At 42.1% G+C, this 60,948-nt stretch overlaps 1 protein-coding gene across 2 annotated transcripts; it reads left to right on the top strand.

The window, feature by feature from the left end:
• Nucleotides 1-30,817: 30,817 nt before the first annotated feature.
• On the top strand, nucleotides 30,818-51,783 carry LOC139551224 (uncharacterized). 2 transcript variants are annotated; one of them, XM_071362699.1, is made up of 21 exons: nucleotides 30,818-31,125; nucleotides 31,990-32,080; nucleotides 32,373-32,438; nucleotides 32,566-32,735; nucleotides 32,984-33,132; nucleotides 35,994-36,070; nucleotides 37,213-37,383; nucleotides 37,770-37,874; nucleotides 39,016-39,276; nucleotides 39,548-39,639; nucleotides 39,862-40,050; nucleotides 40,395-40,580; nucleotides 42,323-42,421; nucleotides 42,703-42,792; nucleotides 42,876-42,990; nucleotides 43,314-43,432; nucleotides 43,758-43,871; nucleotides 45,555-45,621; nucleotides 45,868-45,955; nucleotides 46,114-46,282; nucleotides 46,669-51,783. In XM_071362699.1, the coding sequence occupies exons 1-21, from the start codon at nucleotides 31,081-31,083 to the stop codon at nucleotides 46,843-46,845; spliced, it is 2,640 nt and encodes an 879-aa protein (XP_071218800.1). In that variant the 5' UTR covers nucleotides 30,818-31,080; the 3' UTR covers nucleotides 46,846-51,783. The 2 variants fall into 2 exon arrangements, with proteins under 2 accessions (XP_071218800.1, XP_071218801.1); XM_071362700.1 differs by having other exon boundaries at nucleotides 32,569-32,735.
• The last annotated feature ends 9,165 nt before the right edge of the window (nucleotides 51,784-60,948 follow it).

Below are 60,948 nucleotides of genomic sequence, written 5' to 3' on the forward strand. Positions count from 1 at the left end.
CCAGTGGGTCAGAAGTTTATGTAATGGGCTGTAAGGCACAAGTACAGAGGTTCTTCCTTTAAAAGTTGCACACCTTGCGGGCTGCTGCAGAATTCTATGACACGTTATTTACGTATCAACCATTGTTGCCAATAATGCTAATTAGTGCTGTTTTGACCACCAGAGGGCATCTTTGAGAAGTATTTTTTTATATTGGCTTTACTAGAGAATTTAAAACCTTTTTTTGTAAGAACATAGTAAATATGATTGATTTTAAGAAATAAAGCTTATTTAATTAGATTAAAATTCTGTTGTTTCTATTCCAAGAAAAACAAAACCCTCAGGGTTTCCATTAGGATGGAAAGGAAAATATGGTGCTGTACAACGTGACGGTCAGTCGCAAAATAATCCTAACATTTCCATACCCTAATTGTAGGCTAACCAATACCCAAACGGAGATTCAGTGAAAATAAACATCTCATTGATTTATCAAAACCAGTCCCCATGCTTGTCTCAGAGCAGCACGAAACGTATCTGAAATAGTTGACCACACACAGGTAGGCTATTGCTTCAAATCCTATTATAACAGTTGGATGACTTTGGGTGTTCAAGTAAGCACAATTTGTTGCAATCATTAGCCTACTTGATTAAAAATGTATCCGTAACTCTGCCAAGCCTACAAGCAAGAAACTGACGATAGTACAATGCAACAAATACATTGATCATCTCAGCAAGGTTTACCCGTGGTCGTGGAGCTGGGGGGAAGTGCAACTAAAATGTAGCTGAAATGTACTGTACAGTATTTGGAATAAACATCTGCATTTTGAAATTCTTATTTTCTTAACAAGTCACATACGATGCATGAACTCACTCTGTGTGCAATAATAATGGGTAAAATAAATAAATAACAGCAGACATAGAAAATCCCTTTGAGCATGGTGAAGTTATTAATTACACTTTGGATGGTGTATCAATACACCCAGTCACTACAAAGAGACAGCCATCTTCACAAACTCAGTTTCCGGAGAGGAAGGAAAACGCTCAGGGATATCACCATGAGGCCAATGGAAACTTTAAAAACATTTACGGAGTTTAATGGCTATGATACGAGAAAACTGAAGATGGATCCACTAAATTGTAGTTACTCCACAATACTAACATAAATGATAGAGTGAAAAGAAGGAAGCCTGTACAAAATACAAATATTCCAAAACATGCCTCCTGTTTGCAATAAGGCACTAAAGTAAAAGAGTAAAAAATGTGGCAAAGAAATGAACTATGTTAAATTTTGGGTGAATCTAACACTACACATCACTGAGTATCACTTCATATTTTCAAGCATGGTGGTGGCTGCCTCATGTTATTGGTTAGCTTGTCATTGCCAAGGACTAGGGAGATTTTTTAGGATAAAAATAAATGAAATAGAGCTAAGCTAACCACACTGCATGGTCAAAAAGGGGGAGAAGTAGAGACGCTCACTCCTAGTCTGTCAACTTCCAAACGGTCTAAACCAGGTATTACCAAACTGGGGTATGCGCAATGTCGTTGGGGGTACACATTTTTTTTAGAAAAACATATAATTTTTTAAAATATTTTTTTTATTCTTCACATTTTCAAACACTCCATTTATATTTTCCAATGGGGCAAAACATTTGGGTGAGTTTTTTCTCTCGCCTGAGCAGCCTGCAAAAAATTAAACTTATCCATCTAGTGTTCAGCAAAATAACCATAAATACAGGTAGCCTAGTCAAATAATTAACATTCAATGACATTAACCGTTACTCTCTCGTGGGAATTCCACTAACGGTCCATATGTAGCCAAACATACAGTTGAAGTCGGAAGATTACATACACCATGGCCAAACAAATTTCAACTCAGTTTTTCACAATTCCTGACATTTAATCCTAGTAAAAATTCCCTGTCTTAGGTCAGTTAGGATCACCACTTTATCATAAGAATGTGAAATAATAGCAGAGAGAATTATTATTTCAGCTTTTATTTCTTTCATCACATTCCCAGTGGGTCAGAAGTTTACATTCACTCAATTGGTATTTGGTAGCATTGTCTTTAAATTGTTTAACTTGGGTCAAACGTTTCAGGTAGTCTTCCACAAGCTTCCCACAATAAATTGGGTGAATGTTGGCCCATTGCTCCCGAAAAAGCTGGTGTAACTGAGTCAGGCTTGTAGGCCTCCTTGTTCGCACACGCTTTTTCAGATCTTCCCACACATTTTCCATAAGTGTGAGGTCAGGGCTTTGTGATGGCCACTTCAATTCCTTGAATTCGATGTCCTTAAGCCATTTTGCCACAACTTTGGAAGTATGCTTCGGGTCATTGATCATTTGGAAGCCCCATTTGCGACCAAGCTTTAACTTCCTGACTGATGTCTTGAGATGTTGCTTCAATATATACACATAATTTTCCATCCTCATAAAGCCATCTATTTTGTGAAGAGCACCAGTCCCTCCTGTAGCAAAGCACCCCCACAACATGATGCTAACACCCCCGTGCTTCACAGTTAGAATGGTGTTCTTCGGCTTGCAAGCCTCCCCCTTTTTCCTCCAAACATAACGATGGTCATTAACGTGGTACCTTCAGGTGTTTGGAAATTGCTCCCAAGGATGAACCAGACTTGTGGAGGTCTACAATTTTTTTTCTGAGGTCTTGGCTGATTTATTTTGATTTTCACATGATGTCAAGCAAAGAGGCACAGAGTTTGAAGGTAGGCCTTGAAATACATCCACAGGTACACCTCCAATTGACTCAAATGATGTCAATTAGCCTATTAGAAGCTTCTAAAGCCATGACATAATTTTCTGGAATTTTCCAAGCTGTTTAAAGGCACAGTCAACTTAGTGTATGTAAACTTCTGACCCACTGGAATGGTGATACACTTAATTAAAAGTGAAGTAATCTGTCTGTAAACAATTATTGGAAAAATTACTTGTGTTATGCAGAAAGTAGATGTCCTAACCGACTTGCCAAAACTATAGTTTGTTAACAAGAAATTTGTGGAGTGGTTGAAAAACGAGTTTTAATGGTTCCAAACTAGGTGTATGTAAACTTTCGACTTCAACTTTAGCTGCTGCTCATGTACTGATGGCGCAAAAGATCTGACAGGGAGACATAGTGGAGTGGTAACGCGCGTGCAAGCATTTGCTCCTGACGCCACTTGAGTACACTGCAGCATCCACCGAGAGGCTCTTGTTGCCAAGGGAATGCCTGACAGCTTGAATGACGTTTTGGACGCTACAGTGAAAATGGTTAACTTTGTTTTATCAAGTCCCCTGAATTCTTGTGTATTTTCTGCTCTATGCAATGATATGGACAGCGACCATGTATGCTTTTACAACATACTGGTGTGCTGGTTATCAAAGGGCAAAGCATTGACACATTTTTTGAATTGAGAGACGAGCTTAAAGTTTTCTTTACTGACCATCATTTTCACTTGTCTGACCACTTGCATGATGACGAGTTTCTCATGTGACTACCCTATTTGGGGGATGTTTTTTCTCACCTAAATGATCTGAATCTAGGATTACAGGGACTCTCCGCAACTATATTCAATGTGCAGGACAAAATTGAGACTATGATTAACCTTTCTAGGACACACATTCCGCTAGCGGAACCCCCCCCCAACATTCCGCTGAAAAGGCAGCGTGCGAAATTCAAAAATATTTTAGAAATATGTAACTTTCACACATTAACAAGTCCAATACAGCAAATGAAAGATAAACATCTTGTTAATCTACCCATCGTGTCCGATTGTTTTTAATGTTTTACAGCGAAAACACAACATATATTTATGTTAGATCACCACCAAATCCAAAAAACACACAGCCATTTTTCCCAGCCAAAGATAGTCACACAAAAGCAGAAATAGAGATAAAATCAATCACTAACCTTTGATAATCTTCATCAGATGACACTCATAGGACATCATGTTACACAATAAATTTATGTTTTGTTCGATAATGTGCATATTTATATCCACAAATCTCGGTTTACATTGGTGCCATGTTCAGAAATGCCTCCAAAATATCCGGAGTAATTACAGAGAGCCACGTCAAATAACAGAAATACTCATCATAAACTTTGATGAAAGATACATGTTTTACATATAATTAAAGATACACTGGTTCTTAATGCAACCGCTGTGTCAGATTTTTTTTAAACTTTAGTAAAAAGCACACCATGCAATAATCTGACACGGCGCTCAGATTTAACAAAATTTCTCCACAATGTTGGAGTCAACAGAAATTACATCATAAATATTCCCTTACCTTTGATTATCTTCATCAGAATGCAATGCCCGGAACCCTATTTCCACAATAAATCTTTTTTTTGTTCGATAATGTCCATTACTTATGTCCAATTAGCAACTTTAGCTAGCATGTGTAGTACACGTGACCAAACGCTGGAGCAGCTGCAGGCAAACGTCGGACGAAAACTTCAAAAAGTTATATTACATGTCGAATAAACTGGTCAAACTTAGTAGAGAATCAATCTTCAGGATGTTGTTATCATATATATCCAATAACGTTCCTACCGGAGCATTTCTTCATGTCTGTATAAGTAATGGCACACGTGGCCATTCCATGACTAGCAAACGTGACCAGGAACTAGCATTCTGCCAGACCACTGACTCAAATAGCTCCCATCCGGCCCCACATCACACTAGAGGCTTCATTCCACGTTCTACTGACTGTTGACATCTAGTGGAAGGCGTAGGAAACAGATCCATATATTACAGGGAATTGAATAGGCGATGACTTTCACATCGACCCTTCTCAGAATTCTCACTTCCTGTTTGGAAGTTTGCCTGCCATATGAGTTATGTTATACTCACAGACATAATTCAAACAGTTTTATAAACTTCAGAGTGTTTTCTATCCAATAGTAATAATAATATGCATATATTATCATCTGGGACAGAGTAGAAGGGAGTTCACCAATTCATCCAAAAGTGAAAATGCTGCCCCCTATCCCAAAGAAGTTAAGAAGTTGGAGCTATTCTGTGTCTGCAAGGACAACACACAGGTCTTTCCATCATTGTATGATTTTTTTGTGTGCAAATGTTCTCAAGTTTACAGACAATGTCAAATGTGATATAGCGAAGCACCTGGGTGAGTTGGGTGCGCAATTACGCAGGTACTTTCCCGAAACGGACGACACAAACAACTGGATTCGTTATCCCTTTCATGCCCTACCTCCAGTCCACTTACCATTATCTGAATAAGAGAGCCTCATCGAAATTGCAACAAGCGGTTCTGTGAAAATTGAATTTAACCCCAACCCACTGCTTGATTTCTGGGTTGGGATGCGCTCAAAGTATCCTGCCTTGGCAAATCGTGCTGTTAAGACACTGATGCCCTTTGCAACCACGTACCTATGTGAGTGGATTCTCGGCCATCACTAGCATGAAAACTAAATACAGGCACAGAATGTGTGTGGAAAATTATTTAAGAAGACTCTCTCCAATACAACCCAACATTGCAAAGATATGTCCATCCTATGTCCCACACTTTTCTCATCAACCTGTGGTGGGTTATTCCAAATGTTTCATGAACAAATAAGGTTTTATGTGTAAGATGGTTAAATAAAGAGCTAAATTATTTATTATTATGATATTATTATTTGTGCCCTGGTCCTATAAGAGCTCTTTGTCACTTCCCACAAGCCGGGTTGTGACAAAAACTCACTCATTCTTTTGTTTAATAAATGTATTATATAGTGTGTTCGGTAGGCTTACAATGATGGCAAAAAACGACATTTGAGAGGACGCTGACCCTGGTGCTAGTGGGTGTACGCAGCTGGAGGTTGAATGTTTGAAGGGGTATGGGATTATAAAAAGTTTACCAATCAATTATGAGATGTGTGAAATCCAGAGGTGCACTGAGTACTAAAACATTAGGTGTTCGTAATGTTTTGTTTGGTATATTCATTGGCTATGTCAAAGGTACATTTTAAAGACAAATATTGATACATTTCAAGCTCTAACACTTTTTATCTGCAAAAATGACAAATGAATTAGTGGGTGACGGTGATTTCAGTTAGTGGGGCAGTAGATGCCCAGTTACCCTTATGGCTCAGCTCAGTTGCCTACATACACCATATACATAATTTACACACACACACACACACACACACACACACACACACACACACACACACACACACACACACACACACACACACACACACACACACACACACACACACACACACACACACACACACCACACACACACACAGTGATGTCAGGTCAGACAGTTCCAGCTCAGAGAGGCACAGCTCATGAGCTCCATCAGCAGCAGATTTTAGAATGGAAATTGAATGTGTTTATACAACAAATGTTAGTGCATCGAATCGCATTGAACCGTTTCAAACTAAAACGTATCATTGCTGTATCATATCGGAGCCCATGTATCTAGATATGTATCGAATAGTCTTGAAAGGGAAAGATGCACATCCCTAATGTTTTACTTTCCTATTGCACTGTATAATACCAAGGCCTCAAACTGTGGTTTTCAAGTCTCTTTCAGACAGCTTAGGTTTTAGTGCTTTCAAAGTGACAACTCAGCATACCACATAGAGAAAGGGTACAATAGAAGATTTAAAGCTGGAATCCGTACATGGGGAAAGTGCCACATCCGTTTGGAATATTACAACAACAAAGAAGTTACTTCAAACAACAAACCATTTCTTTCCCCTCAGTCATCCCTTTTATGCGCAACAGAACAGCAGAATATGTACCAATTCTTCTTTTTTTTTACCACGATGCTGGACCTGGACCTTCCTTCGCATCCTCAACAAAACAAAAACAATAACAAAGGCGCTGGGGCAAACAGTGGCACTGTTTGACCTTAAAGCTTCAAGCTTTAAAGGTATGGTTCTTTTCAAAAAGTGAACTATCCCTTTAAGTCAGCTGTGATGTAACATTCTCCCAGCTGTCAGTGCATACAGTATAGTGTACAACTGACCTCTTACATGTGTTCATGAAGATGAGTGTTCATTTCGACAAGTGGTCTTTACACAGCTGAACACATAAAGTGATACGTCAGAGGAGTAGAGGAAGGTAAACTCAAGTCAACTCAGTTTACACAGCTGTTACGCAACAAGATACAATTATATTTTTATTAGTGGAAAACTTTAGTATGGCTCAGCGTTAGCTTAGCATCAATGTTCAAAAGAAGACGAGAGCTCAAATTCAATGCAGGGCTAGTCTGCTATGTACCTCTGTACACTTGAAGGCATAATGTGTGTACTCCAGAATGATTGAGTGTTGATTCAGGTAAAGACTTAGTTGAGACTGACTGCTCTTTTTTGTCTGCAGGGACTCTATGGTTCCGACGGCTTCCTTTTGGCCTGAGAGACACGTCGGCCATGGTAAGGACAGATGCCCACCGGGCCCTCATTAAACGACAAGGCCAAATCATTATGGATCACTTGTTCCCCGTCCACCAGTGGAGGCTGGGGCTTCATCCCATATGGCACTCTATTCCCTACATTGTGCATTACTTTTGACCAGTGCCCTATGGGCATTGGTCAAAAGTAGTTCACTATTAGACTAAATAGGGTATGATTTCGAACGCAGCCTGGGTGATGAGTGGCAAAGTGAGACCCCCGCCCTTCCCGATCCTACCGAGCCAGTGTGCAGCAGCTGTGGGCTATCATTAGCAGATGACAAAGCCCATTAGGAGTCTTACTCTGCAGGCCCGGAGTGGATCTGACAAGCTCACTTTAGCCCTGGCCCACATCGACAGGACCAGCAAACCACTCAAATATAAGCACATATAGCCACAAACAGACTAAACCAGTCAGTACTAGACCAGTCTGTTAGTAGCCTAGCTTAACATCTGAAAACCCACTGTCCAATATACACACATAGCCACACACAGACTACTCCAGCCATTAAGTATAGTTGCCGTATTGCCTTGATATATTATTGTATTTTCTTATGCTAATTTCAACATGTTTAAGTCCTACAGAGAACCACTAAAATGCATGAGAAACAAGAGAGCTTCAAACAATCAGATGACACAACCAATTTACAACTCAACCCTCACACCTGTCTGCAATCAACCATGAGCCAACCACATAGTACTGATTATTCAATATAACAACAGCTATTTTAGTCCCCTACGATGAAATCCCACCTTTTGGCCAAAGGCGGGATCTATAGTAATCAACTGAAATTCCAAACGTTAAACAAGCATATCGCCTGTCTCGTTTGAGCTTAAATGGTTGTCACTAATTGGCCCAAATGGGGGTGCTGCATCATTCCTGGGGGACAGAGTATGTGAGCGAAGCGGAGCTGGAGTGGAGCAAGATTCCCAAAGGCTGGAGCTTCGGCCTTCTCGCCCGCTCCAATTTTGCTCCAGTAGCACTCACTTCAGGAGCTTAGGGCCTGCCTACCCCAGCATGCATTTGAAGTCTACTTGTGTGCTGCTAATAGTCCCTTGCTTTAGCTACTGTCACAAAGTTCACTAAATATTTTCATAAAGAAACTGATAAAAACACACAGGGGCTAAATCAAGGTGACTTACAAAAATGCAGACCAAAAGCAAGAGAGGGAGTGCAGTGAGGTAGTGTCCACTGTTATGTGTAAGGCTTGGATGCCACCTGCTGGTATGGTGCAAAACTGTTAGGTTATAGACCAGATGCCATTGTTCTATGCGTAGGATATAGCAGTTGTTACATGCTAGCTATATGAAACATCCACAACTAAAGAATCTTTGTGGAATCTGAAAAGACACTTATCCCAAAAGTATGATGGTGTACTTACTACATGCACATGCTAAAAGAAAGAAATTAGGTGAGTAAAAAACAAAGTGTGTCATTGTAGCAAAGCATTTATAAACTAAAACTGGTCTCTTAAATGTTTCGTTCATTGTTGTTATATTATCTATGCAATAGGCCATAATTGATTTAGGTTCAATAGGCCTGGCATATTCCCACGTTCAAGGAGCTTTCCGTTTTGATGAGGTTATTTTGCCTAAAAACCTTAAGGCCTACCTATAGAAAAATGAAAAATCCACAACTCTGCATCTCTGCCCTGTCTGGCAGAAAGGGTGTTTAGAATCCCCAGTGGCTCTGTAAGCGTGGAGAGGATATTCTCCGCTGCTAGCGGCTCTCCAGGCACCATAGTATGAGCCTGAAGCCACAGACTGGCCATACTCGTGTTTCTAAAAATTAATTAAAAGGCACTAATAAGTCATTTGTATTTCATTCTAAGTAAGCCACAGCCTATATGCGCAATTTATAGACTATAATGATTTAATACAATGAAACGTTTAAATGCTGCTTGCTTTATGTCCCTACCAGCCTATTGTGTCACCCTCACAAATGCTTCACAATGTATTTATTTGTAGGCTATAGCCTTGAAAAAATTGAAATAATATAACTTAAGTAATTAATTTTCGTTCTTTCTAAGGCTCCCTGTCTGGCTCCTGACCTATTTAGAGTGTTTTTATGCTGTTTAATACGACATGTAGCCTATTTGAAATGATGTTATCTTCTTACATTAATATTTTCATGTGTATTCAAATACTTTTCATTAAAATCCATATGGTTTGGTTTCAATACTACACAAATAGATTGGTGTTGGTTAAATTGTGATTTTAATGAACGGAGCAAATTTGGAGCGGGAGTTTTTTTTTACTGTGAGCCTGGAGCGGTGTTTAGCTGAGCTGTAGGAAAAGACATGGAGTACCACTCTGGTGGGGGAGGACATATTTACCGTTGCCTTGTTCTCACTTCCTTTTACCGTCTCTTTCTAGCTAATTTGATCAATTATACCAGTGCAAAAAATGTTTTATTATTGCAATATTTTTTATTTACCACCTTTAGAACTTCTTTAGATGACAGTCGTTGAATTCAATCATACAGAACAGCTCAATGTTTTTTATTTGATTCAATTCCATTTGAATGGTGACAGCTTTTGCAATGACTCTAGCTGTCATTCAGAAATAAATTGTACCGCTTGTCAATCATCTTTGTCAAACATGTTTCTACCACAGTAATTACATTAATGATCTGGATATCTACAGTAGGATTTCTAAGCGGCGACGAATAGGGAGAAACTTTAAAGGGTGTGTAGCTCTGGCCCCATCATTGCTGGAAAATACGGACTGGAGCAACAGGGAAGCCCACAGTTTGTAACTATTTTACACTGGACTCGTGATTTTAATGAATGATTTTAGGATTTTAAGGAATAGACTTTGGTTTATTGTAAGCATATATTCAAAGACAATTGTGTGGCATTGTATTGCTCAACATCTTTGTGCCTCAGGCCTAACTCAGCAGGAGGTGGATCTGGAGTGGACTGCGCAGAAGGGAAACCATGAACAGACATCCCAACCCCTTACACTGGAGAAGACCTTTTCTCTTTTTGAGAATAAAATTCCACTTCCCCCAATTAGTGGGTGGCCTAAATGTTTCCCTATTTCTATTCCCAAAAAATGTCCATACTTTATACTGTGAGGCTGCCTGAGAGACCGGTCCTTTTCAACATCACCAGCTGTCATCATAGGCATCTCTATGGTGAGAAACATCTTGGTCACCAAGGCAAAACCCCTGTGTTACCCAGGAGCACGAGTACCGGACATAACAAGGCTGCTTCCGACTGTTCTACCACAGATGCCGGGAGCTGACACTGTCGTAGTCCATGTGGGGTCAAATTACATCAGGAGGGCTAGCTTGGAACATTTGAAAATGTATTTTAATGAACTGATTTTAGCATTAAAAGACTCAACAAAATTAAACAGCCAATTATTTCAGGTCCAGGACCATCGTTGGGCCACAGGTGTGAAAGATTCAGCAGACTGGTGGAATTAAACATCTGGCTAAAATACTACTGTAGCTCTGCTGGAGTCACTTTTATTGATAACTTTGACACCTTCTGGAAACAGAAGATACTCTACAGGAATGACGGAGTCCATCCAAATCATCTTGGCTCCTGGACTCTGTCCACACATTTCAAGACTGCGTTGAAACAATGACTGGTAAATGATCCAAGACCAGCTCAGTTAATCCCTACCATTGTGACAATGAGTCGTCATAATGCTGCATCAAATGTACATGATGTTATGGGCATTGGCAAACACAATGTAAGTCATTTATTTTATGTACCCCTAATTGCACCGAATACAGTGGGGCAAAAAGGTATTTAGTCAGACACCAATTGTGCAAGTTCTCCCACTTAAAAAGATGAGAGAAGCCTGTAATTTTCATCATAGGTACACTTCAACTATGACAGACAAAATGAGAAAAAAAATCCCGAAAATCACATTGTAGGATTTTTTATGAATTTATTTGCAAATTATGGTGGAAAAAAAGTATTTCTTTACATCTTTACAATTTTTGTTTTTGACCTTTAATCCTTGAAAAATGGCCTTAACTCAAAAAGCGTTCAGGCCTTGATGCCATCTTTTTCGGGGCTAACAGCCCATTAGTCCAAACCTATGCTCACCAAGTTTCGTCTTCGAAGTCTTTTCCGTTTAGGAGAAATGGCCATGTCGTGATTGGTGATGTTTTGTACATTTGCAAAAAGATTCCATTCGCCATCTGGTGGAATTTACCGGGACAGCGGAAAAATGACCACAATTAGAACAATTTATAAAACGGAAACCGAATGTCCGAGAGACTTCGTTCGGTGACTTCCCGGAAGATCTGGCCACGGTGCACAGCCCTGTCGCCGAATTTTACAAATATTTGCGGACATCTAGTAAGGGACCGTACATTGGCAATATGGAGTTTCTCGTCGATCATACAGCAAATGCCAAAATGTGCCCTTCAGGTATGTAAGTACACATCACCTTCAGAGGTTAATTTATCAAACCTATCGCAGTGAAAAAAGTTTTTGTTGTTAGGAGCTCTCCTCAAACAATAGCATGGCATTATTTTGCAGTATTAGCTACTGTAAATTGGACAGTGCAGTTATATTAAGATGAATTTAAGCTTTCAGCCAATATAAGACACTTATATGTACCGACATTTGTTGGTTCTCTAAAATCTGCGATCGTAACACAAGGCGCTGCATGATTTACAACTGTCCCGTTGACAGGACACCGATCCCGCCCTTAAAACTTCTTATGGCTGCAGTCCCGTTAACGGGATCGATATGACAACAGCCAGTCGAAGTGCAGGGCGCCAAATTCAAAAAACAGAAATCTCATAATTAAAATTCCTCAGACATTCATGTGTCTTATATCATTTTAAAGGTAATCGTGTTGTTAATCCCACCAAAGTGTCCGATTTCAAATAGGCTTTTCAGCGAAAGCACTACAAACGATTATGTTAGGTCACCACAAAACCACAATAATCAAAGCCATTTTTTCCAGCTAAAGATAGCTTCACAAAAACCAGAATAGAGATAAAATTAATCACTAACCTTCGATTATTTTCATCAGATGACACTCATAGGACTTCATGTTACACAATACATGCATGTTTTGTTTGATTAAATTCATATTTATATAAAAAAATCTGAGTTTACATTGAGGCGACTAGATTCACTAGTGGCAAAAACATCAAGTGACTTTGCATAGCCACATCGTTTCAACAGAAATACTCATAAATATAGATGATAATACAAGTTATACACATGGAATTATAGATATACCTCTCCTTAATGCAACCGCTGTGTCAGATTTCAAAAAAACTTTACGGAAAAAGAAACCCACGCTATAATCTGAGACGGCGCTCAAAAGTAAAACACCACAGCCGCAAAGATGGCGTCAACATAAACAAGAAAATATATGATAAATATTCCCTTACCTTTGATGATCTACATCAGAAAGCACACCAGGAATCCCAGGTCCACAATAAATGTTTGTTTTGTTCGAAAAAATCTGTTATTTATGTCCAAATACCTTCTTTTGTTAGCGCGTCTGGTTTACATATCCAAATGCTAATTCTGGTCAGCGTTATATCGGACAAAAACTTCAAAACGTGAAATTACCGGTCGAATAAACATTTCAAACTAAGTACATAATCAATCATTAGGATGTTTTTAACATATATCTTGAATAACGTTCCAACCGGAGAACTACATCGACTTCAATTGAGAGATGGAACAGAGCTGCCTCTCACGTGAACGCGCCTGTTGAATGCATGGTCACCTCATGGCACCTCATACTAAATGCTGTCTCCTTCGACCCCCCCTTCACATTAGAGTCATCAGACTTAGTTCTATTGACTGCTGACATCTAGTGGAAGCTGTAGGAAGTGAAAACTCATCCATATGTCTCTGTATTTTGAATAAGAGCTTGGTTGAAAATATGGCACCCCCAGAAAAAATACAAACAGGAAGTGGAACTTCTCAGGATTTTGCCTGCCATATGAGTTCTGTTAATCTCACAGACTTAATTCAAACAGTTTTAGAAACTTTAGAGTGTTTTCTATCCAATACTAATAATAATATGCATATATTAGCAACTGAGACTGAGGAGCTGGCCGTTTACAATGGGCACTCAATACTGCCCCTTCAGCCATAAGAAGTACAAAAAAAAAAAAAAAAAAAGTGGTTTCTACTGACAAACGGGGACAACGAGCTGGTAAGAGGCAATCTGTAATTCCGATTAGACGTTAATGAGCGAGCAAGAACGGACGTAGTCAATATAACTATTTGTTCAGCAATTTTGAGGTGTATTCTCCCTGTATACCAGGTCTGAACCAAAGGAATAATAAAGGGGGCATATACAGTGCATTCGAAATGTATTCAGACCCCTTCACTTTTTCCACATTGTGTTACATTACAGTCTTATTCTAATTTTTATTTAACCTTTTAACTAGGCAAAAATTCTTAATTACAATGACGGCCTACCCCGGCCAAACCCTAACCCGGACGACTCTGGGCCAACTGTGCTCCCAATCACGGCTGGTTGTGATACAGCCTGGAATCGAACCAGGGTCTGTAGTAACACCTCTAGCACTGAGATGCAGTGCCTTATTTTATTTATTTATTTCACCTTTATTTAACCAGGTAGGCAAATTGAGAACACGTTCTCATTTACAATTGCGACCTGGCCAAGATAAAGCAAAGCAGTTCGACACATACAACAACACATAGTTACACATGGAGTAAAACAAACATACAGTCAATAATACAGTGAAAAATAAGTCTATATACAATATGTATACAATGTCCTACCTGACAGGTCGCTCCTACCAGGTGGCGTGGCGAGAATCTGTCTCCGCACCACGTGCTCTCACCACTGGTGTCCCCCAGGGCTCTGTTCTAGGCCCTCTCCTATTCTCGCTATACACCAAGTCACTTGGCTCTGTCATATCCTCACATGGTCTCTCCTATCATTGCTATGCAGACGACACACAATTAATCTTCTCCTTTCCCCCCTCTGATAACCAGGTGGTGAATCGCATCTCTGCATGTCTGGCAGACATATCAGTGTGGATGACGGATCACCACCTCAAGCTGAACCTCGGCAAGACGGAGCTGCTCTTCCTCCCGGGGAAGGACTGCCCGTTCCATGATCTCGCCATCACGGTTGACAACTCCATTGTGTCCTCCTCCCAGAGTGCTAAGAACCTTGGCGTGATCCTGGACAACACCCTGTCGTGCTCAACTAACATCAAGGCGGTGACCCGTTCCTGTAGGTTCATGCTCTACAACATTCGCAGAGTACGACCCTGCCTCACGCAGGAAGCGGCGCAGGTCCTAATCCAGGCACTTGTCATCTCCCGTCTGGATTACTGCAACTCGCTGTTGGCTGGGCTCCCTGCCTGTGCCATTAAACCCCTACAACTCATCCAGAACGCCGCAGCCCGTCTGGTGTTCAACTTTCCCAAGTTCTCTCACGTCACCCCGCTCCTCCGCTCTCTCCACTGGCTTCCAGTTGAAGCTCGCATCCGCTACAAGACCATGGTGCTTGCCTACGGAGCTGTGAGGGGAACGGCACCTCCGTACCTTCAGGCTCTGATCAGGCCCTACACCCAAACAAGGGCACTGCGTTCATCCACCTCTGGCCTGCTCGCCTCCCTACCTCTGAGGAAGTACAGTTCCCGCTCAGCCCAGTCAAAACTGTTCGCTGCTCTGGCACCCCAATGGTGGAACAAACTCCCTCACGACGCCTGGTCAGCGGAGTCAATCACCACCTTCCGGAGACACCTGAAACCCCACCTCTTTAAGGAATACCTAGGATAGGATAAAGTAATCCTTCTAACCCCCCCCCCCCCTTAAAAGAGTTAGATGCACTATTGTAAAGTGGTTGTTCCACTGGATATCATAAGGTGAATGCACCAATTTGTAAGTCGCTCTGGATAAGAGCGTCTGCTAAATGACTTAAATGTAAATGTAAATGTCTGGCATATATATAAATGCATATAAATCAGACACCAATATTTGTATTGTAACAAAACTTGGTACACATATTCCAAACACTGTCAACACAACATATGCAAGCACATTCAGATTCACCACACAGTGGCAATACAACAGGCACATATTTATATCTCTTGATCTGTTTGACTCAGTGTTGAAATTGAAAACTGTGGTTATTGTGTTGTGTTGATGTGCTTCCCATTTGAGGTCTAAATTGTTATTCCTATGATTTTGTTGTTTAACTACTTATTTTGCAAAATTGTTTCTGTTATTCAAATTTGCTGTCAGGATAAACACAGGATAAAGGCTACAGATGGAGAGACGGAGAAGTTCTTTATAAGGTGGCTGCAGCTTGCACCAGACAGAGACGGCAGCAGAAAGGAGAGAACCGAACACAGCAAGGAAAGGGCAGATAGACCCAGAGAGACATAGACACATTTACATACACACATACATACATGTAAGGGATAAACACTGAGGCTTTTTTACATTATCTGGAAATAATGGACGACTTGGTACTGCCCGAGTTTATTTATTACAGAGCGAAGGCATTTATCCTGCTTATACCACAGTTGCCAAACAAGCACACATTTACTGGTAAAAATGACATGTTTTCATTGAGATTTTAATTTTGATAAACATATTCATAACTATTTCATCCCTCCACTAAACCTAGTTGTTAGTTCTATTGGTTAGATTGCTGGAGAAGCAGACTTGTAGTTCATTATATTTGTTTGATTGCTAGGCAGGCTGGCAATGTTCTTATCCCTTGCTTGCTAGTTAGTCAACTATGGCTAACACAGTCAACTCTGCAGATAGAATAACATAAAAGTAGCTGCATTTGCATTTGTTTAAGCTGTTGTCTAGTGACATTTATTTGGATAAATCCATGCTACTGTACATATGTAGTGCCTGTTGATGGATGACACCCACACAAAGTCAATGTCACGTTCCTGACCTGGTTTCTCTTGTTTTGTATTTATTTAGTATGGTCAGGGCGTGAGTTGGGTGGGTTGTCTATGTGTTGTTTTCTATGTTGGGGTTTTGTGCGTTCGGCCTGGTATGATTCTCAATCAGAGGCAGCTGTCAATCGTTGTCCCTGATTGAGAATCATACTTAGGCAGCCGGGGTTCACGTGTGTGTTTGTGGGTGTTTGTATTTCGTGTCAGTGTTCGTGCCACACGGGACTGTCTTTCGGTTTGATTCCCTTTTGTTATTTTGTTTTGTGTAGTGTTCAGTTTATTGTTAATAAATCATGGACACTTTCCACTCTGCGTTTTGGTCCGATCCCTACACCTCCTCTTCTGACGAAGAGGAGGAAATCTGCCGTAACAGTCAATTTCATCTATTTAAATAAAATATTTAAAATGAGAAAATGTATTTTTTATGTTTATGTTGTTCAAAGTTTTGTTGATAGCTGCAATATTACTACCTACACTACTGTTCAAAAGTTTGGGGTCACTTAGACATTTCCTTCTTTTTGAAAGAAAAGCTAATTTTTTGTCCATTAAAATAACATCAAATTGATCAGAAATACAGTGTAGACATTGTTAATGTTGTAAATGACTATTATAGCTGGAAACGGCTGATTTTTAATGGAATATCTACATAGGCGTACAGAGGCCCATTATCAGCAACCATCCCTCCTATGTTCCAAGGGCACGTTGTGTTTGCTAATCCAAGTTTATCATTTAAAAAGGCTCATTTATCATAAGAAAACCCTTTTGCAATTATGTTAGCACAGCTGAAAACTGTTGTCCTGATCAAATAAGCATTAAAACTGGGCTTCTTTAGACTAGTTGAGTATCTGGAGCATCAGCATTTGTGGGTTTGATTACAGGCTCAAAATGGCCAGAAACAAATAACTTTCTTCTGAATCTCATCAGTCTAATCTTGTTCGGAGAAATTAAGGCTTTTCCATGTTAGGAATTGCAAAGAAACTGAAGATCTCGTACAACGCTGTGTACTACTGCATTCACAGAACAGCGCAAACTGGCTCTAAACAGAATAGAAAGAGAAGTGGGAGGCCCCGGTGCACAACTGAGCAAGAGAACAAGTACATTAGAGTGCCTAGTTTGAGAAATAGACGCCTCACAAGTCCTCAACTGGCAGCTTCAGTAAATAGTACCCACAAAACACCAGTCTCAAAGTCAACAGTGAAGAGGCGACTCTGGGATGCTGGCCTTCTAGGCAGAGTTCATCTGTCCAGTGTCTGTGTTTTTTTGCCCATCTTAATTAATCTTTTATTTTTATTGGCCAGTCTGAGATATGGCTTTTTCTTTGCAACTCTGCCTAGAAGGCCAGCATCCCGTGTTTGTATATGGAACGTTTGGGTCTTTGGGTGTCAACCCTATATATTTGATGTGTCAAATAAGCTTGTTAACCAGTTAGGACGTGAATATGACTGCAAGTCACAAGTTCATAATTTTTGTTATTACACATTGATTTCACTATCACTCTGTATGTAGAGTGGGCTCTAGCCTTTTGGGAGTGGAGAGAATTTTAAGTTTTAAAGTTAATTTCCTGCAATTCTTCACATTTTGCCATGGGGCGTAGAGAAAATGTTGCTGTTTTAAAGGCCCAGTGCAGTCAAAAATACGATTTTTCTATGTTTTATATGTATTAGAGGTTGGATTAATACTGTGAAATTGAGAACATGATGGTGATTATGCCCTTTAAGTGTAAGAGCTGTTTGTAAAGACCACCTGAAATTTCAGCCTGTTTGGTGGGATGGAGTTTTTGCCTTTTATGGTGACATCACCATTCAGTTTTCCCCTCCCCACTCAGACCACTCCAAGACAGTCCTAGCGTAATTCTTGCTTGAGAAATTGTTCTTTACTAAGAAACTATATTTATTTGTTTGCCATTTTAATTTGAAACATTCACAATAAGGTATTTAATTGTTACCTAGAAATGTATTGATATTGTGAAAAACAGTTGCATTGGACCTTTTAAAGCAAGTTTTCGGCAAATTCTCCAAATTTTACCATGGGGCGAAGAATAGAAAATAGTGAAATTTTAAAACACATTTCATGCAATTCAAAAAAAAATGCTATGGGGTTGCGAGACATTTTTGCAGTTTTAAAGCTAATTTCCTGCAATTATACACATTTTGTAATGACTTGTTAATAGGATATCTGAGTGAGAATGACTAACAAAATCACCTGGACGGGTGCCCTCCGTATCCAGTCGGTATTCGGCCATGATTGCTACTAGTTTAGATAGTGTCACGTTCCTGACCTTATTTCCTTTGTTTAGTCTTTGTTTAGTTGGTCAGGACGTGAGCTGGGTGGGCATTCTATGTTTTGGGAACCATATTAAGGTAGCCTGTTTTCACTGTTTGTTTGTGGGTGATTGTTCCTGTTCGTGTGTTCATCTGTTCTGTGTTCCCATGTTCAGGACTGTAGCGTTTTCGGTTCCTTCTGTCAGTTTGTTGTTTTTGTTCGTCGTTTAAATATCCTAATTAAAATATGGATTATCATCACGCTGCATTTTGGTCCTCCTCTCTTTCACCCGAAGACAGCCGTTACAGATAGCTATGTCAGCTACCAATTTTTAGATTGGTAGTTAGGTGGCTAGACTAACTGAGTGAATGTCAGTGACTGACATAACAAGAGAGAAACTGCTGATGCATAACCAAATTTCGAAATTGCACCTGGTGTATTCTACTATTCTTACTGTCAATATTGAGTTGAGACTCTAAACAAATATATATATATTTTAGGGGGCACCTAGCAGCTGGGGGACCTAAGTGACTGCTTATGTAGCTTATGTCCAGAACTGCCTGCAATATTCATATGTGTCAACATATTGAATTGTAGTTGGTTGCATTCTACAGTCATGTCATACTGTGCTATGATTGGTTAAGACCAACCAGGTCGTGAAGAAATTTCAGTTGATCATGGCCGGAGACACATTAACATACGAGTTATAGCTAGCTAATAAAGAGCTTTGTTTTTATAAAGATTCTGTCATACTGCATTTTATTATTTTGTACAAAGTGTGCAAAACAAGACATGTAAAAATCTTCCCAGCGTGAAAAATTTACCAATCGTTCTGAGTGTGTTGTGATTGTGACATCATGTTGTAAAAAATGTCACTCAGAGAAAATGTTCCCAGTCAATAATTGTACGCGTGTCTGTGTGGATGGCGAAGCTTGTGCAGATGTTTCTCTCACACCCCATCGCCCTTGATTTAGCTAACTAGCATAATTAGCTGTAAACTGGTCGAGATGGCTTGTTCTCAGAGGTGTGCAGTTTTAACTTGTTTGTATATGTCACGACTCCCACCGATGGTGGCTCCCCTGCCTGTTCTGGCGGTGCTTGGCGGTCGTCGTCGCCGGTCTACTAGCCGCCACCGATCCCTTTTTCCTTTTCTGTTAGTTTAGTCTTATTAGTTGCACCAGTTCCTTTTTGTTTCTTGATTTTTGGTCTATTTAAGCCTGTTAGGCCCGCTTAGGTTTGTGTGGGATTATTTGTGTTCTCTGTCAGTTGTGGATGTGTTTTCATTGTTCTCCGGATCGTTTGCCCTGTGTTTGGGCTGGTCAGTGTTTATGAGCCCTGCATTTGGCGTGACCGTTTTGTGCCGGAGAAATAAATCTACAAATCACTGAACCCTCTGCTCTCTGCGCCTGACTCCTACCCACCACTTATAGTAAACCGTGAGAGTATAGCTAGCTAACTAATTAACTAACAATTAAATATATGCACTGTCATTCGAAAACATAGCGCCCATTGTAACGGTCGTCTTGTGGTGAATGAGCGGACCAAAGCGCAGCGTGAAATGTTGACATAATGATTTATTTAAACAAACGACGAAACACGAAATAACACTTGATAATTAACAAAATAACAAACGACGTAGACTGACCTAAAACATGTGAACTTACATATAACGAAGAATGCACGAACAGGTACAGACTACAAACAAACGATACAGTCCCGTGTGGTAACATATACAGACACAGGAGACAACCACCCACAACAAACAATGTGAAACAACCTACCTATATATGGTTCTCAATCAGAGGAAACGTCAAACACCTGCCTCTGATTGAGAACCATACAAGGTCAATTAACAATGACACTTAACATAGAACAAACAACACAGACTGCCCACCCAGCTCACGTCCTGACCCACTAAACACAACTATACAAAAGGAAAACAAGGTCAGGAACGTGACACCCATGTCTTTGCCATCACAAAGAAAAACTCCTCACATCAATCCTCAGCACTTTGACGAGCAAGTCAGGGTATTTATATTGTGTATTTATATACTAACCTCACGCCTCAACAAGATTCTGATTGGTCAGGCTCAATACTCCTGGCCACCATTGACTGGCGGATTGACTGGTGTGAAGCAAATGCACATGCCCACAGATCAGTTTTTTGAGGTTGAGGAACATCAGAACAACAGAGAAACATCGACAAGAACTCAGCCGTGCACATAAAGAGATGCTTGTGCAATTATTGAATTGGGAGAAATTTTACAGCATGACGTCACAACTGGGAACTATTTCATGCTGAGAAGATTTTGACATGACACCCTGCTTGTATGTCATATGTCACAGCAATTCACATTTGGACCGCATAGTGAAGGAAAAGCAGCCAACAAGTGCTCAGCATATGTGGGAACTCCTTTAAGACTGTTGGAAAGGTGAAGCTGGTTGAGAGAATGCCAAGAGTGTGCAAAGGGTGGCTACTTTGAAGAATCTCAAATATAAAATATATTTGATTTGTTTAAAAAAAAATTGGTTACTACATGATTCCATATGTGTTATTTCTTAGTTGTGATGTCTTCACTATTATTCTACAATGTAGAAAATAGTAAAAATAAAGGAAAACACTTGAATGAGTAGGTGTGTCCAAACATTTGACTGGTACTGTAGGTATGCTATATGATGCTTGTAAAGTTGTCTAGCTCACCTGCTGTTGCCGCACGAGGCAGACACACTTCCCCAAGCTCAGGGGCAGTGCTAGTTAGGAAAAAAAGTAGCTAGCTGATCGATGCAACCAATGTCTCCCCAAAAAACATAGCAAAATGACATTATCCATTTCAGTAGCTATAGTTAGCTAGCTAACTATCTAGCTAGACGTCATCATCTAAAATACCCCTAATTTAGTATTTGGTTGATGGTTGGACCCGATCCAGTCAAGCAATACTAGCCAGAATAAGCTAGCTAGCTAGCGGCCTGCGAGCTAGCTAGCAGCTATAAAGTTAGCTTGGTGCAACAGGGCTAGGTAGCTGGCTAACCCTTGATCATGACTCTCAGTTCCATTACAGTACACATAAGAGTCAAGGCATCTTCTGTACGGGGAAGTTTTGTTAAGAGCCCCAACATAAACACTCATCGCCTGCGGTACGGTTTCATAAGTATAAGGACCTTTCATATTAGCGAGAAATAATTTTCTAAAAACAAAACGTTACATTGATTCACACCATTATAGGGTTAGTGTTAGTGTTCACAATCTGCCATATCTCAATGTTACAGCGCTTGTTTAGGGGAAACTGACAGAAGACAAGAGTGTGTTGCAGATGTGTGTAAGCATAACTCGGGAAGTGTAGTAGAAGTGTAGTTTTGTCGGATGGAGGCACCCATAGCTGTATGGACCTGTGCAAAACTGCTACAGTAAGTGTATCTTTTTTATTTGAAGGATTATTCCTCGCTGATGAAAGATATGTTTCAAAAAGCCATATTGTAAGTGATGATTATTGATGATTCTAATCATTATAACAGTGTTGGGACTGTAGTTCACACGAGCCAGTCGTGAGCAAAACTAATGGCTGAAAGCTGTAGGGAGAATGCAGAATGCCACCTAGAGTTTGAGAGCTAGTTATGTTCATGAACTGAAGTGGCTGACTAGCTAATACTTAATCTCACATGGATTCCTAAATCATTGCTATAAATATTGAGCGTGAATACAGTTTCTAGTTATTATTTTCAGGCTGGTTGAATTGGTGCTAGCACTAGGTACCAAGCTAAATCTAGCTACCTACCCATGGCTGGGCCCCTGCCCAGTCATGTGAAATCCATAGATTTGAGACTAATTTATTTATTTCAATTGACTGATTTCCTTCTATGAACTGTAACTCAGTAAAACCTTTCAAATTGTTGCATGTTGCGTTTATATTTTTGTATAATATAATAACATCTGTATGTATCAAAGACATTTTTTGCAGGGTCCAATCAAAAACGCATTGTTTGGGAACTCATTGTTTGGGGAAAAAAATTGCTCCGACTGGGTAAAATCGATTTGATTGGTCAACCAACTCGGAATTTCAATTTGGGAACTCTGGCCTCTATAATATTGTTTATAATGCTTCCTTCAACACAACTGGGAACTCGGAAAAAAATACGAGGTCAAATCATGACGTCAGTGATCTTCAGGTCAGAAAGTTGGAGCTCTAGAAAGAGCCCTGAATTTAAGAGAAGATCCGGTCTGAGCAAGTGAATCGAGGAATCCGGGAGAAAGAAAGCCCGCTTGTTTGAAATGGAAAAGCGTTGTGGTAGCTATTGATTAAGAAGAACAGCAGCTGCTTTACAAGTGGGATACACTGCTGAGATTTACATCCAGAGGGGTTCGTGTTGATTGTACGGAGATTGTGACAGCCGGTTAAATGGCATCCATTGACAAGGCAAGAACAAGATGTATGTCAGGAGAAGTGCAGTATTATCATAAGGAGACTTATACTTACATTTACATTTACATTTAAGTCATTTAGCAGACGCTCTTACCCAGAGCGACTTACAAATTGGTGCATTCACCTTATGATATCCAGTGGAACAACCACTTTACAATAGTGCATCTAACTCTTTTAAGGGGGGGGTTAGAAGGATTACTTTATCCTATCCTAGGTATTCCTTAAAGAGGTGGGGTTTCAGGTGTCTCCGGAAGGTGGTGATTGACTCCGCTGACCTGGCGTCGTGAGGGAGTTTGTTCCACCATTGGGGTGCCAGAGCAGCGAACAGTTTTGACTGGGCTGAGCGGGAACTGTACTTCCTCAGAGGTAGGGAGGCGAGCAGGCCAGAGGTGGATGAACGCAGTGCCCTTGTTTGGGTGTAGGGCCTGATCAGAGCCTGAAGGTACGGAGGTGCCGTTCCCCTCACAGCTCCGTAGGCAAGCACCATGGTCTTGTAGCGGATGCGAGCTTCAACTGGAAGCCAGTGGAGAGAGCGGAGGAGCGGGGTGACGTGAGAGAACTTGGGAAAGTTGAACACCAGACGGGCTGCGGCGTTCTGGATGAGTTGTAGGGGTTTAATGGCACAGGCAGGGAGCCCAGCCAACAGCGAGTTGCAGTAATCCAGACGGGAGATGACAAGTGCCTGGATTAGGACCTGCGCCGCTTCCTGCGTGAGGCAGGGTCGTACTCTGCGAATGTTGTAGAGCATGAACCTACAGGAACGGGTCACCGCCTTGATGTTAGTTGAGAACGACAGGGTGTTGTCCAGGATCACGCCAAGGTTCTTAGCACTCTGGGAGGAGGACACAATGGAGTTGTCAACCGTGATGGCGAGATCATGGAACGGGCAGTCCTTCCCCGGGAGGAAGAGCAGCTCCGTCTTGCCGAGGTTCAGCTTGAGGTGGTGATCCGTCATCCACACTGATATGTCTGCCAGACATGCAGAGATGCGATTCACCACCTGGTTATCAGAGGGGGGAAAGGAGAAGATTAATTGTGTGTCGTCTGCATAGCAATGATAGGAGAGACCATGTGAGGATATGACAGAGCCAAGTGACTTGGTGTATAGCGAGAATAGGAGAGGGCCTAGAACAGAGCCCTGGGGGACACCAGTGGTGAGAGCACGTGGTGCGGAGACAGATTCTCGCCACGCCACCTGGTAGGAGCGACCTGTCAGGTAGGACGCGATCCAAGCGTGGGCCGCGCCGGAGATGCCCAGCTCGGAGAGGGTGGAGAGGAGGATCTGATGGTTCACAGTATCAAAGGCAGCCGATAGGTCTAGAAGGATGAGAGCAGAGGAGAGAGAGTTAGCTTTAGCAGTGCGGAGCGCCTCCGTGACACAGAGAAGAGCAGTCTCAGTTGAATGACTAGTCTTGAAACCTGACTGATTTGGATCAAGAAGGTCATTCTGAGAGAGATAGTAGGAGAGCTGGCCAAGGACGGCACGTTCAAGAGTTTTGGAGAGAAAAGAAAGAAGGGATACTGGTCTGTAGTTGTTGACATCGGAGGGATCGAGTGTAGGTTTTTTCAGAAGGGGTGCAACTCTCGCTCTCTTGAAGACGGAAGGGACGTAGCCAGCGGTCAAGGATGAGTTGATGAGCGAAGTGAGGTAAGGGAGAAGGTCTCCGGAAATGGTCTGGAGAAGAGAGGAGGGGATAGGGTCAAGCGGGCAGGTTGTTGGGCGGCCGGCCGTCACAAGACGCGAGATTTCATCTGGAGAGAGAGGGGAGAAAGAGGTCAAAGCACAGGGTAGGGCAGTGTGAGCAGAACCAGCGGTGTCGTTTGACTTAGCAAACGAGGATCGGATGTCGTCGACCTTCTTTTCAAAATGGTTGACGAAGTCATCAGCAGAGAGGGAGGAGGGGGGAGGAGGGGGAGGAGGATTCAGGAGGGAGGAGAAGGTGGCAAAGAGCTTCCTAGGGTTAGAGGCAGATGCTTGGAATTTAGAGTGGTAGAAATTGGCTTTAGCAGCAGAGACAGAAGAGGAGAATGTAGAGAGGAGGGAGTGAAAGGATGCCAGGTCCGCAGGGAGGCGAGTTTTCCTCCATTTCCGCTCGGCTGCCCGGAGCCCTGTTCTGTGAGCTCGCAATGAGTCGTCGAGCCACGGAGCAGGAGGGGAGGACCGAGCCGGCCTGGAGGATAGGGGACATAGAGAGTCAAAGGATGCAGAAAGGGAGGAGAGGAGGGTTGAGGAGGCAGAATCAGGAGATAGGTTGGAGAAGGTTTGAGCAGAGGGAAGAGATGATAGGATGGAAGAGGAGAGAGTAGCGGGGGAGAGAGAGCGAAGGTTGGGACGGCGCGATACCATCCGAGTAGGGGCAGTGTGGGAAGTGTTGGATGAGAGCGAGAGGGAAAAGGATACAAGGTAGTGGTCGGAGACTTGGAGGGGAGTTGCAATGAGATTAGTGGAAGAACAGCATCTAGTAAAGATGAGGTCAAGCGTATTGCCTGCCTTGTGAGTAGGGGGGAAGGTGAGAGGGTGAGGTCAAAAGAGGAGAGGAGTGGAAAGAAGGAGGCAGAGAGGAATGAGTCAAAGGTAGACGTGGGGAGGTTAAAGTCACCCAGAACTGTGAGAGGTGAGCCATCCTCAGGAAAGGAACTTATCAGGGCGTCAAGCTCATTGATGAACTCTCCAAGGGAACCTGGAGGGCGATAAATGATAAGGATGTTAAGCTTGAAAGGGCTGGTAACTGTGACAGCATGGAATTCAAAGGAGGCGATAGACAGATGGGTCAGGGGAGAAAGAGAGAATGTCCACTTGGGAGAGATGAGGATCCCAGTGCCACCACCCCGCTGACCAGAAGCTCTCTTGGTGTGCGAGAACACGTGGGCAGACGAGGAGAGAGCAGTAGGAGTAGCAGTGTTATCAGTGGTAATCCATGTTTCCGTCAGTGCCAAGAAGTCGAGGGACTGGAGGGAAGCATAGGCTGAGATGAACTCTGCCTTGTTGGCCGCAGATCGGCAGTTCCAGAGGCTGCCTGAGACCTGGAACTCCACGTGGGTCGTGCGCGCTGGGACCACCAGGTTAGAGTAGCAGCGGCCACGCGGTGTGAAGCGTTTGTATGGTCTGTGCAGAGAGGAGAGAACAGGGATAGACAGACACATAGTTTTTTTTTTTTTTTTTTTTTTTTTTTTTTTTTAATTTTTTTTTTATCCCCTTTTCTCCCCAATTTTTCGTGGTATCCAATCGCTAGTAATTACTATCTTGTCTCATCGCTACAACTCCCGTACGGGCTCGGGAGAGACGAAGGTCGAAAGTCATGCGTCCTCCGAAGCACAACCCAACCTAGCCGCACTGCTTCTTAACACAGCGCGCCTCCAACCCGGAAGCCAGCCGCACCAATGTGTCGGAGGAAACACCGTGCACCCGCCCCCTCGGTTAGCGCGCACTGCGCCCGGCCCGCCACAGGAGTCGCTGGAGCGCGATGAGACAAGGATATCCCTACCGGCCAAACCCTCCCTAACCCGGACGACGCTAAGCCAATTGTGCGTCGCCCCACGGACCTCCCGGTCGCGGCCGGCTGCGACAGAGCCTGGGCGCGAACCCACACTCTGGTGGCGCAGCATAGCACTGCGATGCAGTGCTCTAGACCACTGCGCCACCCGGGAGGCCAGACAGACACATAGTTGACAGGCTACAGAAGAGGCTACGCTAATGCAAAGGAGATTGGAATGACAAGTGGACTACACGTCTCGAATGTTCAGAAAGTTAAGCTTACGTTGCAAAAAATCTTATTGACTAAAATGATATAGTACTGCTGGCTGGTGAAATAGGCTAGCTAGCAGTGGCTGCGTTGTTGACTTTGTTTGAAAGTGTAGCTGGCTAGGTAACCTCTAACTGGCTAGGTAACCTCGACAATTACTCTAGACTACACAATTATCTTGGATACAAAGACGGCTATGTAGCCAGCTAAGATCAAACAAATCAAACTGTTGTACTGTAATGAAATGAAATGTAATACTACCTGTAATACTACCTGTGGAGCAAAGCGGAATGCAACTACTCGCTCCAAACCAAACCGGAAGTGCGTATCGTAGAGGGAGAGGCAATAGAAGTGTTATTTCTTGTATTATTGTCTTTTGTGTCTTTAGAGGACTGCTTCACCTTAATGTCCCCTTTCCCTTTTCTTCTGTCCTTATTTTGTCCCACTTTGTCCCTTCTTTGTCCCTTCTTCTCTTCTGCCAACTAGACACTCCTTGTTAGCTAGCTAGCTTCTTTCAGGAATGTCCCTAGCAACTGCCTAGCAACAGGTAAACAACTTAGCTAGCTAAGAAAACGGTATAATTTTATGAAAAATTGTTACTTTTTCAAAAGCCTTTCTTCTTTGTTTGCTGCTTGTTTGGTCTCCTATTCAGTTTGCAGTTTTCTTTTGATTTTTTTCGATGTACTTTACTCTAAAAAAACATTTAAACATTTACTTGGAATACAAATCAGGAATGGAAGGAAAAAGAGAGGCAGAGGAGGTCTAAGAGAGAGAGAGAGAGTGATGAAGAGGGTGAGCTTGAGTTCGTTAAAAAAGTCGGGAAAAGGGGAGATGGTTTGTTAAAGAAGAATGGTAGAAAGTGTAAGCAGAGTGAGTTGAAGGCAGGAGGAGAAATGGAAGTGAATGAGGGCGAAGTATCGGAGATGGTAGGTGTGGTGAAGTTCTCGGAGCCCGAAGCTTGCACCGAGGTTCAGGGTAAAGATGAGTCTGTGACAGGGAAGTTTTTGGAAAAAGTGGACCCTTGCCATTTAGGCTCATCCATTTGTGGTTTCAGGGAGGGTGAAAACAGAGTTGGGTGCTGTGGAATCTGTGAGGGTAACCAGAAGTGTTCTTGTGATAATTGTTTGTATTTCTGCTGGTCAGAGGGAGCAGGCGCTCCATATTAAATGAATGGGGGCAAGAGATATGAATTGTTTTGCTCTCAAGAAAAGGGCGCCATTGAAAGTAGTGATTACTTGGGTAGCAGTAAATGTGAAAGCTGACTAACTGAAGGGGAAGATTCCTGGTGTTTGTGATGCTTGTCATTTTGTGGGACGCAAACAGGGTGGCGTGAGTGGAGAAACAGAAGAGTCATTGTCTGTTCTTTTGAGTTTTGATGTTGTCTTTGCTCGACACAGTGATGTTAGGATATATACAGTCGCTTGGGAAAGTATTCACCCCCTTGGCATTTTTCCTATTTTGTTGCCTTACAACCTGGTTACAACCTGATTTCTGGGGGGTTTGTATCATTTGATTTACATAACATGCCTACCACTTTGAAGATGCAAAATATTTTTTCTTGTACCACAAGAAATAAGACAAAAAAACTGAACTTGAGCGTGCATAACTATTCACCCCCAAAGTTAATACTTTGTAGAGCCACCTTTTACTGCAATTACAGCTGCAAGTCTCTTGGGGTATGTCTCTATAAGCTTGGCACATCTAGCCACTGGGTTTTTTGCCCATTCTTCAAGACAAAACTCTTTCAAGTTGGATGGGTTCCACTGGTGTACAGCAATCTTTAAGTCATACAACAGATCGATTCTCAATTGGATTGAGATCTGGGCTTTGACTAGGCCATTCCAAGACATTTAAATGTTTCCCCTTAAACCACTCGAGTGTTACTTCAGCAGTATGCTTAGGGTCATTGTCCTCAATCTCTGGAAGACTGAAACAGGTTTCCCTCAAGAATTTCCCTGTATTTAGCACCATCCATCATTCCTTCAATTCTGACCAGTTTCCCAGTCAATGCCGATGAAAAACATCCCGACAGCATGATGCTGCCACCACCATGTCACGCCCTGACCTTAGAGAGCCTTTTTATTTCTCTATTTGGTTAGGTCAGGGTGTGATTTGGGTGGGCATTCTAGTTTTCTATTTCCTTGTTGGCCGGGTATGGTTCCCAATCAGAGGCAGCTGTCTATCGTTGTCTCTGATTGGGAATCATACTTAGGCAGCCTGTTTTCCAACCTAGTTTGTGGGATCTGTTTTTGTACTGTTACTGTGTAGCCTGCAGAACTTTACGTTCGTTAAGCTTTTGTTGTATTTTTGGTGTTCATCAAAATAACGATGTACGCTTACCATGCTGCGCCTTGGTCTCATTCTAACGACGGACGTAACTCACCATGCTTCACTGTGGGGATGATGTTCTCGGCTTGATGAGAGGTGTTGGTTTTGCGCTAGACATAGCGTTTTCCTTGATGGCCAAAAAGCTCAATTGTAGTTGCATCTGACCAGAGTACCTTCTTCCATATGTTTGGGGAGTCTCCCACATGCCTTTTGGCGAACACCAAACGTGTTTGCTTCTTTCTTTCTTTAAGCGATGGCTTATTTTCTGGCCACTGTTCCGTAAAGCCCAGCTCTGTGGAGTGTACGGCTTAAACTGGTCCTATGGAGAGATTCTCCAATCTCCGCTGTGGAGCTTTGCAGCTCCTTCAGGGTTATCTTTGGTCTCTTTGTTGCCTCTCTGATTAATGCCCTACATGCCTGGTCCGTGAGTTTTGGTGGGCGGCCCTCTCTTGGCAGGTTTGTTGTGGTACCATAATCTTTCATTTTTTTAATAATCGATTTAATGGTGCTCTGTGGGATGTTCAAAGTTTCTGATATTTTTTTATAACCCAACCCTGATCTGTACTTCTCCACAACTTTGTCCCTGACCTGTTTGGAGAGCACCTTGGTCTTCATAGTGCTGCTTTCTTGGCGGTGCCACTTGCTTAGTGGTGTTGTCGACTCTGGGGCCTTTTAGAACAGGTGTACATATACTGAGCTCATGTGACAGATCATGTGACACTTAGATTGCACACATGTAGACTTTACTTAACTAAGTATGTTACTTCTGAAGGTATTTGGTTGTACCAGAACTTATTATAGGGGCTTCATAGCAAAGGGGTGAATACATATACACCCACCACTTTTCAGTTTAACTTTTTTTTAAACAAGTAATTTTTTAATTTCACTTCACTGATTTGGACTGTTTTGTGTATGTCTATTACATGAAATCCAAATAAAAATCCATTTAAATTACAGGTTGTAATGCAACAAAATAGGAAAAACACCAAGGGGGTGAATACTTTTGCAAGGCACTGTAAGTTATCTTGTATGAGCTTTTGTGCCGAATACATTATGTTGTTACAGGTGTCAAGCTTAGGGGCATGTTGGCAGCAGTGTGTAGGAGGGAGGTTCCTAGGTGTGAGAAGTGTAAAGAAGGGCATGAGACAAAGGAATGTGTAGCATTCGGGAAAGTAATGGTATGTGTTAATTGTAGCGGTGCCCATGGGGCTGGGGATCAGAAATGTCCTGTGCGAGGGAGGCATGTTGAGGTTTCCAGCGTTAGAGTAGTGCAGAAGTTGTTATATGCTAAGGCAGTGAAGAAAGTAGAGGACAATGGGTCAAGGGGGAGGGATCCTGAGATAAGTGGTGTGAGTAGTAGATCTGTACCACTACAAAGGGATACACCAACAACTGATATATGTTTCAGTAAGATTGCATTTTTGGCATTTCTAGCAATGGTTATCAACTGTACTGCAGGAATGGAATGTAAGTCACAGCAAATAGAGGTTGTGGTGGCAGCTGCAGAGAGGTATTTGGGTGTGCAAAACTTAACATCAGTAGAGTTACAGGGTGTAGTGTCCCATCCTTTCAGGCTGTTGGCCTGAAGTAGTACGAAATAGATTTAAATAGTGGAGTATGTTTTTTAATATATTTTTTTGTGAGTGTAGTGTTAGATGATGGTAGAGTAATTGATTTATTATTTTTTATTATTATAGATTTTTTTCAAGCAAAGTATAAGGGAGTTATACTCCAGTCTAGCAGGTGGCGGTAATGCAACATGTATTGGATGCCAACCGCCTCATCGAAGAAGAAGATGAAGATGAGCCCCGAGTTGGAATTCCGAGTTGGATGACCGTTCAAATCGATTTTTCTATGTCGGAAACTCGATTTTATTCTCAGTTCCCAGTTGTTTGAACGGACTGATGTCGGAGATTTCCAAATTCGCAGTTTCGAGTTCCTAGTGTTTTTCAACGCAGCTGTCGGGAATGTCAGATGTTGTCATAGCTATTTTTGAATGTTGATCCATAATTCCACATAAGATTGAAAGGTTAAATTATAAAAGATGCCGAGGGTCCCAGCAGTCCTTGAATATGAAACACTGACCGAGGTAAGAAGATAAACCAGCTAGCCTACTGAATGATGTTGTTTATCTTGATAGCTAACGTTAGCTACTATAATTAGCTATATATGCTAACTATAACACTAACGTAAGCAAATCTACTCTTATCTCTGACAAACTACATAGGATGACCGTTGTAGAGCTAAGCAAAAGTTATTTAGCCAACTACTAACATTAGCTAGCTAGCTTTACTTTGTGACAAGGTATTTAACTAGCTAAGTTAGATAGTTAGCCAGCTATGCATTTATCTGAGGCTGCACTTTCAGGAATAGGTAGCTAGCCTAGCTGAAAATATTGTTATCGTGTTTAAATTGAGGAGTTGCCAGCTAACTACTATAATGAACAGGTGCAACTATCCAGACATTGCTAGCAAACGTTGGTAGCTTGATAGCTTCCCTTCACTGACAACACAGTTTGACTAGCTAGCTTGCAAGCAATGCTTGGTTTTCAAGCCATGGAACAGTTTGTTAGCCACTCGCAATGCTTTACAACTGTGCTTTGCCTCTTGAGTGTTCTAACTTCTGAAAAATGGTTTACAATGTCATTGTTTCTAGTATTCGGTACTGTCAACGTGGGGTGATGCAGAGAGGAAGAGGCGAATATATAGATGACCTTTGGATGAAGTAGCTAGCTAACTAACCAATAATGTGAATGCCACACTCAGCTTTGAAGTGCCTAAACAGTACTGCAGTCAGTAAATAAATCCACATGCCTCTTGATGTCTAAAATAACTGGACAAGAGTGCATTGAATCGATCATTGTTTTATTGTCTACTACACACTGAAAAGATAATGGCTAGTGTGCCAATATTGATTACATGTTCCCTCCCCCTCACTCTTCATTTTTTTTCAGTGTAAATACAGCTTCCCTGTTGAGGTTGTCAGTGATATCAAGAATGTTACAGCAACTTATGGAGACCTGCGTATGTATGTGGACTTCTACTGTAAGTTCACAGCATATAAACCTGTATCATCATTTGTCTTTTATTTAACCTAACCTATATTGATCCTGTGTCACTGTTAGGTGTGTCGTTGGTGTCACTATTTTTGTAGTGGTCATGATACCTTAGGTCACCAGCGACGTGGATTAGAAAGGTTTACTGTGCTAAGCAAAGATGTATGGGCAGATTGTTGTTTTGCACTCTAGTGTTGTTTCTGGACCAGACCAGCTTGAGTGCCCTGTGTCTGCCTTAAATTATGCAGAATGCTAACATGATATTTATGTTTCAACCACAGGTTTCCCCAATAAGGAAAAGAGGAAGTTAGTTTATTTGGCTGGTACTATTCCAGTTCCACATGACGGTAAGCACACTATCATAATAATACTAATAATAACTAGTTTTCGTACCTTGCCACATTGATAACATTTTCACCATTCCCTATGTAAGTTCTTATTGAAGTGACCCATGGAAATAATTTGTCCTCCAAGCAGGTAACACATATAATATCCCAGTGTGCATCTGGCTCCACGAGACTCACCCCCAGAGCCAGCCGCGGTGCTACGTGTGTCCCTCCATCTCCATGTTGATCAACCCCAGGTGCCCATATGTGGAGGCCAGTGGGCAGGTGCTCCTCGACTGCCTCAACAACTGGAAGAGCGTAAGTCGACAACAATGCAACAATGTGATTTTGATAGTGCTTGGTGAATGTCTTGTTGATTTAAAAAAATATATATTATTAGAAGAGATGTTAGAGTAGTGGTTAGAAAATGGAGAGAGAGAGGGACCATGTGTGTGTAGCATGCATGGGTTGAGTGGAGTGGCATGAAGAGGGGTGGTACTTAAGCACCATCATAATCAATCTACTTTTCTAGTTTGTTTGAACTGCGTCTACCTTTTGATTGGCAGGGGCTGGCCAACCTGTCATTGCTCGTCTCAGAAATGAGGTCTGCATTTCAAAAGGAAACGCCCCTCTTTGCCATGCACCCAATCAGAGTTCAGATGCTACCTACTGCAGCACACTCCAGTGCACATGCAGAGTCTTCGGACCATGGCAGGTAAATTGAGAACTGTGCTCATTCCTTGAATAATAGACATACAGTTGCAAGAAAAAGTATGCAAACCCTTTGGAATTACCTGGATTTCTGCATAAATTGGTCATCAAATTTGACCTGATCTTCATCTAAGTCACAGCAATAGACATAGTGTGCTTAAACTAATAACACACAAATTATTGTCTATATAGAATACATCATTTAAACATTCACAGTGTATGTTGGGAAAAGTATGTGAACCCCTAGGCTAATGACTTCTCCAAAGCTAATTGGAGTCGAGTCAGCTGACCTGGAGTCCAATCAATGACATGAAGTGGGAGATGTTGGTTAGAGCTGCCTTGCCCTAATAAAAAAAACTCACAAAATTTGAGTTTGCTATTCACAATAAGCATTGCCTGATGGGAACCATACCTCGAACAAAAGAGATCTCAGAAGACTTAAGACTAAGAATTGTTGACTTGCATAAAGCTGGAAAGGGTTACAAAACTGTCTTTAAAAGCCTCAATATTCATCAGTCCACGGTAAGACATTTTGTCTATAAATGGAGAAAGTTCAGCACAGAAATCTCTGGAACATACTAACATCTCTGTTGACGAGTCTACGATACATAAAACACTAAACAAGAATGGTGTTCATGGGAGGACACCACGGAAGAAGTCATTGCTGTCCAAAAAAAACACCCAACACTGTGTGGAGCAAAAAATGGCACAGCACAGCACACCAACATCAACCTCATCTCAACTGTAAAGTATGGTGGAGGGATTGTGTTTGGGGCTGCCTCAGGGCCTGGACAGCTTGCTATCATCGACGGAAAAATGAATTCCCAAGTTTAGCAAGACATTTTGCAGGAGAATGTAAGGCTATCTGTCCACCAATTTAAGCTCAACAGAAGTTGGGTGATGCAACAGGACAACAACACAGAAGTAAATCAACAACAGAATGGTTTCAACAGAAGAAAATATACCTTCTGGAGTTGCCCAATCAGAGTCCTGACCTCAACCCGATTTGAGATGTTGTGGCATGACCTCAAGAGAGCAGTTCACACCAGACATCCCAAGAATATTGCTGAACTGAAACAGTTTTGTAAAGATGAATGGTCCAAAATTCCTCCTGACCGTTGTGCAGGTCTGATCCGCAACTACAGAAAACGTTTGGTTGAGGTTATTGCTTCCAAAGTAGGGTCAACCAGTTATTAAATCCAAGCATTCGCATACTTTTCCCACCATGGACTGTAAATGTTCAATAAAGACACACCGTGTATAATTGTTTATTAGTTTAAGCAGACTGTGTTTGTTGTGACCTAGATGAAGATCAGATAAAATGTTATGACCAATTGATGCAGAAATCCAGGTATTTCCGAAGGGTTCACACACTTTTTCTTGCCACTGTATACAGTACCAGTCAAAAGGTAAGACACTTACACATTCAAGGGTTTTTCTTTATTTTTACTATTTTCTAGAGTAATAGTGTAGATATCAAACCTAACACTTATTGAGTCATGTAGTAACCAAAAAAAGTGTGGCTAGTTTGAAGAAAATATATTTAGATGTTTATCTAAATATATTTTCTTCAAACTAGCCACCTTTTGCCTTGATGCTTTGCACACTCTTGGCATTCTCTCAACCAGCTTCACCTGGAATGCTTTTCCAACAGTCTTGAAGGAGTTCCCAAATTCTGAGCACTTGTTGGCTGCTTTTCTTTCACTCTGCGGCCCAACTCATCCCAAACCATCTCAATTGGGTTGAGGTCGGGTGATTGTGGGGGCCAGGTCATCTGATGCAGCACTCATCACTCTCCTTCTTGGTCAAATAGCCCTAACACAGGCTGGAAGTGTGTTGGGTCATTGTCCTGTTGAAAAACAGAATATCCCAGATGGGTTGGCGTATCGCTGTGGTAGCTATGCTGGTTAAGTGTGCCTTGAATTCTAAATAAATCACAGACAAGTGTCACCAGAAAAGGACCACCACACCTCCTCCATGCTTCATGGTGGGAACTACGCATGCGGAGATCATCCATTTACCTTCTCTGCGTCTCACAAAGACACAGCGGTTGGAACCAAACATCTCATTTGGACATTTTCTGGATAGATTTCCACCGGTCTAATGTCCATTGCTGTGTTTCTTGGCCCAGGAAAATCTCTTCTTCTTATTGGTGTCCTTTAGATTTGGTTTCTTTGCAGCAATTTGACCATGAAGGCTTGATTCACGAGGTCTCCTCTGAAAAGTTGATGTTGAGATGTGTCAGTTACTTGAACTCTGAAACATTTTTTGGGGCTGCAATTTCTGAGGCTGGTAACTCTAATGAACCTATCCATCCTCTGCAGCAGAGGTAACTCTGGGTCTTCCTTTCCTGTGGCGGTCCTCATGAGAGCCAGTTTCATCATAGTGCTTGATGGTTTTTGCGACTGCAGTTGAAGAAACGTTCAATGTTCTTGACATTTTCTGAATTGACTGACCTTCATGTGTTAAAGTAATGATGGACTGTCGTTTCTGAGCTGTTTTTGCCATAATATGAATTTGGTATTTTACCAAATAGGGCTATCTTCTGTATACCATGCCTACCTTTTCACGACACAACTGATTGGCTCAAACGCATTAAGAAGGAAAGAAATTCCACAAATTAACTTTTAACAAGGCACACCTGTTAATTGAAATGCAGTTCAGGTACTAAATCATGAAGCTGGTTGAGACAATGTCAAGAGTGTGCAAAGCTGTCATCAAGGCAAAGGGTGGCTACTTTGAAGAATCAAAAATATATTTTGATTTGTTTAAGCCTTTTTTGGTTAAAGTGAAAAATTGTTTCATTTTCAGTTGTTAGTAACCCTTCATGCTTTGAGTTTGTATTGTACTGTGTCTCCCTCTTAGCTGGCCTCAACCAAGCAGCTCTACCCCGAGAGCCAGGCGCTCCTCAATGTCCCCCACGCCACTACCTAGAGAAATAGGTGAGTGTTCTCCGAATTCTGTACCATATCTTACAAATGCATACCCTAACATTCCTGCTTTTTAAAGTTTGTTAGATGTTTTCAAACGTAAGTGGTCTAATGTCAAGATGAGTCCACATCCCTGGCCATCTGTTTTGTAGAGCCAGCTATCTGCCACAATCTAAAATAACTGGAAAAGGTAAGCTGTATTTACACAATCAGGGCATAACATTTACTTTTTGGTCCACCAGCCACTGTGGCAGGTAGATTTCCCCCCCAAAACAACTTACCGCTGGAATTACACCAACAAAACACAAACAATAAATGGATGAGCATTTTTTGTAATGTTTCTAAAACAATAAATGTATTAGTAGTAAGAACTAATGTGGTACATTGTTTAATTTCATTTTTTTAACCAAAATATCAATATCTGTCCCTTTTAAGTGTGGGAGGTTACCGTGGTAGAACGACTCCAGTCATGTTTGTGCCTGTGTGATTGAGTCTGACTAGTAGAGGCTTGTCTAGTCTTCCCTAGCCGTTGAAACTCAAACAGAAAAACAACCTAGCTTGTGAACAAAACAATATAAATAGCCAAGAAACAAGGACAAAGTCTGATTTCAGTAGACTTTTGTTTAAAGTAAATTAAACCAACTTTTATTCTTCTGCGCAGCGCTTCTTAAAATGTATGTTTCACTCAGCTCTTCACGTGAGCACAGCCCCCAGCCAGGCAGTGTTGCAGCGCGAAGTGGAATTGGCTATATAGGATTCGTAGTTATTTTGTGCTATGAAACAAAACGGCAGAAATACTTTGAAAACAGCTACTGCAGCATTTATTTTACTATTAAATGTGATTATACTTAACAGTTTTTTTTTTTTTTTTTTCACAAATGTGAGTGAAATGCTCGCACTGTGGAGCCCTGACCACCCACCAATGTGGCTGGTGAAATAGACATCTTACCCGCCAATGCCAAAATCTACCTGCAGGTGGCGGTTGTTCATTTTAGGCCCTGTACACGATCAATAGCTAATCGGCCAACCCACTTCTCCTTTCATCCCACTCCTTCTCACTGCTCTTCCCTCACCCTAATTTATAACGACTTCTAGTAAATTGTCAACCTTTTGCTTTCATTTCCTCACTAACAGTGTATGACCAATTCTCCTAGTTCCGCCCAAGAGTTTAAAGTCCAGCCATTCGGGGCCTCTCGGAGAGTCTACGACTGGTGTGAGGCGGTCCTACACAGAGGAGCTACTGGATATGGGGATAAACTTTGGAGTGCCAGGGGGAGTTCAGTTTCCCTACTCCTCCACCAACCCCTTCATCACTACTGCCTCTGGTAGGACCCAGTATATAAACATTTGGTGCTGGTTTCCCAGGCACACATTAGGCCTAGTCCTGCACTATAAAGCATGTTCAATGTAGATTCTCTATTGAAAGTTCTTCTTAGTCCAGGACTAGTCTTAACCAGTCTAATAAGGTACTGTAGGAAAGTACTACTAAGCTACATCTGATATCTCTAAGTAGTATTTTTGTAAAGCCATGGGGATATCTAAACTAACGAAATGCTGCATAGTGTAGGTTTGATGGTGAGCATGCCATAGTTGTATGTACAGTGTGTATTTAAAGTTTGGTATTGATCGCATTGTGATACATAATGAAAAGTATTTTGTGCTTTGATATTTGAGCTTTGATTATCTGTCATTTCATTTTCTCATTCCACAGCGCCAAATAACACTCCTGTTAGTTCTGAGGACATGAACAACCTATTCAAGAGCCTACAGCTGGAAAATGTTGTCAATGTGTACCAGCTTGGTACTAAAGAAAGAGGTGAGTGGAAAACTGAATCCCTAAAGTGTTACATTTTTTGATGAATTGAGGTTTGATTCACATGGCTGGGGGACTGGTCCGGTGGCAGCCGGCTCACCAAGAGGTATTGAGCTATTCAGCTACAGTCAATATTCCCTCTAAGCTGTGCATGCGCAGCTTTGCAGCTCCTCCAGGAGTTCCGCACAGAAAAATGCCAATCTGCGCAGAGATGCACAAGAATAAACTTCACAGAACTTTTTGCCTATTTTTTAAATAAAAAAAATCAAATCAACTTTTCCCTTTTAATGTGGAATTTGTGATCGAATCAAAAAAAGAACAGCAACAGGCCAAACCAAATTTAACTATCCAATATTTATTCTGTCTTAAAGGGGCAGTGCTGTATTTTGAGACTTGACTATGCTAAGAAGCCAATAGGCAGATGGGTAGCCTACATTTCATTCACCTATTTGGCCCATTGTGTTTGACCTTTTTTTGTTTGTGTTTTTTGGACCACAATTTAAAAAGCTTAATGTCAAGCCCTGCATAATGTTTTTAAGTCCTACATTGAGCACCATATATTGGCTACTATAGGCTGGATCATAGAAATCAATAGCTATTTCCATGTGAACATATTTTGGGATGCATTTGCACCATTGGTTTTGTTGGTAAGCCACTCTGATAGAGTGGAGATGTTATGCTCAAAATAAACTTGTAGACTGGCTAAAACATAAAGCGGGTACAGCCTCAGTGTTCATTGTAAATGTGTACCGGAAGTTGCACAGAATGCTCACAAAGTTTCCACTCCAGACCAAAAATTTGCTCAGTGAATTTGTTTTAGTTTCAATGTATGAGGGAATGTGAGCATTCTGTGCAACTTCTGGTACGCATTTACATTGAACACTGAGGCAGTACCTGCTTTATGTTTAAGCCAGTCTACAAGTTTATTTTGAGCATAACATCTCCACTGACTCAAACTCAGTTGAGAACACATTTGCGACATGTTGTACACATACATACAGAGTACACTTGTTACTTGTCTACACAGAATGAAAATCAGAAGTGTTTCGGCCCTTGCAGGGCACTGAATAAAATAATTTAATGAAATGGCGCTTATCTTTCCCATTCATTTGTGAATAACTGCCCACCGACTCTCGCTCCTCAGGACAGACGCAAGGCGATGGAGGTGATCGAGGTGGTGGTGACTACCCCCCAATCCCCACTGCAGTCACGCCCCTATTGGACAACCAGCATCGTATCCTGGTGAGCCGGCTGCCACCGGACCAGTCCCCCAGCCGTGTGAAGAACAAGCTCACCCTCTACTTCCAGCGCAGGAGCAACGGTGGGGGAGAGGTGCTGGATGTGACCTACCCCTACCCCCCGACCCAGCCTGACCAGGCCCTGGTCAGCTTCCGCAGTCCCAGAGGTGAGTGAGAAAGGGGCTGGGGGGGGGGGGGTGTAAGAGAGCATTTGCTGTAGATGTGAAGGGATAACATGCACACACTACCATGGAGTTACAGCCTGAAAATGTACATTGCAGAATTTTAAAAATGTATATTATGCACATTGTATGGGAGAGTGTATATACAGTACATCAGGGTCATTTTCATTAGGCACCAAATGGAAGAAAATAGACTGAAACAAGAAGACACTAATGATACATTGTTTTTCTATTGTTATTTTGGATCTGCTTTCAGATGCAGAGCAGGTGCTCTTACAGGCAGACCGAATCTTTACTGTGAATGAGCGGCCTTTCCGTATACAGCTCAAGAGGGTCAACAGTGCTCAGGTAAGAGTGGGCTTAACCCCCAACCAGGTTTTTTTTCTTCCTGTGTGTATGTGTCTGTCTGTCCATGTGTGCTCCAGGGTTTGTGTGCATATTGTATAAGTGTGGGCCTTCCATGATAAAAAAATAAAAATAAAGACTGCAAAAAGAGCAACTTCCGTTTCAACAGTAGACTCTAAAGTACTACTCTACACTCTTCATATATATGCAATTCTCTTTCGTCAGATTGCGGTGCCGCCCGGCGTCTCCGGCGACAAGGCGGCCATCTTCCATAGCCTGCTGTCACTTGAGGGGCGAAGCTTCAGCCAGGCCGACGTGGAGGAGGCGGTGCAGTCGTGCCGGGACCTTCCCTCGGCCCTCAAGTACCTGTCCCATGAATGCCCCATCTGCCGCGAGCAGGTGTCCTTCAGCAAGGTGGGTGAGAGACTGGGACCCCATTCAAATACTGTCAACATGGATCCTTCCTTGCCTGCCTTTGAAGTAATCACTGGTCCGTTATTGTTGGGCAGGTTAAAGTAGGGTTGCCCTAGTCTCCTGCAGTCTTTATTTGAATATGGCAGCTCGCGATTGCACCGCTGTTTACTTGATATCTACCCACTCATGCACATTTTTTTTAAAGGCATGCTGCAAGACATTCCACCAGAGTTTGTGTGGGAACAAGGTTTTAGCGCACTATGAGGTTTAGAAGAGTAAAATGGCTCTATCGTGCTCCACCCCTCTCGAACTTTCTCTCTCGCTCACTCCGTGTCCCTCTACAGATCATCACTATGACCCATTGCCCATGTGCCTTCTGCGAGAGCTGCTTCAAGGCCTACTTCTCCCAGGCCATCAAGGAGAAGAGCATCGTCCATGTGGTGTGTCCCCTGTGTGGCCAGCCCGACGTGCGTCAGAGCCAGGGAGGCGTGGAGGAGGCCTTGGACTACTTCAGCCTTCTGGACACACAGGTCAGGTGCCAGTAGCTTCCCGGTAGTAGTAGACATTGCTTTGATGTAGTGTTCAGACCCTACCACTGTATAGACAGGGTGGACCTTTCTACCTAGCTCTGTTTCAATTGAAATGTTTGGTTAAAATTCCATTAACATTCGGTTTTGTTAGTGGAAGGGGATGTCATTTAGAGCAACGCTAAACTGGCTCCAAATAGCTAGCTGCCATCTTCTACGTCTACTGCAAATCATTTTAATATAATTTTGTCTTCTGTAAAATAGGGACCTTGTAACAGTTGTAAGGACAAATTATTCAGGAGGCAGGCAGGTAGAGGTGCAAATGGGTGTTGGCTTTATTTACACCGCACTGGTGATGACAGTGATACATTGACAAGTTGATATATTTACAATCTTCTGACTTCTAAATGTCAGTATTCAAAAAGAAAAAGCATCCTATCATGCACAATCTGTCTTAACTAGAAAGCACAGGTGGAGTCTACTAGGCTCAGATGCAGCCTCCCCATTGATTAACCAAAATCAAGCTGAACAAGAACGTAACCCAAACAGGCACCTAAATAAGCCACACCTATCCTGGCACGCAGGCCAGATACTTCTGTTCACACAACATTACACAAGACGGAGAAACCAGACATGTGCTCCAAACAAGACAATAAAGAAATTGACAGAAAACGGGTTAATGCAATGGAAATAACCGAGTTTATTCCTCTTTGGTGTAGCATAGTTTGTGAGCTCTCCAAACAACAAATCCACTTCAAGAATGAGAACAGTGAATCTAATAATATAGATTTTTAAACTGAACAGAAATGATTGTAACCAAGCATTCTAGTTTACTGGGACATGGTGATGAGTGACGGTAGCCTACATTTACTACTGGTGCTAGATTTGATATATAGTGGGGAATTGATAAACGTTTAACAAAGGGCAAACAATCCACACAATGAAACAAAGGTTGCGCACGGATTTGTAGTAGTCAGTGAGTGCATTCATGGAGAGAGATACACCAGTCTCAGGTCCGGTTTCTCAGACGCTGATAAACCTGGACTAAAAAGCACATTCAAGGGAGGTTCTCCATAGAGCAGGGGTCTTCAACCTTTTCTTGCCCAGGCAAACCGGCGATCCAGGAACCCCATTATACGTTAGGACTTTTTTTTTGTCTTATCAGGTGAATTATAATGTCAAGGAGAAGTAAAATTATTAATAGATTTGGCAGAGAGTGTTTCACTATTTTGACCTCTCCACATTAGAATTGGAAGAGAGAGTGTGAACTCTAACATAACCTATTAGCTAGAAAAAGGTAACGCCAAACACATGTTCACTCAGAGCAGCTGTTTAGCTGTCCAAGTCAATAAAGCTTACCAGCAGCAGTTGTTGCACTGGTAGCTTATTCACGGCTGCTTTTACAAAGCCTATGTCACATACTCCAGTGAGTGTATTTGGCTCAATACTAGGAGTTGAGAAATAAAGTTGGCATCATTAGAAAGAAGATAGTCTCCTCTTTTCTACTGTAGGTATGTAATAAAATAAATATTTTGCTAGCAGTATTCATAAAACCTTTCAAATACAAATATAATTTTCCCCCTATGGGGCCACGTAGCCCCAGTTGAATACCCCTGCCATAGAGCATAAATCCCTTTTTAGCCCAGGAGTTGGCTTAATCTGGGTCCGGGAAACTGGTGCTGAAAGGCTAGAGGAATTTACAGTTTTTTAACATCCCTCCTGTCTACATTGTTGTCTCTTGCCAGATCAGGCACTACCTAGATCCTCAGATCCATGAGTTGTTCCAGAGGAAGCTGAGAGACCGAGCCTTGCAGGAGATGCCCAACTTCCGCTGGTGTGCCCACGTAAGACATCTCACTCATCTTTCTGGTTCTCCTGCTTGTCTCTTCACCTCTCTTTTTCTTAGTCTCCACCTCTGTGTTTTTAATAGTATCTCTCTCTCTCATTCTCCTCGTCTTTCTTTCACCCTCGTTCCCTCCCCTTCAATTCAAAACCCTGCGATCTAAGCTTCAATACCCCACTAGATAAGACATGTTGGTGAAGTTGCACCTTTAGACAGTGGCCTTGTTCTTTCCACTGGAACATCTAGGTGCTTATGAATGTCAGTTTCTGTGCAATGTTCTAGTGCTCCTTTGGCCTTCTACACGAGGCTGACCAGCTGAGAATGGACTGTCCTAGTTGTAGGAAGAGCACCTGCTCCCAATGCAAGACTGCAGTAAGTAATGTATTCATGTACACTCACATTCAAATTGTTGGAAAGGCTTGTATCTACCTTCTAACAACGTTTCGATACACCAGTGGGCTCCACAACACCAGGGTCTTTCCTGTGAGAAGTTCAGAAAGTGGCAACTCCACAATAACCCAGAGTACCAGACCGCAAAACTGGAGAATCTCCTCAGCAGGAATAAAATAGGTACACACACCTCTTACTTTCATTATTTTGTTTATTTGAACTCTCGGTTTATGATGCACACAGTTGTATAGGTCTGCTAGCTGTTAGCCTATCTGAATAACAGTTTGTGTCACGGCTGTGTAATTGAGTTGTCACTATTAAAGCCATCTTTTTGTATTATTATTATTATTGTAACGGTGTTATGTAGTCTTTTTTTAATGTTTAGTTCAGATTAAACATCGTATGTACCTGAATCAAAATTAGATGAGACGCATGCAATATTTTGAATTTCTGTCTTGGTGAGAAAGACATTTTAACTGCATATATTATTTGTCTCGTTTCAGAATGTCCAAAATGCAAGTTTGTGTTCTACCTTTCCAAGGGAGGCTGTCTCCATTTCAAATGCACCCAATGCCAGCACGAATTCTGTGGCGGCTGTAATAGGCCCTTCAAATTAGGCGCGGTAAGTCTCCTAGTTGAATCTGAGCTGACACTTTAGCATTAATTTAAAGGAGAATTCCAGTCAAAGTAGATTTAAGTTGTATTATTTGAATCTTTTATCTTATGTCTCATTTTTCTTAAACCAGGCACACTAGTCTCTAGTTAAAATCAGTAGCAGAACACAAGGAAATGCTTAAAGCCACGCTCTAAGATGCATATTCATACCAATAATAAAAAATTTAAAAAACAACAACATTTAAACGGTCTGGATGAAGCAACAACACTCTAGATAAAATAAGGTACAACTTCAAAAAATGTACTATCCCTCTAACAAATTACATCTTCAGGGGTGTGACTTCTCAGCTGAGTGTGGGTCCAAGGGGTTACACGCCCACCACCCCAGGGACTGCCTGTACCACCTGAGGGACTGGAACGTGCCCAGACTACACAGGCTGCTTCAGGTAAATCCTACACTACCTACAGTTGAAGTCGGAAGTTTTTCAACCACTCCACAAATGTCTTGTTAACAAACTATAGGTTTGGCAAGTCGGTTAGGACATCTACTTTGAGGATGACACAAGTAATTTTTCCAACAATTGTTTAACTTATAATTCACTGTATCACAATTCCAGTGGGTCAGAAGTCTACATTCACTAAGTTGACTGCCCTTAAACAGCTTGGAAAATTCCAGAAAATTATGTCATAGCTTCTGAGGCTAATTTACATAATTTGAGTCAATTGGAGGTGTACCTGTGGATGTATTTCAAGGCCTACCTTCAAACTCAGTGCCTCTTTGCTTGACATCATGGGAAAATCAAAAGAAATCAGCCAAGACTGATTGTAGATTGTAGACCTCCACAAGTCTGGTTCATCCTTGGGAGCAATTTCCAAACGCCTGAAGGTACCACGTTCATCTGTACAAACAATAATATGCAAGTATAAACACCATGGGACCACGCAGCCGTCATACCGCTAGAGATGAACGTACTTTGGTGCGAAAAGTGCAAATCAATCCCAGAACAACAGCAAAGGACCTTGTGGAGATGCTGGAGGAAACGGGTACGAAAGTATCTATATCCACAGTAAAACGAGTCCTATATCGACATAACCTGAAAGGCCGCTCAGCAAGGAAGAAGCGACTGCTCCAAAACCGCTGTAAAAAATTGAGACTACGGTTTGCAACTGCACATGGGGACAAAGATCGTACTTTTTGGAGAAAGGTCCTCTGGTCTGATGACAAAATGGAACTGTTTGGCCATAATGACCATCCTTATGTTTGGAGGAAAAAGGGGGAGGCTTGCAAGCCGAAGAACACCATCCCAACCGTGAAGCACGGGGGTGGCAGCATCATGTTGTGGGGGTGCTTTAATGCTGGAGGGACTGCTGCACTTCACAAAATAGATGGCATCATGAGGATGAGGGTTGGTGTTTTGAAGCAACATGTCAAGACATAAGTCAGGAAGTTAAAGCTTGGTCGCAAATGGGTCTTCCAAATGGACAATGACCCCATGCATACTTACAAAGTTGTGGCAAAATGGCTTAAGGACAACAATGTCCAGGTATTGGAGTGGCCATCACAAAGCCCTGACCTCAATCCTATAGAAAATGTGTATGCAGAACTGAAAAAGTGTGTGCGAGCAAGGAGGCCTACAAACCTGACTCAGTTACACCAACTTTGTCAGGAGCAATGGGCCAAAATTCACCCAACTTATTGTGGGAAGCTTGTGGAAGGCTACCTGAAAAGTTTGACCCAAGTAAAAAAATGTAAAGGCAATGCTACCAAATACTAATTGAGTGTATGTATACTTCTGACCCACTGGGAATGTGATGAAAGAAATAAAAGCTGAATAAATCATTCTCTCTACTATTATTCTGACATTTCACTTTCTTAAACTGAAGTGGGGATCCTATCTGACCTAAGACAGGGAATTTTTACTAGGATTAAATGTCAGGAATTGTGAAAAAGTGAGTTTAAATGCATTTGGCTAAGGTGTATGTAAACTTCCGACTTCAACTGTATATTTACCCATCATGCTATCTACCAAAATAATCTCTGACGAAAGATAGAGGACATTAACCTTTGTGCTGAGAGAATTGCAATTTATCATGTATCTGAACTAAACATTCAATACACCCTTTTCCAGCTTTACGGAGTGTCCCTCGCTGGCATGGTCAAATCCAAAGAGGACTCTACAGGAACAAACTCAGAAGGTAAAGTACAAGCCAACAAGGGGTTTTACTTTACAAATCATTATTCTAGAATCTACCGGTAATAGTTAAATGCTTCTGTCTGCTTCTGATTGAAGCTTGTTTCACGTCATTGGTTTCTATCTTTTTGTAATCATTTTGTTCATCAAAATTGTTGCTGCTTCATATGTATTTACTCTTACTTGTAGTATTCACAGTTAATGTGGTTGCTGCTGTTGTTTTTGAAACATTTCTATTCCCATGTGTCAGGTGTGTGTGCAGTCCTGGAGCACAGAGAGATGGGTGGAGACGGGCCTTGTGGTCTACCAACTCTTCCAGAGTACAGTGGCTACTGCGTGTAAGAGACACCAAGTTTCTTCCTTCTAGGAACTTTTTACTGGCCACTGTGCTTCTGCTTCTACTTACTCTGTGGGGTCTAAGGCTTGGTTTACTGTAAAGCACTTTGTGACAACTGCTCATGTAAAAGGTTACATTTGATTCAATTTGATTCCCTAGCTTACACTATAAAGAGTGTCTAGTGGAGCTGATCAACCGGAGTCACGCGGATCCAGCCGTTCTGTTCGATGTGGCTGAGATGTTGGCCGAGTTACAGCGGTGGCACATTCCTGTTCCACAGAAGAACCTTCAGGATTCTGAGGCACTCTATGTACAGCACCTTAGAAAGGTGAGCCGCAGGGGGAGACTACCCAGAACGCTTTTTACACTGTCATAGAACAGTGTTTCTCATCCTCTGGGTCCCTTGGTTGATGCTGGCCAGGGCCTGATATGATTTTGGTAACACTGATTTAGTCAGTTCCCAAGCGTTAATTTGCTTCCGTAGCTCGCTGGTCCCTGGGAGATTCTGTATTATTTAAAGAGCTTTTTTTTCTTTTAACACTAGCACAACGGATGCAACTCATGAAGGGCGTACTGATCATTAGGCTAGTTGACTAATATAATCAGGTGTGCTTGTTCTGGATTTTAACATATATACGTGGAGTAGTTAGGACTGGGTTGATTCCAGAACTGGTCTGGGAAACACTGCCATAATGCTATGTGTGTGTCCCTCAGACCCTGACTAGGAAGGTTAGCCTGAGGGACAACAAGCTATCCCCTGTGAAGGTGAAAGATGACCTTTGCCCCCTACCAGCATCGAGCCCTGCGGGACCACGCCGGTCTTCTGCTCAGAGAAACACACCAAGGCGCTTCCATGACGACTCCCAATTGCTGCTCTTGCTCAACGACTAAGGCAATGTAAAATACTTGGCCTCACCTGGGCTGGGTTCCTTAGGGCACATGATGGCAAATGCTTTTACATGTTTTGCTACGGAAAAAAATGTGTGTTAATGGATAAGGCCAGGTTCCTTGCGTCAGTCCGTTTTCTTCCGTTTGGTGCCTAGTGAATACCACCCAGGGTTGTGTTAAGTAGGGAGAAAACATTTTTAAATGAAGTGAAACTGGTGAAGGGACTACCTGGTCTTGTCCAATGAGAAACACACATTTGTTTTCAGTTGCAATTTTTTGTTGTTGCGTGTCCTAAATAAACATGATCCAGGGGTAATATTTAACTTCAACCATCTGTCATAATGGCTATGTAACACTGGCCTAATAATGACATAGAAATAGTGCCATAAAACAGTCCAGAGAAGGCAGGGACAAGGTAAATTGGTCCATTGAGGAGCTGTGTTGCACACTGCTGCTCTAGATCTAGCTATGCTGTGGCCAGGATTCAATCAAAAGTACATTGAGATCACGGTAAACCCAGTGGATGTCGCCTCGAGCGTAAAGTGCAGTGCACTTTTGATTTGAAATAACTACCGGATCCGGTACATTAAGATTGTGTTTGTTTTCATGTTATTCTAATTTATTTGACGTTTATTCTTAATAAACATGTAGCTACAAACATATAAACGCAACATGCAACAATATCAAAGATTCTATTGAGTTACACTTCATATCATGTAATCAGTCAATTTAAATACATTTGTTCCTGCTCGGTGAGTATGCAGGCCATGGAAGAACTGTGCATTATCATGTTGAAATGTGAGGTAATGGTGGCGGAAGAATGGCACCACAATGAGCCTCAGGATCTGATCAGGGTATATCTGTGCGTTCAAATTGACATTGATTAAAAAGCGTTCGTTGTCCACAGCATATGCCTGCCCGTACCATAACCACCATGGGGCACTCTGTTCACAACGTTGACAGCAAACCGCTCGACCACATGACGTTATAGACGCTGTCTGCCCGGTTCAGTTGAAACCGGGATTCATCCGTGAAGAGCAGTGTGCCAGTGGCCATCGAAGGTGAGGATTTGCCCACTGAAGTCAGTTACGACGCCGAACTGCAGTCAGGTCAAAATGACAAGCACGCAGATGAGCTTCCCTGAGATGGTTTCTGACAGTTTGTGCAGAAATTCTTTGGTTGTGCAAACCCACAGTTTTATCAGCTGTCCGGGTGGCTCGTCTCAGAACATCCGGCAGGGGAGAAAGCCGGATGTGGAGGTCCTGGGCTGTCGTGGTTACACACGGTCGGTGTTTTTTAGGCCGGTTGGACGTACTGCCAAATTCTGTAAAATAACGTTGGAGACAGCTTATGTTAGAGAAATTAACATTTAATTCTCTGGCCACATCTCTAGTGGACATTCCTGCAGTCAGCTTGTGAATTGCATGCTCCCTCAACTTGAGACATCGGTGACAACTGCACATCTTTGTGGCTTTTTATTGTCCCCAGCACAAGGTGCAGCTGTGTAATGATCATGCTGTTTAATCAGCTTCTTGATATGCCACACCTCAGGTGGATGGATTATCTTGACAAATGAGAAATTCTCACTAACAGGGATGTAAACAAATTTGTACACAAAATTTGAGAGAAATTATATTTTTGTTTGAATTGAACATTTCTGGGAACTTTTATTTCAGCTCATGAAACAACATGAGACCAACACTTTACATGTTGCGTTTTATTAGTATATTTTTAAAAGCACTTAGTTCACGTAAAATAAACTGTACTGTCCCTATAGACCAGTATACACCCCACTGTGAGGATCAGTGGGAAATGTATGATAAGTAACTAATCTAAATTTCAGGCTGTAAGGCAACAAAAAGTGAAGTGTGTAATTTGGGTGTGTACTTTCTATAGCCACTGTATTGCAGTACAGTTTATTTTTTGTTGTCCTCTAGTTCTCACTTCTCAGGATCTCAAACAAACTTTCAAAATGTATTGTACTAGAGAAGTTCTTGAGACATACATTTCTTCTGCTATGACCAGCATGTGAATTATTTCATACTTTAACACTGAAATATTGTTAAATGAAAGGAACTTGATGTAACACTTAACTTAAAGCCGACAGGTATAATACATTAAGATGTGGGTGAAATGGGTTGTAAACTTGTTATTGATTTTATTCAGATTTCCGTTAGCTTTTGCCAAGCAGCAGCTATTCTATCTGGGGTCAACAAAAAACACTGATACACTGATAGACAAGGACAGTCACACTAATTTAAAAAACAAAAATAAATAATAGTAGTACAAACATGTGTGTGTGTCCCCCTCAGTCTTCGCCGTTCCATTAAATGTTGTTTAATACTTTTTTAAAGGTAATTTTTGCTGTTTGCTTGAGTAATTGGAGATGGAAGGGAGTTCCATGCGATCATGGCTCTATATTATACTGTGCGTTGCCGTGAGTTCGTTTTGGACTTGGGGACTGTGAAGAAACCACTGGTGGCATGTCTTGTGGGGTATGAGCTGAGTGTTATTTGATTATGCAGACAATCTGGAATTTTCATTACAGTAGTACTTCTCATAACTAGAAGAGAAGCAGTTAATCTCTTGTCAACCAGGAAAGACTGGCATCCATGTTGTTGATGTTAGTTCTGTATGTGCAGCTAAGGGCAAGGTGTGCTGCTCTGTTTTGAGCCAGCTGCAGCTTTGCTAGGTCTTTCTTTGCTGCACTTGAACATATTACCAGACAGTAATCAAGATGGGACAAGACCAGAGCATGAACTAGTACAGTTGATTTTTGTGTCAAAACACAGAATCTTTTGATAACAGACATAACCCTCCCCATCTTCACAGCAACTTTGTCAATATGACCATCCAACGTTATACCCGAGGAGTATACAGTTGAAGTCGGAAGTTTACATACACCTTAGCCAAATACATTTAAACTCAGTTTTTATTTACAACGACAGCCCACCCTGGCCAAACCCAGACGACGCTGGGCCAATTGTGCGCCGCCCTATGCGACTCCCAATCCCGGCCAGATGTGATACAGCCTGGATTCGAACCAGGGACTGTAGTGACGCCTCTTGCGCTGAGATGCAGTACCTTTGACCGCTACGCCACTATGGAGCCCTGACTGTAACTCCTTATTTATAATTTCAGTGAGTTCACTGGTTTTGGGTTCTGACATGTAGAGTGTGGAATCATCTGCATATATAGTCATTCTAGCTTTTACGTAAGACCAGTGGCAAGTCATTTGTAAAAATAGAGAAGCGTAACAGCCCAAGACAACTGCCCTGAGGGACACCGCACTGTACATATTTGATGTTAGAGAAGCTTGCATTGAAGAACATTCTGGGTTCTATCGGATAAATAACTCTCCGACCATGTGATGTAAAGCCATAGCTAGCGTGTTTCCTAAATAAAAATGTATGATCAAAGGCTGCACTGAAATCTAACAATACAGCTCCAACTATCTTATTATCCATTTATTTTGAACCAATCATCTGTCATTTGAGTCAGTGCAGTACAAGTTGAGTGCCCTTCTCTCCATCAGTTTACTAAGAACAGGTAGCAAACTGATTTGGTGGCTGTTAGAGCCAGCAAAGGGTGCTTTACTATTTTTAGGCAGTGGAATTACTTTAGACATATAAACATATAGCAAATAGGGGTGTCATTACAGTCTACCGTTCTCAATAGTTTCCCATCAAGGTTGTTTAGACCTGGCGGCTTTTCATTATTGATGGATAACACTAGCTTTTCCATTTCTCCCACACGAACTTGACCAAATTCAAAACGGCAAACCTTCTCTTTCATATTAGATTTATTTTTTTTCTACAAAAAAAGTATGGTTTACTGTTCAATGTTGTCATTGACAACATTTCAACCTATCAACTGAGCATTCTGACTTGTTTGCCACCTCTTTTGCATAATTTCTTTCAACCATAACATTTTTCAGTTCATCATCAATCCAGAGGGCCCTAACAGCTCTCACAGGCAATGTCTTAATAGGTGCATGTTTGTCAGCAATTGGCATGAATAATTTTACTTCCAGTGCTGCATCTGGATTCACTTCCTCATACACATCAGACCAACATAAATGTTTTATATCTTCAACAAAAGAGTCCTGAGAACATTTTGTATGATCTCTTCAATTACTTTATATTCAGCTTTTGGCACTTTGGCTTTCCTTGTTATTGCCACAATGTTATGGTCACTACAGCCAATGGGATCTGATAATGCTTTGGAGCAAAGCTCTGCAGCATTAGTGAAGATATGATCAATACAGGTGGATGTCACAGATCCTACAATATTGGTATGCGCTGTAGTTGGTTGAGTGATAACCTGGGTCATATTACAGGCATGATTGACCCCATTTATAATGTATTTTCATCATTGCAATTTATGCTGTTGGCTTTGGTACATAATTCAATTCAAGTGAAGTACAGAACTGTATTATGCAAGTAGATATAAAAAGCTACTCAATTTAACAGCACATTTCTGGGCCTTATCCAGTAGGGTGCAAAGTTTATTGTATATAGTTCTATCCGGACCTTTCACACTCCTGAATAAGCCCTTTTTTTCCCCCAGCTGCATTAAACCATGAAGTTATTTTTTTACTCATAAATTCGCTATGCAATAAAGGTATTCACTACTTATTGGTACGGTATGTAGTAATGAGTATCTGATTCACTAAGGTTTGCAATGAAGTTGCCCCTAGATGCTGATCTTGGGTCAGTTTTGCATTTCCCCCACCTATGGTTAAGATTATGATTGGGGGAGGGGAATCTGATATTAGATCTGTACCTAGGGGAAACATCACCCCGGAGTATTTTTGTTGTGTGTTAAAATGATCAGGGAAGAGGACAGTGTGATGTTGCATCGATTTAACAGCTTGTCCTGGTACCGCTTATTCAGGAAAAGTACAACTGACTTTAGTAATAAACATATTTTTCTACTGACCGACTGTCTCTGTCTGGGTTTTTGGGGGAAATTATAGCCTCGTTTATACCTGGTGCTAACATGTCCTGACCTTGTCCACATGACCAGGGATGTTCTCTTGATAAGTGTGTGAATTGGACCATTTTCTTGTCCTGCTAAGCATTCAAAATGTAACATTCGTGTGGGTGTCAGAGAATGTATGGAGGAAAAAGTACATTATGTTCTTTAGGAATGTATACTGAACAAAAATATAAACGGAACATGCAACTATTAAAGATTTTACTGAGTTACAGTTTTTATAAGGAAATCAGTCAATTTAAATCAATTCAATAGGCCCTAATCTATGGATTTCACATCTCTCGGAATACAGATATGCTTCTGTTGGTTACATAACTTAAAAAAAAAAAAAAAAAAAAAAAAGTAGGGGCGTGAAACAAATCACTCAGTATCTGATGTGGCCACCATTTGCCTGAGTTGAGGCTGTTGATTGTGAAATGTAGAATGTTGTCCCACTCCTCTTCAATGGCTGTGTGAAGTTGCTTGATATTGGCGGGAGCTGGAACAAGCTGTTGTACACGTCGATCCAGAGCATCCCAAACATCCTCAATGGGTGTCATGTCTGGTGAGTATGCAGGCCATCGAAGAACTGTGACAATTTCAGCTTCCAGGAATTGTGTACAGATCCTTGTGACATGGGGCCGTGCATTATCATACTGAAACATGAGGTGATGGCCGCGGATGAATGGCATGAAAATGGGTCTCAGGATCTCGTCATGGTATCTCTATTCAAATTGCCATCAATAAAATGCAATTGTGTTTGTAGTTTATGCCTGCCTATACCATAACCCCACCGCCACCATGGGGCACTCTATTCACAATGTTGATATCAGCAAACCACTCGACCACACGACTCCATACACATGGTCTGCAGTTGCAAGGCTGGTTCGACGTATTGCCAAATTATCTAAAACGACGTTGGTAGAGAAATAATTAAATTTTTATCTGGCAACAGCTCTGGTGGACATTCTTGCAGTCAGTATGCCAACTGCACGGTCCCTCAACTTAAGACATCTGTGGCATTGTGTTGTGTGACAAACTCCAAAGCAGCAGCTACTCTTCCTGGGGTCCAGCAAAATTAAGGCAGTTTATACAATTTTATAAACATTACAATACATTCACAGATTTCACAACACACTGTGTGCCCTCAGGCCCCTACTCTACCACTACCACATATCTACAGTACTAAATCCATGTGTATGTATAGTGCGTATGTTATCGTGTGTCTGTGCAAATGTTTGTGTTGCTTCACAGTCCCCGCTTTTCCATAAGGTGTTTTTTAAATAAAATTTTACTGCTTGCGTCAGTTGCTTGATGTGGAATAGAGTTCCATGTAGTCATGGCTCTATGTGGTACTGTGTGCCTCCCATAGTCTGTTCTAGACTTAAGGACTGTGAAGAGACCTCTTGCGGCATGTCTTGTGGGGTATGCATGGGTGTCCGAGCTGTGTGCCAGAAGTTTAGACAGACAGCTTGGTGCATTCAACATGTCAATACCTCTCATAAATAAAAGTAGTGATGAAGTCAATCTCTCCTCCACTTTCAGCCAGAAGAGATAGAAGAGACATATTAATATTAGCTCTCTGTGTACATCCAAGGGCCAGCCGTGCTGCCCTGTTCTGAGCAAGTCCTTTTTTGTGGCACCTGACCACACGACTGAACAGTAGTCAAAGTGCGACAAAACTAGGGCCTGTAGGACCTGCCTTGTTGATAGTGTTGTTAAGAAGGCAGAGCATTGCTTTATTATAGACAGACGTCTCCTCATCTTAGCTACTACTGCATCGATATGTTTTGACCATGACAGTTTACAATCTAGTGAAACACCAAGCAGTTTAGTCATCGCAACTTGCTCAATTTCCACATTATTTATTGCAAGATTTAGTTGAGATTTAGGGTTTAGTGAGTGTTTTGTTCCAAATACAATGCTTTTAGTTTTAGAAATATTTAGGGCCAACTTATTCCTTGCTACCCACTCTGAAACTAACTGCAGCTCTTTGTTGAGTGTTGCAGTCATTTCAGTCGCTGTAGTAGCTGATGTGTATAGTGTTGAGTCATCCGCATACATAGACACTTTGGCTTTACTCAAAGTCAGTGGCATGTCGTTAGTATTTTATTTTTTTTTATCACACACTTCAAAATGCATGAAACCCTCCTAGACACAGTGAATAGCCAGCTAGCATTAACAGTTGCTTGCCTCAAAGCAAGCATAGAATGAATTTAGCTTGTCTCTTAGGCTCGCGTCACTGGGCAGCTTGCGGCTGGATTTTCCTTTATAATCCTTGACAGTTTGCAAGCCCTGAAACTTCCTACGAGCATCAGAGCTGTTGTAGTAGGATTCAATCTCAGTTCTATATTGACACTTTGCCTGTGATGGCTCATCAAAGGTCGTATCGGGATTTGTTATGAGTGTCCAAATTAGTGTCCCACTCCTTGAAAGCAGCAGCTCTAGCCTTTAGCTCAATGCAGATGGGGCCTGTAATCCATTACTTCTGGTTAGGATATGTATGAATGGTCCCTGTGGGGATGAAGTCGTGGATGTACTTATTAATGAAGCCGGTGACTGATGTGGTAAACTCGTCAGTGTTATCGGATGAATCCCAGAACATATTCCAATCTGTGCTAGCGAAACAGGCCTGTAGCTTAGCATCCGCTTCATCGGACCACTTCCGTATTGAACGCGTCAATGGTACTTCCTGTTTGACCAGAGGACAGATGTCCACCGGTCTAATGTCCATTGCTCATGTTTCTTGGCCCAAGCAGGTCTCTTCTTCTTATTGGGGTTCTTTAGTAGTGGTGTCTTTGCAGCAATTCGACCATGAAGGCCTGATTCACGCAGTCTCCTCTGAACAGTTGATGTTGAGATGTGTCTTTTACTTGATCTCTGTGAAGCATTTATTTGGGCTGCAATCTGAGGTGCAGTTAACTCTAACTTATCCTCTGCAGCAGAGGTAACTCTGGGTCTTCCTGTCCTGTGGCGGTCCTCATGAGAGCCAGTTTCATCATAGCGCTTGATGCGACTGCACTTGAAGAAACGTTCAATGTTCTTGAAATGTTTTGTATTGACTGACCTTCATGTCTTAATAGCGTTGGATAGAAAACACTTTGAAGTTTGTAGAAATGTTAAAATAATGTATGAGACTATAACACAATTGATATGGTAAACCAACCAATGTTATGATAAACCAACCAATGTTTTTTTTCTTTTGCTCCCAGGCTCTTAGAACCCATAGCTTTCCATTATATGTAATTCCAGCACCCAGATTGCAATTCTCATGGCTTCCAATAGATGTCAACAGTCTTTGTTCATTTTTTCAGGCTTGTTTTTTCAAAAACTAGCAAGAATTTGACGTTTTTGTACAGAGTCCCTGTACAATATCAGTCTGTCGTCGCGCCACCAAGAGGACGCGTGCTTACTAATTTTACTTTTCTATTGAACATACTACTCACCGTATGAAATATTATAGTTTATATACATTTTAGGATACCTGAGGATTAAATATAAACATAGTTTCTAGATCACCTGTACTCCACACACAGAGACGTTTACAAAGCTCTCCCTCCATTTGGTAAATCCGACCACAACTCTATCCTCCTGATTCCTGCTTATAAGCAAAAATTAAAGCAGGAATGCTTCCTGACTCAGTGACTCAGTCTATAAAAAAGTGGACAGATGAAGCAGATGCTAAACTACAGGTCTGTTTTGCTATCACAGACTGGAACATGTTCCGGGATTCTTCCGATAGCATTGAGGAATACACCACATCAGTCACTGGCTTTATCAACAAGTGCATTGAGGACGTCGTCCCCACAGTGACTGTACGTACATACCCCAACCAGAAGCCATGGATTACAGGCAACATTCGCACTGAGCTGAAGGGTAGAGCTGCCACTTTAAAGGTTGCAGGACTCTAACCCTGAAGCTTACAAGAAATCCTGTTATGCCCTGCCACGAACCATCAAACAGACAAAGTATCAATACAGTGCTAAGATTGAATCATACTACACCGGCTCCGACGCTCGTCTTATGTGACAGGGCTTGCAAACTATTATAGACTACAAAGGGAAGCACAGCCGCGAGCTGCCCGGTGACACGAGCCTACCAGACGAGCTAAATCACTTCTATGCTCGCTTCGAGGCAAGCAACACTGAGGCATGCATGAGAGCATCAGCTGTTCCGGACGAATGTGTTATCGCGCTCTCCGTAGCCGACGTGAGTTAGACCTTTAAACAGGTCAACATATACAAGGCTGCGGGGCCAGACGGATTACCAGGACGTGTGCTCCGGGCATGTGCTGACCAACTGGCAGGTGTCTTCACTGACATTTTCAATATGTCCCTGATTGAGTCTGTAATACCAATATGTTTCAAGCAGACCACCATAGTCCCTGTAACCAAGAACACAAAGGCAAGCTGCCTAAATGACTACAGACCCATAGCACTCTCGTCCGTAGCCATGAAGTGCTTTGAAAGGTTGGTCATGGCTCACATCAACACCATTATCCCAGAAACCCTAGACCCACTCCAATTTGCATATCGCCCAAGCAGACCCACAGATGATGCAATCTCTATTGCACTCCACACTGCCCTTTCCCACCTGGACAAAAGGAACACTTATGTGAGAATGCTATTAATTGACTACAGCTCAGCGTTCAACACCATAGTACCCTCAAAGCTCATCACTAAGCTAAGGATCCTGGGACTAAACACCTCTCTCTGCAACTGGATCCTGGACTTCCTGACGGGCCACCCCCAGGTGGTGAGGGTAGGTAGCAACACATCTGCCACACTGATCCTCAACAATGGAGCTCCCCAGCGGTGCGTGCTCAGTCCCCTCCTGTACTCCCTGTTCACCCACAACTGCATGGCCAGGCACGACTCCAACACCATCATTAAGTTTGCAGACGACACAACAGTGGTAGGCCTGATCACCGACAATGACGAGACAACCTATAGGGAGGAAGTCAGAGACCTGGCCGAGTGGTGCCAGAATAACAACCTATCCCTCAACGTAACCAAGACTAAGGAGATTATTGTGGACTACAGGAAAAGGAGGACCGAGCACGCCCACATTCTCATCGACAGGGCTGTAGTGGAGCAGGTTGAGAGCTTCAAGTTCCTTGGTGTCCACATCAACAACAAACTAGAATGGTCCAAACACACCAAGACAGTCGTGAAGAGGGCACGACAAAGCCTATTCCCCCTCAGGAAACTAAAAAGATTTGGCATGGGTCCTGAGATCCTCAAAAGCTTCTACAGCTGCAACATCGAGAGCATCCTGACTGGTTGCATCAATCAATCAATCAATCAATTTTATTTTATATAGCCCTTCGTACATCAGCTAATATCTCGAAGTGCTGTACAGACACCCAGCCTAAAACCCCAAACAGCTAGTAATGCAGGTGTAGAAGCACGGTGGCTAGGAAAAACTCCCTAGAAAGGCCAAAACCTAGGAAGAAACCTAGAGAGGAACCAGGCTATGAGGGGTGGCCAGTCCTCTTCTGGCTGTGCCGGGTGGAGATTATAACAGAACTATGCCAAGATGTTCAAAAATGTTCATAAGTGACAAGCATGGTCAAATAATAATCATGAATAATTTTCAGTTGGCTTTTCATAGCCGATCATCAAGAGTTGAAAAACAACAGGTCTGGGACATCACTGACTGGTACTGCAATTGCTCGGCCTCTGACCACAAGACACTACAGAGGGTAGTGCGTACGGCACAGTACGTCACTGGGGCTAAGCTGCCTGCCATCTAGGACCTCTACACCAGGCGGTGTCAGAGAAAGGCCCTAAAAATTGCCAAAGACCCCAGCCACCCCAGTCATAAACTGTTCTCTTTGCTACCGCACGGCAAGCGGTACCAGAGCGCCAAGTCGAGGTCCAAAAGGCTTCTCAACAGCTTCTACCCCCTAGCCATAAGACTCCTGAACAGGTAATCAAATGTCTACCCGGACTATTTCCATTGTGTGCCCCCCCCAACCCGTCTTTTTACGCTGCTGCTACTCTGTTCATCATATATGCATAGTCACTTTAACTATACATTCATGTACAAACTACCTCAATTGGGCCGACCAACCAGTGCTCCCGCACATTGGCTAACCGGTCTATCTGCATTGTGTCCCGCCACCCACCACCCGCCAACCCCTCTCTTACGCTACTGCCTGTTCATCATATTCGCATAGTCACTTTATCCATTTCTACATGTACATACTACCTCAATCAGCCTGACTAACCGGTGTCTGTATGTAGCCTTGCTATTTTATAGCCTCGCTACTGGATATAGCCCGTCTTTTTACTGTTGTTTTATTTCTTTACTTACCTATTGTTCACCTAATACCTGTTTTGCACCATTGGTTAGAGCCTGTAAGTAAGCATTACACTGTAAGGTCTACACCTGTTGTATTCGGCGCATGTGACAAATAAACTTCGATTTGAGTTTGACTTTTTTGAACAAAGTTTAAGAGGTAGCTATTTGGAATCCTTTGTCTGCATGTTGAACGAGTGGATTACTGAAATCGATGGCGCCAACTTAACAGACTTTTTGGGATATAAAGAAGGATTTTATATAACAAAATGACCATTCATGTTGTAGCTGGGACCCTTGGGATTGCAAACAGAGGAAGATTTTCAAAAGTAAGTGATTTATTTAATCGCAATTTGTGATTTCATGAAGCCTGTGCTGGTTGAAAAATATGTTGTGGTGCGCCGTCCTCAAACAATCGCATGGTATTCTTTCGCTGTAAAACCTATCGTAAATCGGACAACTCAGTTAGATTAACAAGAATTTAAGCTTTTAAACTAAATATTAAACATTTATGAACATATATAAAGATTATTTATTTGAATTGTGCGCCCTACAATTTCACTGGATGATGTCGACAGGTGTCCAGCTAGCGGGACGCCTAACCTTAAGAAGTTTTTAAAGTAATGATGGACTGTCGTTTCTCTTTGCTTATTTGGGCTGTTTTTTATTTCTTTTTTTAAATATTTTTTTTTAACCCCTTTTTTCCTCCCCAATTGGTAGTAGTTAGTCTTATCTCACCGCTGCAACTCCCGCACGGACTCGGGAGAGGCAAAGGTCGAGAGCCATGCGTCCTCCGAAACACAACCCAACCTGCTTCTTGACACAATGCACATCCAACCCGGAAGCCAGCTCCACCAATATGTAGGAGGAAACACTGTACACCTGGCGACCTGGTCAGCGTACACTGTGCCCGGCCTGACACAGGAGTCGCTAGTGCGCGATGAGACAAACCCTCCCTAACCTGGACGACGCTGGGCCAATTGTGCGCCGCCCCATGGGCCTCCCGGTCACGGCCAGCTGCGACAGAGCCTGGGCTCGAACCCAGAATCTCTGGTGGCACAGCTAGCACTGCGATGCAGTGCCTTAGACCACCACTACCCGGGAGGCTATTTGGGCTGTTCTTGAAATAATTTGGACTTGGTATTTTATCAAATAGGACTGTCTTCTGTATACCACCCCTACCTTGTCACAACACAACTGATTTGCTCAAACGCATTAAGAAGGATAGAAATTACACAAATGAACTTTTAAAAAGCCACATTTGTTAATTGAAATGCATTCCAGGTGGCTACCTCATGAAGCTGGTTGAGAGAATACCAAGAGTGTGCAAAGCTGTCATCAAGGCAAAGGGTGGCTACTTTGAAGAATCTCAAATATAAAATATATTTGGATTTGTTTAACACTTTTTGGTTACTACATGTTTCCATATGTGTTATTTCATAGTTTTTAAATGTCTTCACTATTATTCTACAATGTAGAAATAAACCCTTGAATGAGTAGGTGTATCCAAACTTTTGACTTGTACTGTATATTATTCTTCTTGCTTTATCTAGCTCTATTTGTGATATTTTACCTTGTCTCGCTGGCTTGCTAACTTGCTAGGCAATCAATCTTCTGATGACATCTGTGATGTTGTAGATGATAACCATCGGATTACGTGTTTCTTAATTTGCATGAGCTGCATTTGCATTTGCATGTGATCGTATCCACTGTTAAACACTAAAACAATGTTTCAAGTAAGAATTAGGCAGGTCTGATGCCAGAAAATAAAACTATTTATTGCGTATCTTATTTTATTTTTGCAAAAAAAGTAGTGTGTAGTTCCAGTAGTTAGCTTCACCACTACATGGGGAAAAAGTAGTTAACTACTGAATACACTACCTAGATTTGAATTTAGTCAACTACCACCAAGCTACTGCAAAATGTCGTTAAATTGCTAGTTGGACTACTCTCCAACACTGTATGGAAACAAAGAGGTTTCTGCCTGCACAACTTTTAATGACACAGCCGGGAAATAGGTCTGTATTCAAGGACAATATGAATAGATGGTCATGGCAGTGAATTCAGAGAGACAGATTACTGTGCTATTGAACTCAGAGGGCAGAATAATATATGAGTGATACAGAACTGAAGAACTAACTACTGTACCTTTTTGGTCATACACCTGAAGGGGCTGTCCATTACAGAAGGCCTGTACACCACCCCAAACTCAAGCAGAAGAACACAGAGAGAAAGTGTGTTGCAGTGGCAATCTGAGCGGGGATTCCCTTCCCTTATACACTGTGAATGAGGAAAGGGTGCACAATAAGAGTTTTTTTTGTTTTTGCTTTTGACAACCAGAATGATTTAGCAGTTTTTTGAGTGCAAAACGTTGCTCTTTTAAATTAAGTATGAAGAATGAAAAGTCTCATGAGTTCTCTGGGTTAACACGGGTACGGATCTGCTATCCAGGGGGTGGCCCCATTCTTGGGAAATGTTCGGCAGGGCCGACATATCTTTACACATTGCAAGAAAATGGTCATAGTTGGCTGTTTTTCTCGATAAGGGACCTGAGTGCTCGGTTGGGAAGGGATGCTTTCACACACCAGTGGCCTTGGATCCTCCTTTACGCATTTCTGTCTGTGGACCTGATTCAGCACACACTGGATAGGGTGTGTCTGGAGGTCTTGTCGTTGATCCTTATGGCTCTCCATTGGCCCAAATGACATGGTTTGCGGAGATCATTCACCTTATATGCGGGGACCCGTGGCAACTCCCGTTGCCCAGAGATTTGGAATCTATAGCAAGGGGTTTACCTCTGAATGATATTGCTACAATAGAGTTCTC

This window comes from Salvelinus alpinus, chromosome 23 (genome assembly GCF_045679555.1).
Source record: "Salvelinus alpinus chromosome 23, SLU_Salpinus.1, whole genome shotgun sequence".
In the NCBI taxonomy this organism is placed as follows: domain Eukaryota; kingdom Metazoa; phylum Chordata; class Actinopteri; order Salmoniformes; family Salmonidae; genus Salvelinus; species Salvelinus alpinus.

What these genes read in the sequence shown, in the direction of transcription:
- LOC139551224 (XM_071362699.1), top strand. Translation starts at nt 31,081, where the DNA reads ATGCCGAGGGTCCCAGCAGTCCTTGAATATGAAACACTGACCGAG. An exon ending in GCCTCAACAACTGGAAGAGC is followed by an intron (nt 32,736 to 32,983) that starts GTAAGTCGACAA and finishes TTTGATTGGCAG; the next exon opens with GGGCTGGCCAACCTGTCATT. An exon ending in GAGTCTTCGGACCATGGCAG is followed by an intron (nt 33,133 to 35,993) that starts GTAAATTGAGAA and finishes TCTCCCTCTTAG; the next exon opens with CTGGCCTCAACCAAGCAGCT.